This window comes from Delphinus delphis, chromosome 4, assembly GCF_949987515.2.
Source record: "Delphinus delphis chromosome 4, mDelDel1.2, whole genome shotgun sequence".
In the NCBI taxonomy this organism is placed as follows: domain Eukaryota; kingdom Metazoa; phylum Chordata; class Mammalia; order Artiodactyla; family Delphinidae; genus Delphinus; species Delphinus delphis.
This window is the reverse complement of record NC_082686.1, coordinates 17723767-17795855: the sequence shown is the minus strand read 5'-3', so window position 1 is coordinate 17795855 and position 72089 is coordinate 17723767. Positions and strand designations below refer to the sequence as shown.

At 39.1% G+C, this 72089-nt stretch overlaps 1 protein-coding gene across 1 annotated transcript; it reads right to left on the bottom strand.

Annotated features, from left to right (window-relative positions):
• Positions 1-15616: 15616 nt before the first annotated feature.
• ADAMTS5 (ADAM metallopeptidase with thrombospondin type 1 motif 5) lies at positions 15617-60169 on the bottom strand. The gene is made up of 8 exons (XM_060009830.1): positions 58443-60169; positions 47054-47186; positions 35000-35167; positions 26305-26588; positions 24679-24862; positions 24130-24305; positions 22023-22198; positions 15617-16549 (listed from the first exon to the last, which is right to left on the bottom strand). The coding sequence occupies exons 1-8, from the start codon at positions 59547-59549 to the stop codon at positions 15982-15984; spliced, it is 2796 nt and encodes a 931-aa protein (XP_059865813.1). The 5' UTR covers positions 59550-60169; the 3' UTR covers positions 15617-15981.
• Between the last annotated feature and the right edge of the window lie 11920 nt (positions 60170-72089).

The window sequence follows — 72089 nt, the reverse complement described above, 5'->3', positions numbered from 1 at the left end:
ATAAGCCTTTATCTAACTCTTATTCTTAAACAAAAACCAATATCTATAGCTAGTGACTCATGGAAAACTGAATTCGGATTGTCTGTTGTACTACCATGTTTTTGCATTTCCTAGAGTTTTTGTATTTCTAAAATTCCCTAGAAATTAAAATATGCTCATTTACAGCAGTTACTGTTTAAATATATATGTTATTTGCACCTAAAATAAAACATTGTTTAAAAATGCCCTTGAAGGAACAAAACTTTCATTCTTCTCAATTCTTTTCACTTGGCTATATGGGAAACATTCCACTTAGCTCATTCAGAAAATGTGCAAACCTGGCTTTGGGCACAATACTCATTTTCTAAAATGGATGGACCAGGGCTAGTTTCCTCACATTTCTTACAATCGGTTGCATGTGGCTGGAAGTCAGACTAAGGGTGATTTATAGTAATTGCCTGTCATCAGTCTATGCCATGCTTACCTGCATAATCCACCAATTGTCCCGCAAATGCCCAGAGCTCATAACCTACCTAAGGTTATTTGGTTCTTTTATGAAGAAACACACACAAAATGCCAATGTTCCAAAATGAAGCACTGGCTCCCAGCTGCTGCTGCTCCAGCTTTCATAGCACTAGGGAGAAAAGAGTCACAGACATGTTGACTCACATCTAGTTAGAAAGTAAGAAGTAGTTTCTTGAGAATATGTATCCCACAGGCAAAGCAGGGTGGGAGTCATCTACCATGGTGGTATCTCTCAACCTCAACACCATTGACATTTTGGATGGGATAATTCCTTGTTATGGGGGGGTGGGTCTATACTTTGAAGCATCTCTTGATTCTACCCATTAGATGCCAGTAGCATCTTGGCCCCTGCACTGTGACAATCAACAATATCCCCAAGCATTGTCAAATATCCCCCTGGAGGAAGGGGTGGATTTCCCCGTAATAAGAACTACTGTACTAGGGAAAAGTAAAACTAGGCTTTTATAACTGGCCAACATTGTGTCATGAAGTATACAGTAGTCTATAGGATGAAAGGGAATAATAAGATAATATTTATTGAACATACTTACAAGTTATATATATATATATATATATATATATATATATAAAAAACACATATACATATTTATATATCCCCAAAGCATACACCGACAGTTCTGGAAAAAGTCATTGGGGAAGGGTAATGGTAAAAATAAACCTCTACAGTTATGGTACTTCTAGAGCACCTGTGTTTGGAAGAAAAATTAGAGTGTGAGATTGGTAGAAACTTTTGCCTACATTGGTTTTTACTTTGACCAATTCATTGGTTTTAATTCTATTCTTCTTGTTATGTAAAATAATTATAATTTTTCTTCCCCATGATAGCCCATCAACTATTTGAAAACATATACTATTTTGTTCTAAAGTCCCTTTCCAACTTTTTTTCTAACTATACAAAATAAGACATAGTTTTTTGGGGTTTTTTTAAAATAAATTTATTTATTTATTTTTTGGCTGTGTTGGGTCTTCATTTCTGTGAGAGGGCTTTCTCTAGTTGCGGCGAGCGGGGGCCACTCTTCATTGCGGTGTGTGGGCCTCTCACTATGGCGGCCTCTCTTGTTGTGGAGCACAGGCTCCAGATGCGCAGGCTCAGTCGTTGTGGCTCACAGGCCCAGTTGCTCCGCGGCATGTGGGATCTTCCCAGACCAGGGCTCGAACCTGTGTCCCCTGCATTGGCAGGCAGATTCTCAACCACTGCGCCACCAGGGAAGCTCTAGGACATAGTTTTAAGTTCCTTCAGTTTTCCAACTTCTTTCTCCTAAAGGAGCTTCAGTCTGTTTATATTATTTTTAAATTAGTATTCCCAGGATTGAAATGGGAACTTTAGTCAATGAGAAATGCTTTTGTCTCAACAAACAGAAAATTCAGTAAGGATTTAAACATTCAAAAAAATGTTCTCACAAAACAAGTATTCCAAAGATGGTTGATTGTTGGCTTTGGTTCAGCTTCTCAATGACCTAGTCTTGTCTGCCCTACAATTGTTAACATAGAGCAAGGAGGGAGGGTGGCATATGTTAACATTAACAGTGTCTGCAACATGCAGAATAGGAGGACAATCATTGTATGTAACTGTATTAACACACTTCAAGAGTCTTAATTGCTCTTCCGCAACTATATTACACGATTGACACTGTATTTAACTGTATCAGAGAAACTGTGACACTGCAATACAATTTCTTTGTCACCTATATGCACCTTGGCTTTAGGTCCTTGAGGAATTGTGAATTATTTACTATTGCACCCTGATATCATTACAAGCTATATTATTTAAGTGATCAGTAAATATTTTTTAAAACTTATCAGTGTATACCAAATATATTCTAATCTTAACAGCAAAATTTTCACTCGCAAAAAGTTGTTTATTAGAACATTTCTATTTATGACATATTTATTTTTCTTTCTGTTGCATTGGATTTCTTGTTTAGCTTCAAAGGTCCATGAATTCTCTAGAAATTGTACATAATATTTTGTGTGCACAAACCATAATTTTAATCAGGGTCTTAAAGTGGTTTTTGTCTCAAGAAATTTAAACTTCTTATACAATATAGGTTAAAAAGAAGATAAATGGAAGATCAAAAGAAAATTACTCTGAGAGAAAAATTATTTTCAGGAAAATAGAACAACCAGAAAGGGCCTATTTTGGAGAGATCTCTGTCTTCCTATGACCCCAAAGTAAAAAAAAAAAAAAAAAAAAAATTGCATCTGCAATGGTAGTCATAGATTTCATGTCAAACTCTGTCTCCGGACTCACATACTGGAGTCTTGTCTATGTCAAAATCCAAAGAAGGTTTAGGACTCTATCTCTTCTGGATTATAAGAATAAAAATATTGGGCTACAGAAATATTCCACCAATATTGAAACAGTTTTGTTCTTTCATTAGGAGAAAGATGCAACATACAAGCTGTGCTTTCTATAAACTCCTGACCCCTTTTCAGCAGTAGATGCCTTTTAAAGTCTGTGTTGATGGGTTCATATTGATTCATCCATAGTCTCTGACTAGCCTTCTGTAGGACCAATGGCAGAGGAACTGATAGGATTAGGAGTGAGGTCTATCACTTTAAAGGAGCTAGAACTTGATGGTGGCTGCATTAAATAGAGCCAAATTAAGGTGTTATACACATTTCCTAAACAGCACATTTCCTAAGTCTTCATCCTCTTAATTAGAAGGACTTTACTTCCTTATGAAATGACCTGCAGATGACTGAACAATTTATTATTCTATTGTATACATCTGGCTTAATATATTTTAGAAACTAAATATTTATTTATTCAATTCCACATGTACAGCTGATATTCAAAACTTTCTTTGAAATATTAAATTTGAGACCTCCTTAAGTCAGACACTCGTGGTCCACAGAATGACAACTTTTTAGACACATTGAAATGTTTTTTCAGGGAAAAGCAAGCAGATTGGGAAAACAGCAATAACAAAAACAAAGCAGAACAAAACAAAACAAAACAATAAAAATCAATTCCTCTTCCCCAACCAACCAGAAAGATTCCCCAGAGTTAGGGCTGGTACACCAAGTTAATTACAAGACTGTGTGACTTATTGTCTGTAAGTCACTGATTTTGTACTCAAATGAATATAAAGGGTAATGATTTCCACTTAATTGTTAACTATTATGCCTTTGTAATTCTAAACATTGTTGTTTCTGAAATGAAAACTTCCATATATTTGTGTGTATAAATGACATGGTTGCACAGAAGAATTAACTTTAAAAGGTTGACAAGTACAAAGAACAGCATATTGTATAATCTTTCAACTTTGGATGAATCAAGGAAGGATCTATGAATGTTGCTGAATCACGCATTGTGAAAATTTTAATTAGTTGTGTTAAAAAAGAATGTTCTGGGACTTCAAAGTCTTTGCCTTAAGAAACCTTGTAGATTCCACCTGGTTCTCTGTAAACACCTACTCTTGGACCCCTGAGCCACCTCATAAGAAGACTGACCACAACCTGCTGAAAAGACCATGGGGAAAGGCCTGAGACTACAAAAAAAGGAGGGTCCCAGCTGAGCCTGACCTTCTCATTGTCCTTGCCAAGATACCAGGCATGTGAATGAACCTATCTTGGACCCTCCAGTCCAGTCCAGCTACCAGATGAATCTCATCACATGACACCAGTTGAGGTGTATCTCCCAACTGAGTCCTGAGTCACAAGATCATGAGGTTCAAAAAACTGTTGTCTTAAACCACAAAATTTGGGGATGGTTTGTTAATAGTAATACAAAATCAGAACATCCTTATTAAAATTTTAACTTATTTGATCAAAACCTTTATTTATTTATTGCCAACAAAAGATTTCTTAGCTGCATTTTGGAAAACATTTTTCCAGGCAATAGATTTCTTTATTCCATGAACTCCTATCCCTTTTGCCCCTGTTTTTAACCTGTTTTTGCTTGTTCTTATCACTGTGGCTACAGGTTCTCATTTCCCAGCAAGCTTTTAGCTAATCCTGTCCTTGAGTCAGGGTGTATATATGGATCACTGTCCAGCAGCCCAAGTGACTCCATATCAAAGTTAGTTTAGATGAGGGTCTGACCTCAAGCCTTTGTGCCCGTTCTAGCAGGTTGGACTCTGTGTTTTTCTTGTGTTCCCCTTTCTCATAATGTAGTCCCAAGAACTGGTTCTTAACCTTGTCCATTCTGATTAAGGGTCTAAACTGGTAGACTTTCTAATACTCCACTCTAGATTGGGATCTTTCCTTGTTTTCATTTTCTGTAAGTGCCATATCAAATTGCCAGACATTTGGCAGCTTAAAATAACACTAATTTATTATCTTACAGTTCTCTAGATGTCTAGGTTCAGCATGGCTCTGTTGGGTCTCTGCTTTGGGTATAACCAGATTGGAATCAAGGTGTCAACAGAGCTGCATCCCTTTCTGGAGGCTCTGAGGATGACTCTAATTCCAGGCTCCTTCATATTGTAGCCAGAATCCAGTGTCTTGCCGTTGTAGAACTGAGGTCCCTGTTTCCTTGCTGGCTGTCAGCCAGGGGTCATTCTCAGCTTCTAGACACTGTCTACATTCCTTGGCTTCTGGCTCCCTTTCTCCATCTTCAGAGTCAGCCATGGTGCATGGAATCCTTCTTTTGCTTGGAATTTCGCTGGCTTCCTCTTCTGCCTTTCTTTTCTCCTTTTAAGAGTTTATGTGATTACTTGAAGACCCCCAGTTAACCCAGGATAATCTTCCTATATTTTAAGTTAGGGGAGTTAGTAACATTAATTCCATCTGCAAAATAGTTTTAGAGCAGTACCTGGATTAGTGTTTGACTGAATAATCAAGGGATGGGAATTATGGAGGGGTATCTTTAGAATTCTGTCTTTTCAATATTCCATCCTAGGAACTAAAGATCTGTCTTGGAACCAAGGAGCTGAGTTCTTGCTACCACCCATCTACCCTGGCTCCCCTACTTCCCTGGTCTAACCCTGGCTTGCCTTTTGTCTAAAATGTCAGTGTTACCTGTTTAAAATATTTTCATTACCATGTTTTTTCCCCACTTGCTAAGATAACTTTGACCATTTTCTGAATCCCCTTAATGATGATTATCTTCCTGGATTGCTATCCATTCCTTCCTTCCTTCCTTCATTCGACAAGTACTTATTGAGTACTTATTATATGCCAGGTACCTTCTGAGAAGCTGGTGATATGGTAGTGGAAAAAACAAAGACTATGCCCTTAAAGTATGTGCATTTGTATAGATAGAGAGATAGATCATCAGACATATACAAATGAGTATGTAATAAAATTTCAAGTGATTATAAGTGCCATGAGGAAAAATGAAGGAAGGATGGTTCTCTTTGATTTAGGGTAGTCAGGGATGGCTTCTCTGAGAGACAACATTTAAGTAGAGACTTGAGGGAAGATTAGAAGTAAGTGTTTATAAGGGCAAAAATGTTCTATGCAAAGAGTTCTGCTCAGTACTTAGTGAATCAGATGGGAGGTAAAGCAGCTGGACCAGGGTGAGGAAAACAGGAAAGGAAGTCAGAGGGGAGGCAGGAACCAGATTTTTGGGGGCTTTAAAAGCCATGAAAAGGACACTGGTTTTTACTTTGAGTAAGGTAGGAAGGTATTGGCGAATATTCATCCAAGGAGTTAAATGATCTGACTTACGGTTTTGCATGATCAGTCTGGCTGCTGAAGGAAGCAGGAAACACCATCAGGAAGCATTTGTTATCATTCAGGGTGGAAAATGCTGGTGGTTTGGACTTAGGTGATCGCAGTGGAGGAGCTCAAAAGCGACTATTAGCATCATCTCGAGGGAAGGGATATCTATTGCTTGTTCCTGTGGACTAATATTCTGTCTGACATACCCACAGTGGTCACAGCTCTGGCCACTTCTTCAGGGTTCCACCTAATGGGCTCTTGTGTCTTTTGTATCTTCTGTCTGATAACATCCAGCTCTAAGTGAGCTCCCATATTCAAACTGCCTAAAACAACACAACTAAGATCCAAGGAGCCCAGGACGGGCACAAAGAGTTGCGCCCCTCCCGTGAAGCTCCATTTTATGCGTGTTTCTTTCTGGGATACCCCTGACATTCCAGGCTTGCACGTCTTGGTGGACCAGGGATCTCCCCTTGCTCCCCTATGGGATTACACTTCAGTGGCTCTCTGTTTTAAAGCTTCCAGGGGTGGTGCCGTTATTCTTTGGAATATTCTCAGTATTGTATAAGTTCTTATCTGAGGGCAAAGTTGATTTTTGGAAAGAGCCACAAGTAAGTCCAAGTCAAATCTGATGGAGAGGCTACATCAAGCGGCATGATCGTCTTTTAATCAAAGTAGAGTGGATTGTGATTGGCGGAATTCCCAAACCTCATGGAAGCTGTGTGTTCTTGCAAATCCCGAGGTGCTGTACCAGCCACTGCTCCTAGATGTCCTCCCTGCCCTGCCCCTTCATGTGTCAACATCCTATCTACTTGCTGACTTATAACAGTTAAATTTAAAAAAAAATCTCCCCTTTCTAGGTTCTCATCAAATACACTACCAGTGTTCCCACAGGTACCCCAGTGAGTCTTTGAGACATTTTCTACCTGAATCGGGAAGAAAATCAAGGAATGGATGAAGCCCCTTGTGCCATTTCCAGTCAGTCCCCTCCCCCCAAATATAGGTGCAAAATACATGTAAGTTCCTCAGGGCCTCCCTCGTCCTTTCAGGGCTCTTGCAGGCCATTACTCTGATAAACGACTTTTGGTGAAAATGTGGGCTCCTTCATGTGTGCCCACCCCAGACTAGGCTGTGAGGTTTTTTTTATAAAAACTTTGGTAAAAGTAAACATAAAATTACCATCTTAACCTTGTTTTTTTTTTCGGACGCGCAGGCTCAGCGGCCATGGCTCACGGGCCTCACTGCTCCGCAGCATGTGGGATCTTCCCAGACCGGTGCACGAACCCGTGTCCCCTGCATCAGCAGGCAGACTCTCAACCACTGCGCCACTAGGGAGACCCTATCTTAATGATTTTTAAGTGTGCAGTTCAATAGCATTAAGTAGTTTCATTGTTGCATAATCATCACCACCATTATCTTCATTGCAAAACTGAAACTGTATCCATTCAACAACTCCCCATTCCTTCCTCCCACCAGCCCCTGGTAACCACCATTAATTCAATTACTATCTCACATAAGTGGAATGATACAGTATTTGTCCTTCTGTGATTGGCTTATTTTGCTTAACATGTCCTCAATGTTCATCTACGTTGTAGCACGTGTCAGAATTTCTCTTTTTTTAAAAGGCTGAATAATACTCCATTGTATGTATTATCATATTTTGTTTATCCATTTACCTGTCAATGGACTTTCGGGTTGCTTCCACCTTTTGGCTTTTATGAATAATGCTGCTATGAACATAGGTGTACCAAAAAAAAAAAAAAAAATCCAAGGAACAAGAAAAAACATCTTTGAATAGGAAAGAGATAGTAAAAAGGCTCAAGACTAAAGGGACACTCTGGATAAATTCTTTACAATGTCTAGTAGGTACCAGACTTATTTGGAAGATGAATAGGTTAGTGGTCCCCAACACTTTTGTAGATGAAAAATTCTTTACACCTAAAACTAGTTCAGTTACTGTTTTGGGGGTGAGTCTACTACAAATGATTAAGAATATACTTTCCTGCTTTCCAAGATCTAGATGCTTTTAATAATAAATAACAACAACAAAAGCAAAGCAAACTCCAATGAAAGCAGAAATAGGGAGGCAAAGTGCTATGGGCATATAGAAATAAAAACAGAAATCAATATTATGGCAAAGTTAATGAAATTCAAGTCAGAGTGAGGTTCTGGGACTGCTTACTATCTTTCTCCATCCCTGGGAACTGCCCCAGTTGGTGAATCGTTCTGGAATTCGAATCTCTTTACCTATGAGATGGATATGGAGGAAAATTGGGAAAAACAGAGCTATGCTCCTTTGCTTGTGTCTACATCAAGACATACATATCTTTCATTCCGTGGGAAAACATAAGTTTAATTGAACGGATACAACAATAATATATCAAGAAAAACCCTACAGAATCTAGGAATTAAAGATGGTTTGGACTTTTCAAATGTCTATTGCTCCATTTTGAACCATCTTCTTTGTTCATTTTACTCCTAATCTAAAAACTACCCCCAGGACCATTTTTACACCTTCGACCTTGCCTGAACCAGCTCATTATTAGCGTGAAGGAGTTTGTAAGATTAAATACCAAAGTTTTTTTTTCCCTCTTCCAGCCATTTTACTAGTTTTCTACATCAAATTCTCTCTCCTTAAACAATAGTTCTTTGTACACTCTAAGCTCTTGTCTCTACTCTCACTGCTTGCCCGATTTTCCAGTTTCCATGCCATTTTAATAGGAATTTTAGGACCACTCTTGCTTTTACTCAAGGGTCCACACATTAGGACATCTAAATACTTCCCCTCATCTCCCCAATCTCACACATTCTTCCATCCACCCTGCAATCCCTCCCTCAGACTCTTGGTCCATATGGATTTAAGACTCCTAGTGCTTTGAAAAGCCAATAATTGATAATAAATATCTAAAGTGATTATAACAGTGCCTGGCACTTGGTGACACCTAGATGACCATTGACAGTTACGATGATGTGAGAGCCACCTGCAATATTGGGATCTTAAGACCAATGCCATAGGGGTCATGGAGAGAAACACCTGGGAGAAAGTTTGTGACGTGTTCACCCAGGGCCTGACCCAAAGAGATGTTCAACCAATCTTAACCAAATTATTATATACCATGCTTTTAAATGTTTAAGCATTTTAAATTATTTCTTTCAAAAGTATACATCCTACCAAGAATAAAATTTAATGTACAATTCTGAAATACTATTTGATAAGAGAGAGAAATTCAATGTTTGCAATATATACTAATAGTAATGATTTCAGGTTTAGAAGGAATTCTTGTCCTTCGGAATCCTAATACTATAAACTTGATACCAAATATTAATAAATAGGCTTTTGCTAGTGGATATCAATTCTTTTTGAATTTCCATGCATGCATTATTATTTTGGCTCTTTAGTTTTATATCTAGAATATGTTCATTTTTAAAAAAGAAAGGATGAAGCAGGTAGATTATATTGCTTGCTGCTTCTAATTTAACACCAGAAGTTTGACACTAGACAGACTTAGCAGGTGGTAGTTGGTAAGAAGAACTTGAAGCAATATAGTTCATTGTATTTTAAGAGAGAAAAAGTATTAATTGTCTGTGCCAATGTGAATGAGGAATGGGAGAAATTATAGAGAACCTAGGGCTTCATTAAGACCTGGCTTGGTCCAATTGCTGTTATGAGAAAATTAAAAATAAATGGACAATAGTTTCCACCTCTAAAACATATTATATGCAGTACATACTTTAACCTAGTTTACAATTTACATTTATTATGCCCAGTGAAACCACAAAGCCAATGTTTAATTTTACAGTTTAAAGTCACACATAGGGGAAATGCTTTACAAAATAAGATATTGTTCCTTAATGAAAAATATTACAGTATAGGTCCCAAAAGTCTCAGTTCAAGTGGTTTACGTGAATAACAGAGTTGTTGTGGAATGCAGGCTACAAGACACAGTAATGCTTTCAATAGTCGTTTCAGATTTGAAATTTGCCAAAGCTGAAGAGACATTTGAAACAAGACCCATCTTAGTTTTCCAAGATTGTTTTTGGTTTTCCAACAGCATTATATTTACTGAAAAATGCCAACACTTCTGGAAATTTGAGTGTAAAAAGCCGCTTACATTTTACTGCTTGTATACAGCACGTAAATCTTCAATATTTTACTCTACCTTGAAAGCATCTTTCAAGATTTAAGAATCTCAGTTGTATCTATTTTTATTATCTGACTTGATTCACAGACTCTAATATAGAAACCAAATATTCGTGCCAGTGCCTACATCAAATCGAACATATTCCCGCAATCTGTTTAGTTATCTGCAGTCTATGTACAAGCAAGTGCATGATTTGCTCTGATCAGTGTGTCACACTAAAATGTAAGCAGTATTTGTTGACTCCTACATTTATGGCATGCCGGAGCGTGTGATGCAAAAATACCATCCGGAGACTTTCTTAATCCAAAGTCTAGTTTCACAAAGTCACACAGAGTATTATATTCTATCCTAGATATACTCAGCATGGGGTGAGTGTTTTTCATATGTCGTGAATTGTTACAGAAAAGATGGAGATATAGTGGCCAAGTGTATGTGTGAACATAAAATATTGCAAAGCTTAAAGTCCAGCTAAATATACACAGAAGTTCCTTTGTGTATAAGAAACAGACAAGTTTCTTTGAAAGGAACGCTGATGGCTTAGTATGTGATGGAACATGACATCTAAAAGTGGGCTACACCAACCTGATGCTCTTCAAGTTTGGACGTCACATTAAGCATCCTCAATGTACATGTAGCTTATGTCACTAAACACTGCCAATCTGAATCACCATTAAATACAATTTCCCAAACTTTGAGTGTCAAGTTGTGCCCAAGCTTGACAAACTGCTTAGAGTTCTTTCTTGCAAATTGAAAAATCATGTAGAATAAAATAGTAACTCAGAAATACCACACTTGGCAGTTGGTCACTGAAAATGTTAGCACCTTGATAAAGATTACAATTGTTCATTGGATGTGCCAAAGGAAAAGTAAAAGAAAAAAATGCCCTGTTTTATTTATAAATCACAGTTTTCCTCACAGTGTTAGACTTGGGTCACTCTGATGTGGCAGTGCCTTATAGGATGATGGGCCATTATTTATTTTTTTTTCATTTGACCTATGGCAGTACACATGGATCAGCCAGTGGAGCTATGAGATAAGGACCACAGACAGCAAACTTACTCTTAGTGCTAGAATATTAAGAGGGTGCAAGTAACAGGGTTAATGAATGTGTATGTTTCAGTCCTACTCCATTTTAAAACCAGCGTTTTCTAACAACAGATTCCTTTATCTTTTCTACAAAATCTGCATTAAAAATTATGATATAATGGCACCGGAAAAATATTTGCCAGGTTGAAAGCTTTTCTGATCTAAACACTACGTATATTCTCATTTTCTGGCTCACTAATGCATGGGTTGGTGTTTCAATATGTTCTCATACATTAATTGAATAGAACACAAAATTATGTGGTATAGACTGATGTGTTTCATGTGTTATAACTTGAGCAGTCATTTCTGTAGTTCATGATAACAGGGAGCTATTAGAAAGATTGTATTTTTCAGTGGGCTATTGAGCTAAGTTGATCTACCTGTTTGACAACCTAAAACTACATGTTGTTGACAAATGAGAAAAATAATAGAGAAAACATGTAAATTCCTTTTCTGTGTGTCTATATGATAGATCACCTTGACCCTGTACTTGGTTCTATTATAGCTTTGGATGGCCATTTCTGTCTTCAAGGTCATTCATTTACTTTGTACCTTTGAAATGTTAAAAAAAAGTAAGGTGTTTTTATGGCTTCAAGTTTAACTACTAATAGATTACTAATAGTCACCAATCATACCAATGAGATTTCATACTCAGCCATAAACTATTAGCAAAATCCAGCCATTATTAATTTGAATCTTATTTCACAAACAGTGAACTCTAAGTTATAGCACAAGTCCTGAACTTCTTTGACTCTGGCTGTTGTCCTCACCTAAACCATTACAATGACCTTGTCCAATGAGGAAGGAGTAAAGGGGAGAAACATCAGAACCAGAGATTGATCTAGTCAATTGTGTATCCAAAGGTGCTTTGCCTTATTGCTATGACCAGACTGTGAAATCATAGTCAGGAGCAAGCTGGTGTGCTCAGAGGTGTCCTTGCTTGTCTCAAGTCCTATTATCCCTCCAAGAGATTAATTTGTAGTAGTAAAAAGTCATATTGTATCAATGGAGATCCCAACCTTGGTGAAACAGTTATGACTACAAACATTTGAATCATTTAAATCCACTTTGTTTACTCTCATCTATAGAATCTTAAAGATACTAGAGACTGAATGATACTAATTTTAAGGAGGGTTTCTAGAGCAGCAAAAGACATTATTTGGTTTTATTATCATTGATATCACTTGGAGGCTGTGATGTATCAACAGCTCCTTGTCCAAAGTTCATCAGTGAAGCTCATGGACCTGATTTTGAATTGTGTCTTAGCTTCTGTGGGAAGCTTCCAGGCTACCTATGTATCCTAGTTTAAAACTTAGACCTTAGTTGCTTGAATAAATGCTTTTCTTATCTGAAGCTTGGAAAAATTAGTATTAAATGGAATCCAAAAGACCTATTAAAATAACTACAAGTGATGAACACTACTAGCCATGGAAGATTAAATTTAAAACTTACTTAGAAAGAAAAGGGATAGTATCAGAATAAGAATACATGAGGAATATATACATATATACCTGTTTCACACAGAAAGCTTTCTGTAAAAAAAAAATACAAAAGCAACCAGTGCCGTATATTATGTAAACTCACAAAGTGTACTTTATACACAAACATGAAGCATAAATTAAAAAGTAGGACAACAGCAAAACATCTTAAATATAGAAGAATTTGCACATATTTTTGTTAAATAAGAATAAATAATTTTATCACACAAATTCACATACCAGTTGCAAAAACAATAAATTACTTTTTTTTTCAGTGCTGCAACTTTTTTTGTTTGTGATTAATCCCTTCATTCTTAATGTGCTAAAACTGTTTCCACAGGAAGGCAGAGGAAGTTGAATTTGCTGAATAAATTAAAACAATGTCCTTAAAGCTCTAAACAATAAGGGAGGGCTTCGTTTGACTTTTTTCTGTTCCCAAAGAAATAAATGCTATTTTCTTCTGGGCTCCCTTAGTATTTAATGAAACAACCTGGAGTATTTAGTTTTGTGAGTGAGATTAGATTCTTACCAACCTGAGCATTTTTAGACAAGTTTTTTTTTTTTTTTCTTTTTAGGAAGTAGCCCCTAGCATCCTGAATCCTACGCTCTATTCAAGATGTAACTATGGAAAGGTAAAAGGCATAACCCAATGTGAAACTGAACTGAATTATCTTCATTATAGAGGATTTTCCCTTTGCTCATCATTCTCTATGTCTACCAAACACTCCATTTCTCTGAATTTCAGTTTCCAGTCTATAAATTTTCTCAGGAGTTTAGACATACATTCCTTAGTCAGTCTGTTGATACCCATACCAAACCAAACCAAACAAAACAAAAAACCCTAAAGGAAACTCCTTAAAAGCATGGAATAGTGGTTTATTTGTTCTAAGCTCTCTAGGGTTGCTCCCATGAGAAGTGTAAAACTTTAATATTTGGGGAAAAAATGAATCATTGGTAAATCATATTTAAAAATCTATGAATACAGTATGGAGAAGCAGAGTAGGACAAAATCATGTTTGCTCTTCAATTATTTTTTAATGTTGCTGTCAATATAACCACAAAAGATAAAAAAAAAATTGTCATAGTTTAAGTACTTGATTCAAGTTATTCTGAATACTGGAAAAAGTAAAGTTGGTCCTTCTCTTAATTCTCTCTGCATGGTCAATGGTCGGTGTGATTTTTATTTTTAATTTTTTTTTCTGACTGATATGAATAGCTTTGCTCCCTGTCCCTGATATCTGGTACCTTTATCAAATGGAGGTTACCAGTCTTGTATAGGCCTCCTTTTTCTAACTGGTAATTTATTAAGAAAAAGGACCACATCTAAAGCAAAGTCAGTCTATGAAAATCCAAAGGATGATTAACAGTTTTGATTTCTTAATGATTTCTTATGAAAATACTTAAAACAGTGAGACATCCATTCCCCTGGTCTATTGAAATGAATGTGCTATATAGCAAGATCAATTACATAATCCTCTTATATTAAAAATATCTTATAATAAAAATAAACTCTCATGAGCATAAGGAAACTCAAACAATAGTTCCCTAATATCCTTATATGCAAATCTTTACAAATAGGCACATTTGGTATGATTATTATAAAATTTTATAAAAACAAGTAGCTTTGTGATATTTCACAAAGAAAAAGAAAAACCAAATGAAATGAAATATCTTAGGTTTTCTGAGCTATGGGGTAGAGGGATGCAGTTTACTGTCTATGAGATTTTTATGCAGATGACTGTAAAAGTTTTCCATGTCTAACTATTCTAACTCACAACCTAGCTAGACAGGCTATGGAAATAAGAGCAGACTTTGCAAAGACCATCACATTTCATCACTCAAATACTTACTGGTACAACCAAATGCTTTCTAATTGGGAAAAATCTTAAGTACAGTATAAGTATACTTGGATTAAGAAAAAAAGACAATGTAAGGAATTATTGCCTATGGTGTGGAAACAGTATTATTAATACTAACCATTTTTTTTCACTAGCCACATTAATGATAACCACTTCTAGATATGGCTAACTACCAAGTCAACAAGAAGTACAAAACATTGTAGGTCCTACAGAACCCTTGAACAAAACAAACAAGCAAAAACAAAATGCATTTTAAAGGCTCGCTGGTAAGAGGTATACCAGTGTTGAAGGTGATAGAAAACTCTTTGCTGTGTGTTCTGAATGTATATTACACATTGTGAGATATCAGATGGGAACCATAGAAAGAGAAAGCAGTTGTGAAAATATAACTTGAAAATATGGTGAAGCATGTATTTGTTTTCTTTTTAAATTCTAACAGGAGGAAACTAATTTTTAGACTCGATAACATACACACACACACAACCATTTCTTCTACCTCCTAATTATGCATTAGTTTGGCTGGCTGCCTGAAAAAATACAGGCAGTCAAAGGCTTAAATAAATGGACCCCTGTATGTATTTAATGACTAGATATATTGAGCTTCTTTTTTCTTTTCAGAATTTCTCAGAAGATTCTTGCTGTCAAAACGGTTTTTGACGAAAATTTTATCTCCTGTAGTCTAAACATATACTAAATCTTTCTTAAAACAGCAGCAAGTTCTTAATTTCCAGTAAAACATCCACAGCTCTTTCTAGAAACTGGAAGGAGTGGAAACAGCTGCAGACCTACTTTGGTCAAACACTTTTTTATAGAAATATATATATATATATATATATATTTTAATAGAACCAAGTGATATAAAGTGACATACCAAGGAAGAATGTATTTACAAACAGTAAAAATAAGCTACTGTGTAAATAATATGCACGAAAATGATTACGATGCCTTTGCAGACATTCTGTAAGAGGTAGGTGACAAGGGGGAGACTGCTCTGCCATCTTCAAATGTCCCCTGATCCTACATTCATCAGTGTTTTTGTATTCTTGTAGGCCCAGGGGATGTTCAATAACTCCCAAGTCTTTCTATATTCCAAGGTCACCACTGTCCCATGAAGCAGTGCACATCTTTATTTGGTCGCTGAGAGCAGATTCTGCCCATAATCGGACTCCTGTTGACAATGACCCTGAAGTGTGACTTTCCGTGCTTTCGGTTGACCTCGTGTTCACCACGACTGTGTCAGTGATGAATCATCCAGTTGTCTTTGCAGAAGATCATAACCACAGGCTAACATTTCTTTAGCAAACATTGCTTAAATGCAGAAGGCCTCTGAGAGAGAAGACATCCCTTTGCTAACTTCCGGTTTCCATCCTGGCACTGCACCGTCCTGGTGTGCCAGCCCGTGTCACAGGTTCTAGAACAGGCGAGCCAAGGGCCCGTCACCCACTGCAGCTGTGGAGTAGGCGATCCCACTTTATTGCTGCTGTCGCTAGTGACAGAGTTTACTTTTGGAGTGGACTTCTTGGGAACAAAAAAACTGTAACGGACATCTAAGGCTTTAGTTGGGTCTGTTGCAAGAATCTGTACGATTAGAATTTCCTTCGTGGCTGAGTAGCCCATCCCATGTAAGAAGTCATCCCTGTGGCTCCAACCACTATAGTTCATGACTGTTCCATTGATGTCAATGATGGTTTCCGAAGTGGAGATCATGTACTTTCCATTGATAAGGTACTCACCGTTTTTCTTCTTCAGGGCTAAGTAGGCAGTGAATCTAGTCTGGTCTTTGGCTTTGAACTGTCGGACTTTAATGTGAGTCGCGCCTTCCGGGATCCTCACAACATCAGTGTAACCCTTGCTGGAAGCAGGAATGTCCGCAGGGGAGAGAGAAAAAAAGAAAGGGGAGGAAAGAAAAGTAAGTAAATGCTTAACAAACGGATAAACAAATAGAAATTCTCTAAAAGTCTCACCTTACCTTAATATAAAGTTTTAATGTATTAAAAAGCTTCATTTTAAATTGCCTTCAAAAATTAATTTTCTTAGAACAAAATAAAATTGCAGTTAGACTATCACATTGTATACATTTGTATTATGATGTTCAAAATTAGGATGATGTTAGCAACCTGCCTTGGTTTTAAAAATTATACTACCTTTAGTTAAAGATTTACACAAAAATCACACATCCTTATCAAATCTTATCATCTTTACAAAGCTACTTTAGGTTTTTTCTGGCACAAAATGCCCGTAAACACAAACCAGCAAAAATCTACCCTCAATTAATCTCATAGAAGTCTTTCAATGAACGTTCCTCAAGCTTGTTTGCATATTAAGATCATGTGAGGATCTTTTAAAAATTCCAAAGCCTACAAATTTAAATCCCCAGACGCCAGAACAGTTAAATCCCCATCTTTCAGGATGGGTCATAGGCAGCAGTCCTTTTAGAGTTCCCCACACTGTTCCAAGGTGCAGACTAGTTGGGAAACCACGGATTTAATTATTTGTTGGGCTATAGACAGGTTAGAGGCTCTGACTCCATTTCTACTAAAACTCTGGATTTCCTGAGGCAAGACAGAAAATAGAACATAAAATTCTTTAACTGCGTAACCGTAGCTTACCAGAATCATCAAAGGACAAAAGAATCCTTAATGCCTTAGCAAATTTCCCTGAAAGCTTAGGGTCTGCAAAGTGTTATGGTCAATTGAGCGATGCTTTATGGTGAGTGACATATGAGATAGATCTCTAATGACCCATCATCTGCTCAGGAAAATGGGCAAAGGCATAAATATCTCTGATACCCATAAGGTTGCAGAAAACACAAGGACAGAAAGGTTAATTAAGCACCAAGGGACTAGACCAGTAGGGAGGAGTCATCTTTTGCCCAAATCTTTGCCTAAGTAATTTCACATTAAGGTCCTCATATGTTTTACTTTCCTAGTTATTTAAATGGAAACAAATACTTTACTTGTGCAGTTTGACGGATGTGTGTGAAATTTAATTATTCACTTCTGAATTCTTACTAAAGTTTAGAGGATACGGGATAACGGATTCATATATGTAAAATCCAAATGTGTTACCCACTCAAACATTTCCTCTGAATTGGAGACGAGGCTTATCCCCAGGGAAGGCCCCTTTCTATCGGGCATCTGACCTACCATGATGGCCAGACAGGTGTCAGAGCTTCCTACTGTGTTGAAGAGAGAAGACGCAATGCTGATGATGCTGCTTATCTATTCAATTTGATTCATTAGCTTTTTTTTTTTTTGTTGGTCGCACCACTTAGCTTGCAGGATCTTAGTTTGCCGACCAGGGATTGAACATGGGCCCTCAGCAGTGAAAGCCCGGAGTCCTAACCACTGGACTGCCAGGGAATTCCCTAATTTGATTCATTATCTTAATTTTTCTAATACATTTGGACTAGATTCTGTCAGAGGATTTTTTTTTTTTGAAGTATCTAATATTAAGAGATGAGATGTTTCTACAATGGCTTCAAACAAAGCCAGGAGAAAACATTCCATCTTACCTAAAAAGTCTATAACGTGGAGATGTTTTAAAGTATTTGCACAAGTTCACTCCAGAGCTAATGAGTGGCAGTTCTAGGCCTCTCGACTCACACTTTATACTCCTTTTACCACGTCCCCATTGCATGAATCCCTTTCCTCCAACAACTGTACTTCATAACAGTTAAAATAAGTTCTGGTGACGTTCAGAGTTTAAATGATACCAAACAGAGTGTCAAGAAAGCGAAGAATATAGGGTAAGGGAATTAGATGGGAGAGCCTTTTTTTTAATCCTGTTCTTAGAGTCTGACTCATGTTCACGAGAATCGCTGGGAACTCTCAGCACTGCGCAGGCCTCAAACTGAGCTTCCAGAGCCACTGGGAAGTATGAGGATTCATGCCCTGATTTCTTTTCTTTTTTTTAAACATCTTTATTGGAGTAAAATTGCTTTACAATGTTCTGTTATTTTCTGCTGTATAACAAAGTGAATAGGCTATACATATACATATATCCCCATATCTCCTCCCTCTTGCGTCTCCCTCCCACCCTCCCTATCCCACCCCTCTAGGTGGTCACAAAGCACCAAGCTTCTCTCCCTGTGCTATGCGGCTGCTTCCCACTAGCTATCTATTTTACATTTGGTAGTGTGTATATGTCCACTCTCTAAACTTCGTTCCAGCTTACCCTTCCCCCTCCTCATGTCCTCAAGTCCATTCTTTACATCTGCATCTGTGTCTTCATTCCTGTTTTGCCCCTAGGTTCATCAGAACCATTTTTTTTTTCTTAGATTCCACATATATGTGTTAGCATAAGGTATTTGTTTTTCTCTTTCTGACTTACTTCACCCTGTATGACAGATTCTAGGTCCATCCACCTCACTACAAATAACTCAAGTTATTGTTTCTTTTAATGGCTGAGTAATATTCTGTTGTACATACGAGTCACATCTTCTTTATCCATTCATGTGTTGATGGACACTTAGGTTGCTTCCATGTCCTGGCTATTGTAAATAGTCATGCTCTGATTTCTTGATGTTTTAGTAAAATAGTTTCCCTTTGTACTCTTTATTCATTTTCTTTGCACCCTTCTTGGTATTATTTACACTTTAGACATTAACCAGCTTCCTTGGCTACCATGAATGAATGCAGATGTTTTCATATAACTATGAAGTATGAAGTGTGGCTGGCAAGGCAGGGGAATCTTCTTTTCTTCAGGGCTATCTCCTCAGTACAAGTACCTGCCATGAAGGAATACATGCATTCTTACATACTAAGCATGCTGCCATGGAAGGGACATTCTAGTGGGGTGGGGCTTAGACCCCCAAACAAAATATGTGACAATATCTGTTGATTAAGAGCTGTGAAGAAACAGAGTAAGAAGATAGAGGAACGACGAGGATGGGGGAGAGATGCTCCTATTCACTTATGGAAGCCACCACCTTTTTGGGGGGCGGGTAGTGGTGACATTTAACAGACATCTAAAGGAATTCTAGAGGAAGCACTGCTTATTAAATGTTAAAAATTGTTCCAGGCAGAGGAAATAGTGCACATGCTGCCACTTGCCATGTTTGAGGAGTGTTGGGAAGTCCAATATGTTAGTGCAGAGCAAGGGAAGTGGCCAGTGTAGAAGGGACTCAGAGCAGGGCAGGGACCAAATGTTTTAGCATCTCACAGGTTATGAAGAGATCTCGGACACTGACTCTAAGTGAGAAGGTAGCCATTGGAGGGTTGAGCCCAGGAATACCACCATCTGCCTTAGGTGATAAAGTGATGGCTCTCTCTGCTTTGTGAAAAAGAGTCTGTGAGGGGCCAGGGGCCAGGAGACCCGTGGGAAGACCGCTGGATTTGTCCAGGCAAGAGACAATGACTACCAGATGGCAGTGCTTCTGCTTGTGTGGTAAGGGGCAAACAGATTCTGGACATATGTTGGAAGTAGGACTGAGAGGATGTGCAGATGGATGGATGTGGGGTGTGAGAGAAAATGAGGTGTGAAAGATGACGCCAAAGTTTTGGTACTAGGCAGTAGAAGGACTGAGTTGCCCTTTACTGACACGAAGAAAATTGAGGGAGGAGTGAATTAAAATTGGATCATATTTGTGAAGAGGTTTGAACTTAGTGCAGTAGTTTAATGTGCATTATCTCATTTGGTCCTCACAGCAACATTCATTTGCAAGATAATTACTATTATTTCCATTCTACTCTCAAGGATGCTAATTGTAAAGAAGTTGAGTGACTCTTCAAAGATCACATAGCTAGTGAATTACTGAGCCAGAGCGTGATTGCAAATATTCCAGCTCCAAGATCAATGTTCTCTTTTATCGATCACACTAGGCCAAGATAATTTATATAGGATACTCAAACAGGTCATTTGTACCACATACTATAATCTTGGTCAAATCAATTTGCAAGCAGTTATGTGGGATCCTGCTTGTTGCTATCATGAATGTCTTCCTTCCCCTTTTCAGGTGACATCAAATATGTGGATATTTGTTGTAAATAAAAAAGCTTAATGCTAAATTTAGCATTATAAAAAGAGGTTTATAAGTTGATGTAGGAAGGATACACAGCATACAGTACATAAGGTAAGGTATTATTTTTTAAAAAAATAATTTTATTTCTCATTTGGTTCCTGAATTTTTACCCTTCTTTCTTTTTTGGTTTCTTTTTTTCTTTTTTACAAATGGCCTGTGCATCCTATTTTTATGACCTAAGCTATAGCCTCTACTTTGGCATTTATCAGCCAAGTAAAACTGGGTAAGTCTTAAACTTTCAGAGTCCCAATTCCCTCATTTGTAAAGCAAAACGTTAGACTGGATCATTTCTAAGGAGCCTTGAACCTTTGAAATATATTAAAACACAGGATATAATTGGACTTGCAGGGGTTTTGACCTAGATGGCCCAACACAATTAGATGAATAATTATTATATCACTAGCAAATAGGATTAGTAATGCATATTTTAATACAGAATAAATTCTCCAGCCATACTTTTTTTTTTATCATATCAAAGGTCATTTCTAGTTTTTTACATTACCATGGCATGCGATTGTTTTAAGAAATTCTTATTGTTGACTTGGTTTGTATATTCCTCTCCAGTTAAAGACAACACAGCACATATATCAGGAATACAGGTGAACCTGACCAAGACCACTTAGCATAAGAGTGGTCTGGTGAAGAGGAAAAACAAACCTGCATTCCAGCAGACTCTTTATCTGACTCAGCCATCCTAGCTGATAGTATAATATTTCACGCCAGAAAGTGGTAAAGCAAAAGTGTAATCAGGACCATAAGAGGAAGCAGAAAACTGACATTATTCTTTACAGAGTAGATATAAACCAGGATAGCTGTCTCAAAAACAGGCTTGCCATCTACACTACTGCAGATAACTTACATTTTGCATTGAGAAATGTTTTCTCAATAAAACTACAGCCTAATGAGAATGTATTTGTAAAAAAACAAAACAAAACAGTAGTTACGTTGGAAACCAGCCATCTCTTCCTAAATGGTGTTTCAGAAATAACAGATCTGCAAGATATGGCTAAAGTGGAATGTCACAGATTTTTTCTTTGCCTTTTTCACACTCTGTAAAACCTGGACCCACGGCTACTGCAGTTAATCTGCTCGCAGAGGTGCCATGGATTTCCAGTCGGCATGCAGAGCTCATTTCATGTCCTCTCCTTCCCTTCACTTCTCATATTCATAATGTGTAACTAGGTCCTGGCTAGATGTCCTCCCACAGATAGCTTATGATGTAACACGAGTTCTCCTTTATCAATTTTGCAAGAGTCTAAAGCTTCGTTCAGATCAGATAAGGGCAATCGTTCTCTCACGTTACCTTTTTTTATTGAAGGTTCCAATCACCTTTGTGCAGCTGGAGTTGTCTCCTCCACACACTCCGCACTTGTCATACTGCAGCTTCGAGCCAATGATGCCGTCACAGCCCGTCCTCACGCACTTTCCCCGGACGCAGACGGAATTGCTGTATGGCCTGCATTCCGTTCCATCGGTCACCTGAATAATGAGAAACACGTTAGCAGTGGGAAACACTTGGGCCTGCGTAGGTGGGTTCTCTGATAAAATTGCAAGTTCTAATTTGGGAGTTTTAAGTTTGATTGGAATGGCTAGTACTTTGGAAACTAAACAACCAATCAAAAAAAAAAAACAACCCATAGTTTCCAGGAGTATCCAACTGAAAAATTCTTGACATATTGGCAGAAAGAAGAACTGGGATAGATTGGGGTTATGCCCTTTCTCTCTTCTTTATCTCTTGAGCTTAATTCCGAATGTGTTAGGAGACCCGAGGTCCTAGTCTCCATTTCTGTGTGGGTAACACGTTCCCATGGTATAGTCTTGCCTTTTTATTGCTAGAAACAATCTTTCACTTAGTGTGGGACTGTCTGTCACTTGTGTGGAGAGCAGAATACGAGCAGGCTCACAAACGCAGACATCCTTTTTGTTTACACAATTGTTTTTTGTTAATTAATTTTATAGTTGATTTACAATGTTGTGCTAGTTTCTGCTGTGCAGTTAAGTGAATCAGTTATACATATGCATTATATCCACTCTTTTTTAGATTCTTTTCCTATATAGGTCATTACAGAATACTGAGTATAGTTCCCTGTGCTATACTGTAAATTCTTGTTAGTTATCTGTTTTATATATAGTAGTGTGTATGTGTCAATCCCAATCCCAATTTATCCCTTCCTCTCTCCCCTTTTCTATATCTGTGACTCTATTTCTGTCTTGTGCATAATTGTTATTACTATAACAAAATTGAAAATCTACACTGGACAGTCACAACCTTGTAACGGTTGGAAAGCATTCCCTATTGTGTTGAACTGTGAGACACTGAAGTAGAGACAATTTTGTGTAAAAAAGAAGTCTGGGAAGGTCAGAGAAAAGTACTTACTGGAAGAGACTGAATATTTTTGAAAAAAAAGAATTAGCATATATTTAATAAGCTAGTTACAAAATACTATGTATATGGACTCAGTGGTTTGTGCATATAAGTATGTATAAGTAACATATATAGTCATATGTGTAAACATACATATTTTGTATTTGTGTATATACAAAACTCTTTCATATAAGTGTGTGTATATGAGGGTGCATATGTGTATAAAGTGAGGTAGGGTATTCTTCAACAGGTTAACAGCTCTCTAAATGATTATATTTCCAGGTAATATTTTTGCTTTTACCTCTCTATAATATTTTTAAATGAAAATGTATTATTTTTCAATAAAAAGATAAAACATTTTAAATGTTACATAACTTGGACATTAACTTATTTTTCAATAATATGTCATAAATATCTGAAGACCAGTTACAGAGATGGTTTTAAATATAGCACCTATTTGCAAATTAGATAAACTGTTTTAAACTGCCGCATAATGTTGCTTGTGAGAAATGAAACTTCAATAAGTTAGAAAACGCTCTTCTGTGGAAAACAAGGGATAATTTCACATGCATATATTATAAATGTGTATAACTAAAAGGACATTGATTCATTTTAAAGGTGCAAGACATTTTAAAGTCTAGGTCAGGGATGATGATCTTGAATCTATCTTCATGAATCACCAAAGAAATTCTTCAGTAAAAGATGACAGAAAAATAGAAAACTTTCTTGTTTTATAGTCCCCTTTACAAATGTACCTAGGGAATACTATTTTGAAGTTAAGTTTGCAATTCACCTTCTTGACAGAGAGTTACACTTTTTCAAAAATAGCTTTTAAAACATTTACTTGTTCTGTTTACAAAATCCTTTTGATTTATTGTAGCAAGTTTGAAAATATAGAAATTACAGAGGTGAAAATGAAACCTTCCAAAACCTAGCCACCCCCCCCAAATAATGACTGTTTACATTTGGTATGTGCAGGCTCCATTCTACCAAATAATTTCCACCATGGACGCCTACTGTTTCTGGACCGTCTGCATGCAGTTACCTTTGGAGAAAACACTACGTAGTAGCCAGTGCCCTTAGCTCTGCAGGTCAGTTTGCACACATCTCCTGGCAGGATGCCTGCATATTTGGGAACCCATTCCACAAATGTTTTGACTCCTTTTGCATCAGACTGATATCCATTTTTGGCCTCACACTGCTCATGACGAAAAGATTTACCTAAAAATCAAGCATGTCACATTATTACTCTCTCTGTTCTGAAACTTAGATATATTCTTGTTCATTTAAATACATTTAAGGAGATGATAGATGATATATTTTTTTTCCAGAGTCTCTCTACACCAGTGTTGAAGGATTTTCATCTTCAACACAGAGTTGAAAACAGCAATTATTTTCTTCCTACTCCCTGAACACTCAGTTGTTTATAATAATAATTTAAAAATCACTCATGTATTTGTTATTGATTTGCATACTGGTGGAACTGTGCAGTACAAGATTAATAGGCTATTTCTCCAGCCTCCGCTATTTAATACTGCTAGAATACAAATTACACCCGACACATGATGGTTGCTGACACTTGGGAGCAGCGTACCATTGGCTGGGCAGGGTAAGACACTGCAGGAGCGGTAGATGGCCCTCTTCCCTGTGCAGTAACGGCCATTGTTTCTGGGCGCGGGGTTATTGCAGTGGCGATAGGCAAACTGTACTCCTCCCCCACATGAGCGAGAACACTGGCCCCAGGAACCCCAGGATCCCCAGCTGCCATGGCTCGATGTCTAAAACAGAAAATAGAAGATATTTTAGCTGAGAAGGGAGGAAAACATTCAAAATGTACATTTGGAAATCACATGCATTCAATGACTCAGTGGAATGTACATTTGGAAATCATTTGAATTCAGTCGCTCGGTGGACACTTCATCACAGTTAAATTTTCACTGAATTTAACATGGTCACAGGTATTGAACACTCTGGAATTACAATGTGATTCCAAATCTTGGCAATCCACCTTTTCTGTCCCCTACCCCCCAGCACTAGAGTGTCTGAACACTTCACCCTAAGTACTGAGCACACTGCAAGGGTTGCTCGTGGCTTCTTTGGACCTTCTGATACCGCACATTTCTGTTAATAACCACCGAACCATGGTTCACTTTGCGTCCACCCTGATATTGCATCTTTAAAGAACTGTGTGATGCTAAAGATTCTGTATGATTCCAGGTTGATTATGCTTCCATCTTTTCTCCCTCTTTAGCACTGAAGTTCTGCAGTCCCTTTGTTGACATCACACGTCCCACCTGTGACAGATCCTCTGCCACATGCATAAATGTATCTGACCTGGGCTTGGCTTCATTACACCCTGTAAAGAGGAAATGGGACAGATACTGAAGAGCACCCACATCACAGGGAATGAAGAGTCCTGTTATGACATCCCAGGTTTATTGCTATAGAAACACGGCAGGCAGCAGGAAGCTGAGAGACTCCAAAAGGAAGATACTAGAAATGCCTTTGCCGAGGGGATTCCTGAAGAACTTCCTCTGGTTGTATGTGTCAGGGTATCTGCGTCAGGGTATCTGAGGATGCTTGCTTGTGTGTTAGTCTTGAAAGGCACAGGCAACACGCCTATGGCAACACTCTTCTAGGGACTTTGAAAATGTTGTGAGTGAGAGGGAACAAATGCTTTGCTTGGACCTTGACAGTGAAGGTGTCAGTTGCTGACATGAAGCTGGACCGGGTGCACAGGGAGGGAGGAGGTGTCTCCCTGGAGCAGGTGTGGCTATTATAGTTCCTGAAGTTAGATTAACTTGCCATGAGGGGGAAAGCGTGACCATTTTGGAGTTCACCAAGTATGCATGAGGACCACGTGTCAGCTTTGCTGTTACTTCCTTACCGAATTTAAATAAAGGTATTCCAATAACTTTACGAGCAGTTTGAAAGTAAACTCCCAAGCGGTAATTTGGGGCCCTACGTGGGGTCTCAATTAGACAGAATCTGGGCTGTCTACTTATTTGCTACAGGATATAACCTGAGATCTGCATTTTCTCCAGTAATTGACAGCTGGGGATGGCTCTTGCAGGTAAAGGAGGGAGCTGTAAATAGATCCCTCAAGGAAAAATATTTTAACTAGGAAATAGAGCCTTCTGTGGCCAGTCCCCACAGGTGTCACAGGAAGGTACATCAGACCTTAGGTCTCCAGGCCCTGCATGACAAGAAAATCACTTACTGAATAATATTTTTTCTTGGTCTTGTCCACACACTTGCCCTGCAGGCAGATCCTCCCTTTTCCACATGGTGTCCCTTCCACGGCTGGCAGCTTCTTGGTCAGACACACCATCTGGCCCTGGCGCACCACGGCGCACCAGAGGCGGGCGCACACGTCCATCCCGGGACACACCGAGTACTCGGGCCCGAAGGTCAGGTTGCACTGCTGGCTGGCGTCATAGGTCTGTCCCGGCAGTTCCTCGGGGCCCAGGATCTGCTTGCGTGGCAGGTCTAGCAAACAGTTACCTAAAAGAATAACCAAGATTGACCACTGTTCTGTGTTTCTGTTTCAAACCTTGAAAATTATGGATCTGAAAATGCAAGACTCCAGCTGGTGCTGAAACACGATGCATCTACAGATCTGCAGTGTGATGCCCTGGGGAGGGGACTCCCTGTGGATGAGGCTGAGCGCCTCTGTGAGCTCACCAGCACCCACTAGGATTTCCCATGGATGATGTGCTCTGGGGCATACATAATGATGTGCAGTGGTTTGATTAAATAAAATTATTTCATAATAATTAGCTGTGAAAATAGTCATTGTGCTGAGGGACTAACAGAAACTGGGTTGGACCTAGAGGAAATAAGATAGTGGGTATAATAACAATAACAACAACAATAATAATAAATAGGTGTTTACAACTTTGAGAAACAGAGTTTGTCCTTGCACCCTTTCTATATCCCTTTCTCCACTTCCAACTACCCCATTCTTTTTTTTTTTTTTTTTTTGCGGTACATGGGTCTCTCACTGTTGTGGCCTCTCCTGCTGTGGAGCACAGGCTCCGGACGCGCAGGCTCAGCAGCCATGGCTCACGGTCCCAGCCACTCCGCGGCATGTGGGATCCTCCCGGACTGGGGCACGAACCCGTGTCCCCTGCATCGGGGGGGACCCATCCCCCATCCATGTCACCTTTCCATTAATTCCATAAGTAATAAACAAGTGGATGCCTCATTCATTCCTGCACTCAACCAGCATTTGCTTAGCACCTACAGTGTTCTAGCAAACATACTAGATATTAGGGATACAGAAAAATGACCCAGATCTGCCCCTAAAGGTCTCCCAATAAACTGAAGGAAATAAAGTCTTTCTCTTAGACTGAAAGAATTTTAATAAAGAGCTTTCAAGCATCACATATCAGGAGCAGTGGGAGGAGAAAAGAAAACATCTTTGATAACTTGGGACTAGGCCCATTTTTTTACTCTTTGCATCCTTTTTCTCCCCTTTGTATCAGTTATTGAATGCAGTTGATATTTGTTGGGTCTTTGGAGTGTGTCTGTCACAAACAAGTTGGTGCTCTCAGTACGTAGTGATGTGGGGATTATAAAGGGATGGCGGGGGAGGTCAGTAGAAGCTGACATAGACAGTGCAAATTCAGAAGCTGAAATGTGCCTCACCTTCCCTGAAAAGCTTCCCTAAGAAATCCCTTCCCAGTGAGTTAACTCCTTCAACTTCTTCTCTTCATACAGGAGCTTACATATTGCCCATCAGTTCTGGTGTTTTTCTGTCTACTTGATTTTAAGATTTACACACTGATTATTAACAATACTAAAAATAACTGGGGCTTCCCTGGTGGCGCAGTGGTTGAGAGTCTGCCTGCCGATGCAGGGGACACGGGTTCTTTAAATGTATTAGCTTATTCAATCTTTACGAGAACACTATGAAGCAGATTCTTTCATTGTTTTATTTTGCAGATAAGGAAACTGAGGAATATAAAGATGGATCAGTTACCCAAGGTCCCATAGCTGTTAGGGTTTTATGCTCAGAGGCCCATCCTGCCTCTGCTGAGCATGTGGATAGATTGCTTATTTTATTGCTAAAGGGCAGGCATGTGTAGGGATCCTTTAAATGGTAGCTAAAGGAAGAAACAGTTGGTCTAAAGTTTAATTCTGGCAAAACACTAAATGGCTGAGTGTTCTTGGCCAAATTAGTTAACTGCTCCCTAATTTATTTTTAAGATCTGTGAAATGTTTCTCTCCTCACTGTGACACTGGAAGGGTAAAATTAGCTCACAGAGCTATAAGGGGGGACCAGAAAAATAGAAAACAATCCTATTGGTACTATGCCCAACATATTTAACAACATTTCAGATGTATTCAAGTCATTCTTTTTATTCAACAAAAGAAAACCATGTTTAAATCTTACTTTCCACTGAGAAATGGAATATTCAGCACATTTTAAGTATACTGCAAATGTTTTTACAACTACACTCAAGTTTCTTCAAAGCGAATACCTTGAAATTTGTCAATCTGTGTTGGAGGCATTATATGAAAATGAATAAAGAGCAAAGTTCCTACTTAACTTCTGAGCCAGAACGTTTGAAGAGGTAAAGCTTCTTAAGGCAAGCCAGAAAAAGCATTAAAAATCAGTATCCAGCCAAAGAGAACTTGGGGAGAAAAACATTAAGTTAAAAGAAAAACATCAACAGCAAGTCAATAGGAAGGAATGATAGTAAAACCTCACTAAGCTTTGTTTAGAAGATAAAGTGAGATGAGGCCCTTTGGAACTCCGGGAAAAGCATTATCTTCCTTGCTACATAAAAAAGGGCCTGTGTAAACCAGGGAATGCATAGCGGACTGCTGATGGTAGAAGACTGTCAACAGATCTCTGAGGCAGCAAGAATGCTTTCCAGTTCTCCAAAAGTGCTGTTTGAAGAAACTTTTCTCTTTTTTTAAATTTTACTGAAAAGCACAGACTGTAAGACTGGTTAACTAAATATTAGCTGGGAAGTCTTTAACATGTGTGGGTGCATGTGGCATGGGTTGACCTCGTTTCTCCCATGCTGAAATAACTCAGCACCTCTCCGTGGATATGCGGTCACTGATACCTCCTCTACCTCCCTGATGATGTATGATGTGTGAAAAGAAACGTACAATGCAATTTGGAATCGGCTTATGACAAAGGAGGCTCCAAGATGTGGCCTCTCTTTATGAAGCTCAATACCAAAGTATAAGTTTTAAAAATGTATAACATATTTACTTGGCTATTAAAAAAGAGAGATATCTTAGCTCTATGGTTTTCCCTTAGAGGTCATTTGGAGATGAACTTTTCTTACTTAAAATAAAATGACTTATTCAGATTTGCTATTCATTTATTACTTTAATGCTCTCAACATTAGGATTTGTTGCTGCATTAGTTTCTGTTAACAGTGAAATCTACAGTCTATCCATTCCATCTATGTGTTGAATTATGTCCTTTGGCAATAAAATAGGTACAGACAGTGCTACCAAAGGGGAGACTTGGGCCAAGGGACAACCATAAAAAAATCAATATAAAGCCTGATTTCGAATCTCACGATATGAAATATTTAAGATTTAAGTAATAGTGGGTCGGATATACACTTTTCATCTAAAAAATATGTCCAATTTGGGGGAGGGCTGAGAGAGGAAATTGATCAGTCTTTTAGAATCTTTTATATTGACCTCTAAAAGTGTCCAATCTATTGTTGACTTTTCTTAATCTGTTTTACTTTTATTCTCAACCATATCTTCACATATTTTAAAATTTATCTTAGCCTGAAATCCTGTCTGGGCTTTGCTGCTGACAGTTTGTCTGTTTATTCTGTTCCACAAAATTGCCAAGTTCTTTTTCCTTTTCTCTCCTCCTTTTTCTCTCCCTCCCTCCTTTCCTTCCTTCCTTCCTTTTGTTTTAACATTCTGCGTCTATAGATGGATTGTTTCTAAAAGAAAGACAATGAAAATGTGTGCACATCACATATTTGGTTTCACCATCCATGTTAAGTTAAATGCTAAGTTAACTGTTAGGTTATAAGTAAAGTAGAAAATTTAAAAAGTAAGAGCCAGTGATCTGAGATGGATAAATAAAGGAAAGAAAGTGGTAGTCTCTCTATGGCCACAAAGTACACTTGGGGTGATGGAAGGTATGCCATGCCTCCAGGAAATGGAGCAGAAAAATCTTTGTTTTTTTATATCTGACTTCTAGCACTGTTTGTCTTTCATATTAATGATAAATGAAACATCAGATGAAGGTTGGTTGTTCTTTATTCTTCTCATTCCCCCGACCCGCCCCGTTTCTAGCACTGTAGTTATTTCTGTCTTCTCTTCCTTTTTAATACACGCACACTGAAAATAAGAATTGGCCCAAACAGGGAATCCCCTGGTGGTCCAGTTGTTAGGATTCTGCGATTCCACTGCCGGGGGCCGGGTTCGATCCCTGGTCAGGGAACTAAGATCCCGCAAGCTGCATGGTGTGGCAAAAAAAAACAGAAAACGAATTGGTCCAAATATCCTTGGCCTAGGAAAAATCAATGAATATACCTAATGAAACTCATTCAAAGAAGGCTCACAACATTGCAAAGTTTCTTCTTTTAGCATCATCTCCCTGGTCTTGCAACTCTTTTCTAAGGTCTTTATTTGCATGTTTAAAAGAGTCACTGATGCATTATGGGTTCAGTGACGAATAAACTAACTTGGGCAATGACAAAGGCACAGACAGTGGTTGCTGACCAAAGTAATTCAAGGGGTCTGTTTGTAGTACACTGTTTAGCAGATGTGATGCCAAGGAAATTCGATTAAAAATTCTCTGTGTTAAAGGATGAAGCATAGCTTTTTAAACATATGGGTCACTGTGGACTTAAAGAACATGTTTTACTCACAGACCATGTTAAAGAACATATTTACTGTGAAAATAAAGAGAATACCATCATGGGCCTTGAATTTTATGAGTAGGGCCTTAAAAACTGAATGTTAAGATCTTATTACTAGCTTCACTGTCTACACTTAACAAAGGATTCAGAGAATTGGTTTTCTAATACCACTTTCTCTCCAAAGTTCTGTGTTCAGTAAGTGGCTGTAAACTTAGCTCTTTAAATATGAATTTTTCAAAGCTGTCTTTAGATTTTCCTTAGCAGCCTGTGTCTTGGGTGTTCTTGAGCTGTGTCTGCTTAGGCAGTGGTCCTTCTTATCACCTGGCACTGTGAACTGAGGGATCCAGCAGACAGGGCTATTGTTTTTTTGGCTTCATGGTTACTAAACATTTGAGAAAAGAAATTTAATAACTGTTTTTGCTGAACAGTTTCTCTGCCAGTGCTTACCTTTATTTTTGAGGATCATACTCCTAGCCAGCTTGCCTAGAGCTAACTTGTATAAACACTGCAGGAAGTCTGCAAGTATCTTGGCCAGGCTGAGTTGGAGGAGGTAGTCTCCATAAGACATGGCTTCTTCCTTTCTGAATCACAAATCTGCAGGCCCAGTTATTTTAGAATGTGCACACTGACTTTTCAACCATAACCTAATTGCTGCATATTTCTTGTTGGAACTAAAACGGGAAACACTCAATATTAGGAAATTTAAATTTGGCAGTGGTAGAGTGCTACACATGTCTGGCTACTTATGGCTAATAATTTTAAAAACAAATGAAATGATTCAAATTTAATTGTACTCTAAGACATCATTTCTCCAGCATTGCTGGAGGTGGGAACAAGACAGATAAGCTATTACATAAATGGATTCTCTAGGTAATGTAGTCTTTAGACACCACCTAAAAATTGTATCCATTTTGTGAGACTATCTACCTAAAAACATCAATAGCTTTGCTGCTTTTTATATGAGTGTCCTAATTTAACCTTCCTAAATAACAGAAAATCACTTCTTTTCTGAGTATCAATTATTGTATCCTGCTGAAATCTTGAGGGATTTCAGCAGGATACAATAATGGGGTAAGAGGGTTTCTGACCTTCTGGAACATGGTGCCAGACCACTGTGCTTTTACTGTTTCAGGGCTACTTTTTACAGCTCTTCTGGTTTCTCTCTTATTGTCAAATGATTTTACTTCTTTCTCTCAGCTTACCTGTCTGGCATCCCCTATGCACCCAAGTGACTAATTTTTTTTTTTTTTTTTTTTTTTTGCTCTAAATAGTTAGTGGCCTAGAAAATTAGAACAGAAAAATAGTAGAACTATTTCTACTACATATGAATGAATGGGCTCTGCTTGCAAATGTGAGTAGCTCCCTACGCGTAAATTGAAAAGGTTTGATGATATGATATCAGCTTAGTCTTCGAACAAAGATGTATTCTGTTTGCGTTTTTGTTTGTTTTTCCATCATCTTGGGCTTTGACTGTCCCCTTGGTTCTCTCCTAAGATCTGGAGTTGAAATGTCAGAACTGCCACCATCTGAAAATCCTGTTGATTAGTTCCTATTGTCATACTTTGGCTTTAACTGACTTAAGTCAGCTTTTGGTTGCAATCTAAACGTTATTAAATTATTTAAATTCAAGTGTAAATGACAGTGCTACAGAGAGTATTGTAGCTTCAGTTCTGCGTCTGTTTTGAAATGAATGTAATTGAACTTTGCCACTGTGTCACAGCTACAGTGCCTTTCTTAGATTCTCATCATTCTGAAATTTCTTTACTCACTATAGGCTACTGATAAAATTGAAGTTTTTGGTGGGATGGGGCAGTTAAAACACAAGACTGCCTAACCAACACATTCAAATGTGAGAGAGCCTAGGCATGATGAAAGGAATGAATGAATGAATATATTATGAGAATTTCCTGTCCGACAAATGTTGGTAACTGAATTTATTTATTTATTTAACATATAAATGGGGAATTCAGATGTGATTTCCTCAGTGCAAATGAATAAGACCTATTTCTAGCAAAAGTATGGTTTTGGCTGTTATCTACCATGAGATCCTTTGGAGTAGACACAGAAAGATGTATAAAATTTGTTGTAAAATTTAAAAAAATCTGAGTGTAGATTCTTTTAAATACAGAGATAATGTTTAAAAAATGAAAACAATACTGGGAGCGTCTTTACTGCATGGAAAGTAAAATCATGAATTCCACAAACATGAAATAAATGAATCATTCCAGAAATATGGCAATAGGAACAAAATTCTGCACAGCATTGTAATTAGCTGACCTAATACTTACACAAGGAAAAAAAAGTTGGTTCAATTTTAGCCATAAGTATTTGCTGCCTTAGCAACTAAATCTGTTCATTTAGTGATTCAAAGTTTAGCTCAACCTTTTGGAATGAGTAATGTGTGATTTTGAAATGAAATATTAATGTTATTCCATTTTTAGGAAACTTGAAGAAAAACAGTAAAAGTGATACTAAGAGTGGAAACTAAGATTTCACCCAAGAGGAACGTTATTAGATATGGACTTGATCAATGTAGGTAGGCAGGTAATTAGGTAAGCATTCACTCCAGGACTCTATCAGCATTTAATCAGCATTTTAAACTGGGCTAACTAAACAGAAAATTACCACTTTATATTAGTCTAGGAAAAACCTAATACATTGATTCTTGATATTGTTTCTGAATCATCAAGATATTAGGCCATCATTTCAACTAACAAAGAACATTTATTTTGTATTAAGGGAAATTTTAAAGCAAGATGGGTGTGGATTGTTTTCAGGAATAGTAAATGTAAGTAGCTGAGAGTAACTAAAGCATTACCAGTTCACCATTAACATAGCAAAAATGAGTTTATGAACATTTTGGCTACAAGATAGCAAAGAACTGTGTAGTGGAATTTCTTTTTGTCTGAAAAAAACTGAATTTATTAATTGTTGTGTAATTATGTAGCCAAAGCTCAAGATGGCCAACTCACTATGAAGTTACAAAAATTTCAAGCCATAAACTTTGTGGAACAAGGAAAAACAGCTATTGCAGATTCTGTTTATCTAACTTTGAACCATACATCATGAGATAAATTTGTGAACAATTATCATGATCAAGAATTTCTGTCACATTCACTTCAACCACCAGTTTTAGAAAGAGACATGTTTTAAGAGAAAAAAAAAAAAAGGAATGAGAAGATGTCCATTTCTGTAATATGAGAAACTTGAACTCTGTGGTCTCTGAAGATCTCTTCCAACTCTACCTCATCTCTTCTCCTGTGTTTCTAATATTTTAAGGTAACAAGGAATGCTAGGAAATTAGCAACAGCTTGTTTCAAAGATTACTTAAGGGTCAGAATTTATTATTTCTAAAACTGTGACTTCCTTAGTATTTTTATATAATTTACAGCACTAATCCTAGATTTGCAGAACTTAATAAAATGTGCTGTGCTCTTGAACTGTACTTAGGGGATAAAGCCAAGGATTTTCTTTTGAAATTCTTAAACTGTTTTCTCACCATTCAGATTGATTTTTCTATTCCTGTTCTGCAGTTTTCACTCCACTTTCAGGAAAACAGGCTGTCAGGATGAAACCAAACTTTTTAGTGAATGCAAACCTAAAGAGCTTCCATTCTTGGTTTTATGTCGCCATAAAGAGAATCTGACAGAACTGTCACCTACATTTTAACCACACCCCTATAATAAGGATGTAACAAATAATTCTGAGAGTCATATTAATAGCAGGGAAGCAAGATTATCTGCCAATGTTCTCACAGTAAGCTAGTGGTGAAAGAGGGAATAAAAGCCAGGCTTTCAGGGCACTGGCTAGGCATTCTGTGTGGTCTCCCACATTGCTTCTCTTTGAACTTTGTAATTCAAAAGCAAAAATACCATTGCCATAATGCCACTGAGGACGTTGGCATTACACACAAACAGACAGTCCCCTTGTTCCTTTTTCTGACACTTTCTAAGCAACCACTGTCTTAGAGGGTAAGGTGAACATCACGAGGACATAATGAAGTACAACTTGCAATAATTCCAAGTTTTGTTTCTGAGCCTATGGAACTATACATACCATGGCCATCATCCAGGAATTCTGTGATGGTGGCTGAGGTGCATTTGGACCAGGGCTTGGATGCATCAATGCTGGTTAGGATGGAAGACATTAAGCGCTTATCTTCTGTGGAACCGAAATTTTCTTCACAGAATTTGGAATCGTCATGAGAGAGGCCAAGTAGATGTCCTAAGGGACAGAACAAATGAAGTGCAAATAATGAGTGATTTTTGTATTTCTACTTTTCTGTGGCAATTAGACTAGCACTTGACTTTTTTTCCTCCCAATTGTATATGAGTTTATTTTAACTGCCTTTTCACACAGAGCCTCGACCCCCAGGTAAATTAAAGCTGCATGTAGTCAGAGTGGTCACTTCTGGTGAATATTTAGAGGAAAACTGAAAAATTACACTAGAGTAGATGTTCCTATAATCCATCTGGATCACACATGCTCAAGGATATGTAGAAACAGGCCTTATTTAGAATCTAGAATTTGCAAGGCAACTGTGGGATTATGTCATAGCCCTCACTACATATTATTTTGAATGCTTGTCTAATTTTCCATCTTCTCTGACAAACTATAAGCCGCAGGAGATCAGAGAGCATCCCCCAGCCTACCCCCGCCATCCACTGTTGAAAAAAATCTGTATTTAACTCAATGTTCTGCAAGTTACAAACACTTAATAGATGGTATTTGAATGTCAGTGACTTCTATTTTCTTGGCCAAGTAAATAGGTAGCCATAAAAGAGATGACTAGAGGAGAAAAAAAAAAAAAAAGATTTCAAGTAAATTTCTGTTTCCATGCATATGTAAGCTTGCTTCACTCCCATTTCTTTTAGTTATTTAGTGAGTTGTGAAGGTATACTAGTCCCACAAGTAAATGGTATATTTTGAAGATATACTCACTTACACTTAAGAAATGTCTAAAGCACCAAGATGCCCATTACAGAGTGTTAGCACTTGGAGAGAAAGAAAATACTGAGAAGGTAAGTGATTGTCCACAACTACTCAGGTGGTGCTTGTGCTTAAGTCTACCAAACACGCTCTGTGCAATCCCACACTGCCTTTCCCATTCTATCAAGCTAGGTATTATTTCACAGAGTACATACCCCATTCTTATAATCTGACTAAATTTTTTTGATTACATAAGATTAATTTTCACATAGTCTAAAGGTATAATGCATTCTCCAATAAATTTAAAATATTGTTGAAAAAAATCCAGGACAACAGTTTGGAGAGACTCTAAAAAGGTAGACAAGTCATCCTAGTAGTGTTTTCTGCAAAGCTTTATAGAATCATACACAAACCACCAAAAAAGAATGTGGAAAATACCACAGAAAAGTGATTACTGCATTCTCCTTGGGTTCCTAAATGCCAATGGCAGGAACTTTGTCCATTCTGCCAAGAAAAAGTCCAGTGAGCAACAGTAAAACCCAACAGAGATGAAATTTTTTATGCCAAACTACTGCTGGCCAACTTGTTAAATCACTAACACCTCATAACAAAATTGTCCACTGAGCAGCTGGTTGATGTTGTGGTTGAAGTTAAGTGGCCAGGGCTCGGTGACCTTCTAAGGCTCCACATTTTGATGCTATTTATGCAGTTATGTACTTCAGTAGCATTTACTAGGCTAGTCAGTTCTCTGTGGGAAACCCTCTCACCACCACTCACTTTCTATTTGGTCAGGAGCATAAATGCCCATCATAGTATGTAAAATATCTTCCAAGTAACATGCAAAAGAAGACTGGAAGCAGCTCGTCCAATTTTGGGGTGGTATGTTGAGTTTTTCACCGCACTCACAGAAGAATAGAACCTTTCATTCATGTCCTATTCAAAACTGCTAGAAGTTACTTAGTACATCACACACTGTTGAGAATGTAGAATGTTTATCAGCTAACACTGTGGCATTAGTGTGGAAGCTTCATACTTGAGTTTTTTCCCCCCTGGCATAGAAGAGAAAGGGAAAGTGGCCTAAGGGGACCTCTATAATATGAATCCAGGTTTTCTACTTTAAAAAATGTGATCTTTGCACTCGATTTCATAAGATATTTATATTTATTTAATGGAGTAATAGTCTTTTCCTCCAAATGCATCTAAATAAATAGCACTTTTTATATGCCTTTGTATTACTGCATCAAGAGATATTCCCTTCATTTGGAGGCTAAATTTTAGATTTCCGATTTAAATACAAGCCAGGTGGTAAACACCAAATTCGCTTTGAGGGACCTGGGAGAGTACCTCCATTTTTTCTTTTATACAGAATGGTGAAGGCTGTAATGTTAAATATCAATCATCTAAGCAAAGCAATTTATTTTAAGATATTTTGGTCTCTTTTAATGAATATTTTGGCATGCTCTCTGGCCCCTAAATTGCTAATTTATCAATGTAATTTACTTGTTGCTGAAGATACATACAAGAAATGCTTAGATGGCCATCAGAAAAAATTGCCATTCTGGGCATGAACACATCTCAGTTCCACTTTAGCAAGAGCTGAGACGAGATGTGAATTTTGTAAGATCTCCAAGAGTCAGTCAGAAAGGGACTGCCTGAGGGTCAGTTGAGAGAGACAGACTCCTTGGAGGGAGGAGGAAAGTTCTGTTTTCCATGAAGAAAGCTTGTCAGCTGGCTGGGAGAGGTATGCTCTCCCAAGGACAAAGAGAGTCATGGGCAATGTGAAGAACGTTTAGGCACCCAAAGAAACAGGCAGCCAGTGCCACAGGAGCTGGAACCAGGGCACAGCAAGAGAGACCCATGTGATTTCCCTTCAGGAGCTGAAGAGGAATTGAAATGGAAGAACAATGTGAGTGATGTCTGGAAGCTCTTCTGGAGAGACGTGACAGGCATACTAAAGGCTGTGAGCGGCCAAAGAAATGGCATTTTCAAATGTGATTCCCCCAATCATTAAGCTAGGACACCTAATGTCAGTCTGAAATCTGCCAATATCTTTGAACCCTGAAATGACAAGTTACATATAAAAGCATATGCTATTTTCAAGGGACACTTACAATCGAGATCACACACTATGATATTCAAAGCTTATTAACAGAGAAAATTCTGGAACCTAGGAAATTTCAAATGTAATGTCATGGCTGACAACAACACATTTTAAGGAAATGCTGTGAAGAGCTTAATCAGAATTTATCACGATGTCACTGATTGCCTAGGAGTGACTTTTCCAGTGAGAGACTGTTCCTAAATCATCCACAGAAATGTTTAAAGATTAGAGATTAAGGATTTCTCCCACAAGCAGCCTTGGGCAGGATTAGTGCAGCTGAGATTTAAACACGTGTGCCACAGAGAATAAAACAATGTTGGAGAAAATATTGACAACTTCTAAAATAATGTATTGTTTTTTAATCAAAATGTATTTTATGATGAGTTTTTAGAGCAATGCAGACCAGAGTTAGTTGAGGGATGAGGTCTTGGAGGAGTCAGGGCAAGGGGTTCCAGAAAGCCACAGAGAAAGGCGATTCTTTCCCTTGAAAGACAGAGGAGATACTTCTTTCTCTAGTCCAGGTATAGGAAAAGAGGAAGATTCAAGTCAATTTGGAAAAGGTAAAGGAAGAGATCTGAGGAAGTTCAACCAAGCTACCTTAGTAAAATAGGATGTGAAAAATCCGAGTGAGAGGACAGGGCTGATATGGATTAAGGACCACAATTCAAGGTCTGGGTTTAAAGCAGAGGTCCCAAAGACTCACTGCAAGGAAGCATTAGCATTTGTATTTGGAACCATTTGTAAACAGTAGACGTGCAAAAGATTGAAGAGCGGTTTGTTGGCCTTAATGAAGTTAGGCAATCTTATTTACAATAATATCTTTCTTAGTGAATCTTTAGTTCTTGACTCCTGTTATTGGAAGCCATTTCTCGCCTAAAATCCCGACAGAATTAAGGACTAAACACAGCTATGTAGTGGGTGAGTTTGTTAATGGCATTTGTATATTCACACACTAAATTTTTTTTTTTTAAGTATTACAGAAGTCACAGTAAAATTTAGAGAGTAATGCAGGGGTCCAATTCAGTATTTTCCCAAGTGATGCAGCCTCCAGAATTGTGTGTTGCTGTTTGAAATCATTAGTAAAACTCAAGGTGTAAATTAAACGGGCTTCTGTATAAAATACTGACCTACTATTTTTTTAAAAAATTTTTTTAACATCTTTATTGGAGCATAATTGCTTTACAATGGTGTGTTAGTTTCTGCTTTATAACAAAGTGAATCAGCTCTACATATACACATATATTAATAGATATTAAATCATGTCATAAATACAACAGTCTTGCTGAGTGCCCGTCACACAAAATAACCTCAGGAAGGAGTTTATTTGAATTATGCTAAGGAAATGGGTTTCATGGTAAATTACATTAAAGCAAAGTCTGTAGGGTAGGAGTCTGAGTTTAGTGTTAGCTCAGAAATAGCAAACAATTAGTCTCCTGATAATTTTTCTAGGACAGTAATCGTCTTTTAAAATTGGTAAATGGGTGACATTTCATTAAATAAATTTCATCTTGGACATTCACAATGTAGATTTAAAAAGCATCTTGTCTCCTTAAATTCACAAGTGAATCTGGTGTTCTAAAATCTGAGATAATGGACACCCGGGTAAAGACACATTACTTTAAAGGAAAATGTTGGTTCAGCTTCTTATCCAACTCAGTTATTACCATACAACTAGGGATGACTTATAACATTAACCTCAGGAGGGAAATTGGGTTGTTTTTCTAAACTTTGGTCTGTAAATTAAACAGAATTTCAAGCTCTTGTCTCCTGACCCCAAACTGACCAATAGACAAGGAGACACAGCACCACATCTTTAAAAAATGTCACAAGAAGCTCTGTCATGTGTTTACTTAAGAAAGCACTGCTCAGATGAAGCATCTGTCTCTTAATGACGTGGTGTTTTTATTTTTACTTAATTTTCCAGTTAAGATTATTGAGATGCAGGAAGGTCTTGCCAGAGGTTGAAAAGAGAGTCAAAAGCTCACATGGGATCAGAATCTAGATTCCTTGGTGAAGGAAACCAGGAGCTCCAATAATTGGATCCTACGTGTCTATTCAAACGCAAATCCTTATGTGGCAGTGATAAAACTTTTAAAACTTCCATTTCAAAACATTAAACATAAACGCTAAACGTTATATCAATGATGTAATTTAGAAGGAAGAAAACAAATTTTTTCACCTTATAAATAGCTGTGTCAATAACCTTTTGAATCAAATTCAGGATTATCTCCTTCAAAAGGAACACTAGTAAACCACTATAGGATAGTGTCCAAATCTTGGGCTCTATAGCCAGATGAACTGGGTTCAAATTTTCCCCGAGCAGTATACTAGTTGTTGACCTTAGACAGGTTTTGAAACTTCTCTGTGTATCAGCGTCCCCTCTTGGGTGACTCATTAATAGTACGTACCTCATGGGATTTTGTGAGGCTTAAAGGATATAAAAGATGCAAAGTGCTTAGAATACGTGCTTGACGAACATAAATACCCAGTGATAGTTAGTTAACTTCATTGTTCTCACTAATATCTTGGTTTTGTTATAACTTTACTTATGGGTATTCTAGTCTTTGATAAATTTTGATATTACTAGACACTCTTGATTTGTGAGAGAAGGCAAAATTTTCTATTCATAAAGGAAAAATCACTCATTAAGTGTGTGATATATTTATTTTATGCCACCTTCAACTTGTTGGCTTTCCACACACATGACAGACAATCTACAGGCCTCCCCTAGAGAAATACGAATTGGGATTTGATTTAAAAACAAACCAACTGATACTAAACGCTAAATCTTTCAATGCTGCCTCCGGACATGGAGCAAAGACCTATTCCCACCTTTCATCTGGGGGCCAAGAAAGACACAGTGTGGCATTGCTCCAAACTGGACAGAAAAAAACGCTCAGTTCATGTTGATTAAAGCTATGGGTTTGAGGGTAAATACCAAATTTAAACCTAGCTTCCTTTTACCTCACATCTCACAGTCAGTCCTGACATCTGATTCTGTGCACTTGGCTTTGGTGTATGGTGTTTCCAGGGCCTCTGCAGCTTTTCAAAACATGGGCTCGTTTAATCTAATCATCGGTGGGAGCAGAGTCACATGCAGATCAACATAACCAGAGAACCGCAGAGAATCACTCCAACTGCAGCAAAACATGTGCAGCCATACTGTTGTGTCTCGACCACTTCCTAAGCCTCCAGCTGAATATTTGGCCCTGACACTTTGCCTGATTTTAGCTTAGGAAGCATTTTGGAGACTTTCATGGTGGAGAGATTCACTTAGCACATTTTATAATTAACTACTCTAAGGTTAAGCTTCGACCTGTTTGCAAATTATGGATTTCATTAGTCTAAATAAAATCAGATTGCTCCCCCTAGCACATTAGAAGCTGGCCTAACATCAGTAAAATTATTATGTTGGGAGAGCCATGTGTACAGCAGGTGAAATCTTTATTATTGAAAGCTGATAATAAAAGTTTGACAAGTTAAAAATATAAACTCCAAATGTAAACTTACATTCACTTGAAACTTGCTACAGTTCACATTTGGATTGTAAAAATTCTTACCTCCACCCAAGGTCCAGGGATGGGGGACTGCGTTCTTGATAGTTTCAAACAACTTTCTTAAACGTCCTAACAATTTACTCAGTGTTGACGTGCCCCTCACATAGCAAGATGGCAGGCAATATGTTACTGTCTAGGCAGAGTCTAGACGCATCAAACTCTATTTTCCAGAAGCCTGTATTGACATCAGTTGACTATGCATCTCCAGAATCTAGCTCTTTTTTTGGAAAGAACTAGCAGGAAAAGAGAAGTGCTCCCGTTTACACGTGGCACGTGAAGAGTCACTTTTCAGAACTGCTCATTTAAGTCACTTCATTATGACTTTAACATCATGGATAGAAAACGTACAAGATAAGGACTTCAGGCTTGCCTCTGTTTATTGACATTTTACATAATTCTCAATGTAGGGGCATTTTTTGATGAAGGGAGTAAAAGAACAAAAAAACTTTTTATTCAACTATAATGACTTTGTATTTTAAACCACTATGTACAGAAAGAGGAAGCAGTGAGTGGGACATTCCATGTGAAATGGAATTTAAATCTGTTAATAAAAGTATTAATCAAATATATCATTTCACTTCTTATAGAAGAAATAAAGTAGAAAGATCATGGGAACAGCCTGGAAATTTTCTCCACAGCTTATGTTTTGAGCACAGGAATGTATTTACACTGTATGCATGAAGCAAATTGCTCATTTTGGAATGGACTGAAGCGAATTCAAAACACTCTGGCAAAACTGAGGTTTCACAACGTCATTTTATCACCATATGTAGCCTGGATATGTAACCTCCAAATTTGGAAAGTAGTAAATGTCTAATAAAAGGGAAGGGAGGAAATTACATAAGAAGAACAGAGTAGAATTAGAATCCAGAGCATAGTTAATTCAAGCTGATGGCTTCAAGCAACAATCTAAAAATAAAGCGCTAGAAACAGAATAGCAAGCTGCACTACCCAAGATCACACTGGCTGCAGAAGCAAAGCTCTGTAATTGTATACAGATGATTAGGAAATATTTTGTAAGGTTATCTTTACAATTTTTAAGGCTTATACTTTATGACACATGTTCACAATATTTAGGCGAAAAGTGAAATTAAAGAAAAATAAAGCAATTAGAAAACAAAGTGAATGAAAGCCAGATCCCTTTATAAAAGGGAAATTAAATCCATATCCCCCTATTCCCAGACCTTAAATTTCTCAGATTAGGGCACATGTAATACAAAAAGGGAAATTAAGTAGGCACTGTTTGATTGGAGAATGAATTACAGAGAATTCTAAAGACATAAATAGAAATGATCCAAACAAGAAATTAAAGGGAACACAGAGCATAGTCAGACATCAAAGAGTTAGGTATGATTTTTTTTGCAAAGAAACCCACATTTCTCCCACGTTGTTCTCTTATAAAACTATGTCCACTATTCTTGTATTATTAAGAAATACCGTATGCTAACACATATATATGGAATTTAAGAAAAAAAATGTCATGAAAAACCTAGGGGTGAAACAGGAATAAAGACACAGACTTACTAGAGAATGGACTGGAGGCTATGGGGAGGGGGAAGGGTAAACGGTGACAAAGCGAGAGAGAGGCATGGACATATATACACTACCAAACGTAAGGTAGATAGCTAGTGGGAAGCAGCCGCATAGCACAGGGAGATCAGCTCGGTGGTTTGTGACCGCCTGGAGGGGTGGGATAGGGAGGGTGGGAGGGAGGGAGACGCAAGCGGGAAGAGATATGGGAACATATGTATATATATAACTGATTCATTTTGTTGTGAAGCTGAAACTAACATACCATTGTAAAGCAATTATACTCCAATAAAGATGTTAAAATGAAAAAAAAAAAGTTCTTATTGTACATATACAGTTTTAATAAAATGTTCTCATTAGCAACTGGCTTCCTACCTCTCTGACTGCTGCCTGCCTGCATAACCTCTTGGTTTAGGAACTCAGGAGGGCTGGGAAAGATGATGCTGGAAGGTTCTTCATTCCAGTCCAGTTGCCTTGGGGATCAATGCAGCCTCAAAGAAGCTGCATTTACTGCCACAGTGGTTTTTTTACAAAGAAACCAGAGGCTGTCAATGTGTAAAAATGGATCACTAGAGGATTGAAGGAACAGCCCTTCCTTCATGGAATCTGTAATCTCTTTTTCACAAGGTCAGGATTTAGGGCTCATGATCTCATGGGCGGTCGATGCCACAATTCCACTCTGTTGCTTCTTTCTTTCTTCTTTTTTTTTTTTATTGGAGTAAAATTGCTTTACAATGTTGTGTTAAGTTTCTGCCGTACAATGAAACGAATCAGCTCTATGTATACCTATATCCCCTCCCTCTTGGACCTCCCTCCTCCCAGATTCCCCGCCCCACCCACCCCCCACATGTAGGTCACCACAGGGCACGGAGCTGAACTCCCTGTGCCATATAGCAGGTTCCCACGAGCTAGCTATTTTACATGTGGTAGTGTATTTATGTCAAACCTAATCTCCCAATTCATCCAACCTTCCGCTTCCCCACCTGTGTCCACAAGTCTGTTCTCTACGTCTACGTCTCTATTCCTGCCCTGCAAATATGTTCATCTGTACCATTTTTCTAGATTCCACATATATGCACTAATATATGATATTTGTTTTTCTGTTTCTGGCTTACTTCACTCTATATGACAGACTCTATGTCCATCCACATCGCTACAAATGACCCAATTTTGTTCTTTTTATGGCTGAGTAATATTCCATTGTATATATGTACCACGTATTCTTTATGCATTCATCTATTGTTGGACACTTAGGTTGTTTTCATGTCCTGGCTATTATAAATAATGCTGCAATGAACATTGGGGTACATGTGTCCTTTTTGACCTACCTCCCAGGGTAATGAAAATAAAAACAAAAATAAACAAATGGGACTTAATTAAACTTAAAGGCTTTGCACAGCAAAGGAAACCATAAACAAGACAAAAAGACAACTCTCAGAATGGGAGAAAATATTTGCAAATGAATCAACAGACAAAGGATTAATCTCTAAAATATACAAACAGCTCATGGAGCTCAATATCAAAAAAACAAACAACCCAATTAAAAAATGAGTGGAAGACCTAAGTAGACATTTCCCCAAAGAAGACATACAGATGGCCAAGAGGCACATGAGAAGATGCTCAACATCACTAATCATTAGAGAAATGCAAATCAAAACTACAATGAGGTATCACCTCACACCGGTCAGAATGGTCATCACCAGAAAATCTACAAACAGCAAATGCTGGAGAGAGTGTGGAGAAAAGGAAACCCTTTTGTACCGTTGGTGGGAATGTAAATTGATACAGCCACTATGGAGAACAGTATGGAGGTTCCTTAAAAAACTAAAAATAGAACTACCATACGACCCAGCAATCCCACTACTGGGTATATACCCTGAGAAAACCATAATTCAAAAGGACACATGTACCCCAATATTCACTGCAGCACTGTTGCTTATTTCTCATCATTCCTCTACTCAGTGTGAGATGAACCAACCTCTACCTACCCAGGGCTTAGAACTTTTCTTATGGAACTTCTCTCACTCTGAATAATGGTGATTAATTACTGGTGTACTTTTTAAGTCGTCTCTGTGTCACTACAATGGTCTTGAGTATTTGAGTATTTGAACTAATTTTTCTTAGCTTTGCTGCAAAATCAGAATATTGCCTTAGGTGGCTCTTGTGTTTCTCCCACTTATTCGTGCACATACAGAGATATGTAATAAATATCAATGAAGGATCAACGTTAGGCTGTATTTTTTATCAGTGAGTTTAATAGGCATGAATAAGAGAGAGGTGAAGACATAATCCCAGCCCCAAAGCTCAAATGGCATTTGTGTTTTTAAAACACTTGCAGACATACCAGGTCTTCTAGTGCAGCCACCAGAGACCCATGCCTCATTCATTATTAGTTCACTTTCTAGGGAAGAAATGGAGACTCATTGTCTGAATCTCTTTCCTGAGATAAAAGAGACCATGGAGACAGAGCTGGGATTCCATCTTGAAGCTAAAGATGCTCAATTAATAAAGTATTAAATTGAATTGTTGTCAGTGATGCTATTGGACAGTTATTTACGTTAAGATGTTATGTTTGTGTTTTTTTGCTTAGATGGTAAGAAGAGTGTCAGTTAAGAGCATTAAGATCATGATTAATACATGTGAACTGGCATTTAAGTGCTGATTTCTATTTTACTGCTCCAATATACTGACTTATACAGTTACACTTTTGATGTGAAGTTATTTTAAGTCCCAAAAGAAAACATAGCAGCCAAAAATCAACACATTGTGAAATGTTCTTTGCCTACTAAAATTATGGGAAAAAAGTTTAATTTCTATTTTAAAATTATGGTTTTAGCTTAAGAAAACAATCTGCTTAATAAAATACAGCAAAAAAGTACAATAACTATCAAGCCATACTTTGCCTCCAAAAAGATAATGCTAAAATGTGACACATTAAAAAGTAAATGAACTACTACGGAGCGGCTAGGCCTGTGAGCCACGGCCGCTGAGCCTGTGCGTCCGGAGCCTGTGCTCTGCAACGGGAGAGGCCACAGCAGTGAGAGGCCCACGTACCGCAAAAAGAATTTTTTAAAAAGTAAATGAACTAGTTAATTAAAAAGATAAACAGAAGTGTATATGGATATAAATAACAGCCAGTATCTGTAACTTACCCAACTTGGTCCCTGAAATAATTCAATGAAATAGGCATTATTATGCCTATATTTCAGATATGAAAACTGAAGCTTAGAGACTTTAAATAATCAGACCAGCATGACACAGGTAGAAAGTACTTTAGCAAGAACTGAGCCCAGATGGGTATAATTCTAACATTTAATCCTAAGTACTAAATTAACTTCTTATATACCTAGTAGCTAGGTCAATTATTAGGAAACACATATTCCTAATTGCTGGGATATTTTTCATATTTAACTCAGTCCTAAATTTCTAGTTTTAGGATTTAGATGAGTTTCTTAATGTCACCAGGTAAGTGACATTTTAAAACCAACCCTGGTAACTGTTAGGTTTTGTTTCATTTGCTTTGCTATTAAAAACAAGACAGGAATGTTGTCCATAATCTATTGATTACCTTCTCCAGGAGCTGACTGTTATCACTCACAGTGGAATAAAACCTGATGAATTTCTGTGTAAACTGATTAGCCCTGGATGAATCAATAGAGTAACTTCTAAGGCAAACATCTCTGCATTCCATTGTCAACTGTGACAAATTTTGTCTGAGTCCTTTATGGATGCTTCAAAAGACAGTAGCACTAGCGAATTTCTCTTAAACTTTTAAATGGCACTGACAGAAAGGAAATAACTTCTGTGTATGCCTGACTTTGTTTTCCTTCCCTCTTATTAGTTAACCCTAAAAGTACAAATATAAACAAATGTAATCCCCAATGCTGCATCTGAACCAGGAGAAATCTGGAATTAATTGCCAAGTATTTTGGTCCCTGTTGCAGCTGTTACAAGTGTTTGATTTGGCCAGGGAAGAGAAAAGACACTGCATACCAATTTCGTGAGCCACGGTGAAGGCTGCATGGAGACCATCATCTTCAATCACAGCACAGCTGCGCTCGGGAGAACATATGGTCCCAACGTCTGCCATTCCCAGGGTGTCACATGAGTGATGCCCACATAAATCCTGCCCAGGAGAAAGAAAGAAATCATTAAAATCAATTTACATCCAGAAGGAGCCACCTTGTAGAGCCACTTGCTCACTCCAAATGTCAACACTGGGATCTGTTTATGGTATCACCTGCTCAGCTCTGGAAACCTTCCAAAGACAAACTAATAGCATTGACTCTTCTAAGCTTCTCTGGGTCCCAGAAGCACAGAAGGGACTCAATTACATTTTAAAAGATGTCATAAGATTGTGGCTTGTCCATTACAATAGCAGTCGCAGCCTTAACAAAGCTGTACTGTGTATATGCAGGCACATATGCCATGGATCACTTTCACATACAGTCACGCTTAGGAAAGCCTTAATATTCTGACCTAAATTCCTGCTAAATTTATTAGAAGCCAAGTCTAATAATTTGTTTTCCATCACAGGGGCAAATTGCAATCACCTATTTATGGCAGAATATAAATTTCCCAGTAATTTGGGTAAGAAACTAAATTTTAATCTATAAGGGTAATTCCTCAAAAGATCATCTCTTAATTGCCAAATTAAGTTGTAATTTCATAGGTTGTGTCTTCAGAAATGTATACACTCTTTCCCACAGTGTTTAATGTAGTGTTTTTCAACCTGATCAATTCTCAGAAAATATATGTAATATACTGTATTTATATAAATGAGCATACATGTTCTCCTGGAGAGAAATTGCATAGCTTTTAAGAGATTCTCAAAGGGGAACATGATCACACCTCGCTAATGGTTAATATGATCAAATTAGATGAAAGAGACATCAACAAGACAATTTTAAATCACGAAGCATATAGAGAAAATATAAGCCAAATTTTTTGACATGATAGATTTGTAATGATAAGCTTTCCATTAAGTGCTATTTGAGTATTAATGGACATTAGACTTTCTTGTATTTGACTCCTGTTTTCAATGAAAATTAATTGACAGTATATATATTTCTATCCAAAGCAAAAGCCATAAGTGAATAACTGCAGAAGAATTTAAAAAAAATATTAATTACTGTGAAAAATGACTATTTACTAGTTGAAATAAGTGTTCTCTCTGTTGCAGTTATTATCTTTGTATCTCCAACTACCACAATGCCTGACTTATAATAGGAACTCAACAAACATTTGCTTAATTGAGGTGAATTCTGACATATAGTCAGATGCAATGTAGACCTCACATAATTTTATTTTTTACTTTTTTTTTTGATGACATGGAGCTAATATTTTTATTCTCCCAGGACAAAGAGAAAAGATAGTTATCCTATACAGATTTTTGCCTTACTGAACATTGTCACATACCTTTAATATGCTGTATGCTAGCAAGACCTCAACAGACTGCAGGAAGCCAGCACGAGATATTACTACTACATAACTAATGCCGCCTAGTCAATGTCAACACACTCTTCTAACTTTTCTCTGCATAAAAAGCTGCATAGAAGTCCAGTTAAGGTGAATAATATTTAAAAGGGATACCCTACGATCTCCCTAGTACATTTTCAGGTCCTTATTGTGTTCCGTATATTATGAGATCCCAGCTGTGATGAATTGCACTGTGGCCGCCATATTATTATAGCTGCAGACAGTAGAAATCTCAGCCAAGTAGCCTTGGTGAATCCAGTCACCAAACCAACAATAGCCTCCCAATGTCTCCTGGGTATCCTCATATGCCATCCATGGGATCTCAAATTACAGCTGTTGAGAACAAATTAGTAGTTTTTAAAATTGAAATTGGAACACACTTTTGCATAACAATCAGTCTTTGAGATAATTATATAGTACAATACATGTTTTAATCCATTTTTCCCCCAGTCATTTTAGTAGCTTTAAGACCAAAGGCCCAGGTCATGGTTTAAGTGAACTACTGGACACTGTGGGTTATTTCTGCACATGCATATTTTTTTAAACCGTGTTTTATGTTTATCTTCACAATTTGGGGTTCAAATAACAAAACCGAAGAATTGTTTCCCCTTCTTACTTCATTAATAAGCTCGGATGAACAGCCACAGCTAATGGAAATGGCCCTCTTGTTCTGAATAGAGTTTAATGTGGATTCTTAATCTCTCTCTGTTTACTGCTAATCAATTGCTCATTAGAGCCCATCAAACCTCCTTGTCATCCTTGAATTGCATTAAATGCATTTGGTCCTTTGCCACGGAAATTTGTACATGTGACAAAATAATGAACAGAAGCAGTTATTTTTTTAATCACACTGATTAAACCCTTGACTGCATAGCCACAGACTATATTTCTGTAACTGTAATTATGTAAACTGGCAACCTTTCCACTTCACTCATGCAATTTCAAACCGTGGCAGCTCAGTTATGGTTTCTTCCTCAAGTTATACAACGAATGCCTGTATTTCTTTGGGAGGCAATGTTCACTCCATTGCATTAAAACTCAACTTGTGCATCAAATTATTAAGAATACAGCACATCACATTCATGTCTATTTTTTGATGGTGATTTATAACAACATTTACAGGTGCAAACCTTATTTGAAATTCATAGAATTTTTTTTTTTTTTTAATTCAGAGAAAGGGTAAAGACACCATTGGGGCAATAGCATTTATCTATCTGTCTGTCTGTCTGTCTCTCCGTCTGTCCACCCATCCATCTATCTTCCAAATCTGGAAGCAGGGGATACTAAAGAAATGTAAATCACATACAGTAGCCACATAAGAGGCAAACAAAATAAAAGTGCTCTCAAGAATTCTTCTGCTTAGTCAGTGTAAATCTGAAGAGAAGTTATATCTCTGCTATGTTAAAGATGGTTCTTTTTATGCAGGATTGATATCTTATCATGATATTGATATCGTGTAGACAACAATGCAATGGAGGATTTAATAAAATGTAAGGGTTGCAAGAGCATGCAGAGATTTAACTGGTAGGTTTGTGGTGTGGTCCTGGCCAGAAGCCAGGACTGGGACATTGTACCTAAAATAGAGTCAAGATAGTCAGCAAGCCCAACGAAGACTTGACAGGGCGGTCACTGACATGGTGACTAAGGGTGGTCATTTAGAGGATCATGAATATGGCCGTATCTGTGACTTATCGTGAAGTTTAGGAGGACTCACAGTACATCAGATCTATTCTTGTGGATGGAGTGGGGTCGGGGAGGGAGCCAGCAAAGTCTGCTACCTTGAGAAGCAGGTGCCCAGAAGCTAATACAACTTGGAAAATCCCAGTGGTCGGTACTGGGTGGGGAAAATGAACCAAGCCGATATGAGTGTGCAAAGTGGAAGGCATAACAGGAGACGCAGGATTTCTAGTCTTGATGGGAGATTGGTCTCTCAGGCAGCATAAATGCGCTGAGGGAAGGAAGGAAACGTGAAGGCTGATAAGAGCAGATATCATCACAGCTGTGGTAACGGCAGCCAAAATGAAGGCAGGGTAACTTGTATGGGGGAATCTGGAGTTAAATAGCAGCATCTTCTATTTCTGCAGATATTACCCCCTGGTAAGGACAAGCTCAGAGCTCAAGGGAAGGGCAGAGAAGAGGGTTTAACTAGCCTCAGGTATCTACCTATCTGTCTACCAGATTCCTAGTGAAGAGGGATTTAGGGTTACCTAAACAGCAGCCCCCAATAGCAGAGATCTTGATTTGGACCTCAGCAGAAACTACATTAATAGGGTCTGTTAGGCCAACCATGACAATGACCCATGTTCTGCAGTCTCTGTCCATGCTTCTGGATACAACTAGGTAACACAAAAAACATGGAGCTCTGCTGGATTAGGGACCAAGGGATCCAGGTACACTTATTCCTAAAACAATTATTGTGTGTCCACAACCTGCCAGACACTGTGTGAAGTGCTGACAGTGTGGTGAATAAATACAATAAGATCTGATCCTGACCCTTAAGAAACATCATGATCTAGTGAGCAAAACAAGACATGTCAAGAAGGAAGCAGATTGAACGGGTTGCTGAGGGAGTTCAGAAGAGGAATTGCCAAGCTCTCCTTGGGGGAATCAATAAAGGTGTTTCAAAGGAGCTCACTGGATCTTGAGGGATGAAAGGGAGTCTGACAGTGTTAGAGGAAGGGTATTCAAAAAAGGAAAGACTCGTGAATATATCAGGGGTGGGAAAAGGCAGGGTCTGTTTTGGAAATGACAACATGTTTCTTGTGGCTGGAGTACAGGATAGACCTGGTGGAGGATGAACAGGGGAAGATGGAAAGGTAGCCTGGGCCCGGAGTTCCAAGATAGGGAACTTATCCTGGTAATTATGAGATAAGAAGAAGAGAAAGGAAAGATGGAGCACATTGGAGATTGAGGGGAATAGATGCTCAGAAGAGTCGTCGTTCTGGAGAATGGAGATGGAAGCTGAGAAGAGATAGTGATGCTTTAAATTCAACTCAATTAATTAGATTCATTGTGTGAATTATTTATATGCTTTGAGACTACTTTCCTTCATCAATAGCATTAGGAACTTGGACCAGGTGGTTTATGGGTTTGTTCCAGCTACACACATGTTGAGATTAAGGGAAAACACTTCAATTAACAGATGGAGAAATTAAAGCTCAGGGGTCATTAGTGTCCAAAATCAGAAGCTTGAGACTGGTGGAGCTGCAATTCAAACCTATATCTAAACACTCCAATTCCCGAACTTACTTCACCAAGGTGCAGTTAAATCATCACCTGTGTTTCCCCCGACATTACTCTTATCTTTTACATTCATAATCTCTACTTGGTCAAGCAAATTCCTTGGTTTTAACAAATAACACAGTCTTTCTCTCTGTGGTATATATGGTGAAACTCAATAATCTAGAGGCACAGAAAAATACAAAATGCACTGAGAAAGAAATTGCAGAAAGCAAGAAACTGGAAGTGATGGATAAGAAACCTGGTGACATCATTAACTTGCCTGTCTCTCACCTGCCGCATCAGATCAGTCACTGTAAGTCACTGACTCCATCTACCAAATGCCTCATGTAGATGTCCTCTCTTTCTTGTTCCTTCCATTGTTCCCTCCTGCCTGGACTATCACCTAAGGTTTCTAAATGGTCCTTTCGTCTCCTGTGACTTCCCTACCTATATGCTGCAGTCAATTACATTTTAGAACCCAGATCTTATAGGATTCCTCCATTCCTGCAAAACTTAAAAGGCATGCCAACCTCAGCCTGGCATTTAAAACCTTGCACAATGCAACCCAGGCTTCCTTGCCAGCTTTAACTGCACCTTTATGATCCATTTTGTCCACTATTTCCTGCATATCTCCCCAACTTCTTTGGCCCAAACTTTAGCCCCAATATTCCTCCTGCTAGAAGGGATTAATTTACTCAAATCCACTTCTTTTTAACACTTATTGACTCGACCCCTGCCTCTCTACTTCTAATGCCACTGCTTTAGTTTAGACCATCTTGAGTCTCTCCTTGAAGATTACCGAAATAGTCTGTAAAGGCTCCCGCAGGCTCTAGCCCAACTACTTAGGCCAGAAGGCTCATTCAAGAACACCCCTCTGATCACTGCTGCTTTCCTTCTGATGTTCTTTCCATAGACTCCCACTGAATTTAATTTACAATTTAAACTCTTTATGCTACCGACTGAATCGTGTTCCCTGCCACTGTCTAAATTCATGTATTGAAGCCTTAATCCCCAACGTGACTATATTTGGCGATTGGGTCTATCAGGAGGTAATTAAGGTAAAATTAAATCATAAGGATGGGGCCCTGATCTAATAGGATCAGTGTCCTTTTAAGAAGAGATGCCAGAAAACTCTCTCTTACCCCTGCCCCCTCAAACACACCATGTAAGCACAAAGTGAGAAGGTAACAGTCTACAAGCCAGGAAGAGAGTTCTCACCAGAAAGCAAATAGGCTGAAACCTAGATCTTGAACTTCCCAGCCTCCAGAATTGAGAAAGTAAGTTTCTGTTGTCTATGGAGTTTTGCGATGGTAGCCCAAGAAGACTAATACACATGGAATAGAATTTCTTCTATAAGCTGGTTGTTATCATCTTCTCTAGACTAACCTATCACCTTTCCACTCTCATACCATCTGTCCTATCATACCTAAACCCCTATATTTCCCAGAATTACCATGCTGCCTCTGGGCCACTGCACTACTAGTTTGGTGTGTCTGCAATGCCTATTTCCTCCTTATAGATCTGGTTAATTCTCCTCTTTCTTCCAAATTGAACTCAGATGGGTTAGGCTACCTTCCAATGTACTTCCATGACATTTAATGACCACATTTATTACAAAAGTCATCACACTGTATAACAATTATTCATTTCCTTGTCTGTTTCCTAGAATAGGTTCTTTGGAAAGGGGCTACTTTTCAAACCTCTTCATCCCTCTTTGCCTATTAGAAGCATATTGAATGTTTGAATAAATTTGCTGTAATATTTTTATTTTAGAGACCACTAGACAGGACGAACTTCCCTCTCAGCCACCTGTCAGCTGTTACTCTGAGAAGTTTATCTCTGTTTCTCTTTGTATGAATGTCCTTATCTGTCAACTTATGATAATGTCACTATGGTTGTAGACCGCTGAAAGGATTAATTATAAAATGGTTTATGACTATGGATAGCATCTTATGAAATGTTCAATAAAAGGTGGTTGAATCCAAATCAAATCTGCCCATCCTTCGAGGACCAATTCAATTCTACATTTACAATGAAGCCTGTATAAAGATACACAGGCAGAATTGATTCTTCCTTCCTTTTTCCTTTCTAAGCCTTTGTTTATAGCTTAGTTACAGCATTTATTAGCGTTTTCCTAACATTAGCTGATTTATGCATATATCTGCTTCCTCTCCCCTTGTGATAAGCTGGGTTGGGCAGGGACCAGGTATTTTCCATCTCGCTGCTTTCAGCTCCCTAAATGAGTGTCTCACACTTAGGAGATGCCCAGAGGCAGGTGCTGAAAGTGAGGAAGACAGTATGTCCTGTGTGCTGTGGTTTACTGTCTCTCATATAATAGACTTCAGATTTTAGGTAATATTCTTCACAATTAATTTAGATATAATTTACTTACAACATTATATTAGTTTCAGGTGTAAAACATAATGATTCAATATATGTATATATCGCAACCTGATCACCACAGTAAGTCTAGTTAACATCCATCACACACATAGTTACAATTTTTTTTCTGGTGATGCAAACTTTTAAGACCTACTCTCAGAAATTTTCAATTCACAATTTATTATTTTTGTTATTAATTTATTTATTTATTTTTTGCGGTACGCGGGCCTCTCACTGCTGTGGCCTCTCCCGTTGCGGAGCACAGGCTCCGGACGCGCAGGCCCAGCGGCCATGGCTCACGGGCTCAGCCTCTCCGCGGCATGTGGGATCTTCCCGGACTGGGGCACGATCCTGTGTCCCCTGCATCGGCAGGTGGACCCTCAACCACTGTGCCACCAGGGAAGCTCCACAATTTATTTTTAAAATGTCAACTTGAGCTGCTGAATCTGCTCCCAGTCTTCCCATTTCTCAGACATTTAGCCTTCTATTGGTTAGAATTGACCTATCAGCTATGATCCCTTGATAAGGGCTTGCTTTTGAATTTAAATGGGATTTGAACTCAAATATGTGATTGAAATAGTCGATTCAGTCTACAAGCAAATAAGAAAAAGCACATCCGTTTCCTTCTTCCAAGCTTCCAGTCTTCCTCTAGGGCCCCCTATTGTCATAACCTTGCAAGGAGCCAGCTGTTAATTCTGGGTGGAGTCCCCACCACAGCATTATAAGGCAGAATGCAGATTAGGAGTTTGGGATTGACATGTACACACTGCTATATTTAAAATACATAACCAATAGGGACCTACTGTATAGCACAGGGAACTCTGTTCAGTACTCTGTAATGGCCTAAATGGGAAAAGAATTTGAAAACAATAGATACATGTATATGTATAACTGAATCACTTTGCTATACACCTGAAACTAACACAACATTGTTAATCAACTATACTCCAATATAAAATAAAAAAAAAAAGGCAGAATATAGAAGTGAGGTGTTAGCTGACACACAATTGCCTGTTAACTGGCACACTGATGATTAATGAAAATGAATGAACCTTTTCTATTATGTAGTCTCGTAGCTGGTTCAGTTTCAATCCAATGCTTTCAAGCCATGAAAAAGTAAAGCTTTCATTAAGCTTTGTTGTGCAGGGGTGAGGGAATGTTAAACAGACGAGGTCGGGCAAGTTCAGGGTGGTATGGTCACAGACAGGAAATGTTAAACAATTTCCCACTTTTTTTCTCAAGCAGGTAGGTGTTTTGTTTCTAAAGGAGAGTGCATCATCTCCAAAATGGATTTAGGAGTGTGCCTTTAAGGAAACTATCTTAAAAGAAAAGAGGAAGCCAGGAACCAGAAAAGGATTCTGGAAAGCAAACATAAATCCTGGGGAGATCAGATTTCTACTGTTTGATGGTAGCAGTGGTATGAATTCCAGCGTAAGTGCCACTCTGGAATGAAAATGGCTCCTCTTGCAAAAAAGTGACTGGTGCTATATTTCCCTAATTAGGACAGCGCCTTGTGCTGGGGTACAGTCCTGACAGTGAAGCCTGTTAGTTTGATAAATGAATTACTAGCACTATTCTGCTGATTCCTAGACATAATGCTCAAGGTGCCCTCGGCTAGACAACATGGGTGGAAAACATATCCTCACACATTTGCTTCATGCCTGAAAAACAAGTAATTTAGGAGAAGACATCTGGATACAGAATTTGAACAGTGCTCAGAGCCCATCAAAACATGGATTTCATGGCTTGGCGTCTGGCTGCTAAGCAACGTACCTCTTACATTCAAAACAGAGATGTAAAAGTAGATCCTGGTGCCAACTCCGGGTATTTCTCATTGAAAAAAAAATAGCCATGAAAGTTTTTCTTTAGGTCCCAGATATCTGATTTCCATGAAACTGAAGATCTCAGATCATTTCTCCTCTAGCTCTCTTGGTTTCCACATTCTGAAGTATTAGGCAGAGATTAACATTATATTTTAAAGTACTCTCAAATGAATGCTACATGAGTCTTGTAATATTTTCCTCAGCCCCCTAATTAATTGCGTTTTTAAAATTAGGTGCATACATTCATAATCATATGCTCTTCAAATATTTGGTTCTCATCAAGTTAGATGTATATACCAGAGGGCCAACCACAAACTAAATGAGATTTACTTTACTAAAAGTATGCTTCTGCTTGGCAAGGAGGCCAGGGAGGGCCCATGTAAAATATTTTCCATATGTAGACTAGTTTGAAAAATGAATGTTCTTATAATACTTATTAAAATTAAGATAGATGTTAACTTATTTCCCCCTTGCTTTATCTATTTAAAGGAACTGATATATTTCAAAGCTTGGAAAATAGGAATCGTTAACTACCCAAACAAAAAACAAATCCAGAAAAAGCAACAGACAGATCATTTTGAATCACTGACTAGTTTTCCTTTTTTTTCTAAGAAGCAATTAGGAAAATTATGGGGCAGGAAATAGGGAGTATTGGGGTCTTCTATTAATGTTTATGGAATGTGCATTTTTATTCCAAAATGAAAGTGAACCATGAAAATGTTCAAAGTGAACACTTTGCAGTAGTATGCCTACAAAAGTATTTTTTCTTCAGTCTTTAGAGAACTTCCTTCCATAAACTCTCTGAAGCCTCCTTCTTGGCAGCCCCTAGTGATGTAGCAAAGCAAGAAATCCAGACATGGAAAGTTGTGAACCAAAAAAAGAAAGAAAGAAAAAAAAAGACTTGGAAACCAAATAAAAAAGGGATAGTTTTACAGGAGAACTTCACTTCATATGGAAGGCTACAAAAATGAATGTTCTTCCGTTTTAAAGATTAATGTTGTGCAGAAAAATTAAAGGATGGTTTCCAGGAGATCACTTCATGAAGAGAAAGGTTTTCCATTGTACAAAGCACTGTGCGTTGCCCACTTCTCCCTAAACTGCTGCCCTCCGGCATCTTTATTTACATGTGGTTTACATCTGTGTCCACCCTGTGAACCACAAGTGTTTCTCCACTCCAAATTTATCAACACTTTTCCTTCATACCAGAGGTGCCTTAGTAAAAATAGGAGAATTAGGTGGTGGAGCTATGTGATTCTGAAACCTCCTGCAAGCCATCATTGAATTTCCTGTCCTAGTTCTGGTTGCTCCCTTTGCACCATGATTTTGCATAATATTTCAAAGCTTCTAATCCTTCTCTCTATCCTGGATGGATCTCAAACACTTAAAGAATGAGCTTCCAAAGTCCATTCTTACCAGGCATGTGAAAGCATGACTCAAACCCGCCAATCAGCGTACAGCTATGAAAACTGAGGCTCAAAGCTCTGAGCAAAACAAGCTCAAAACCAGTCCAGACTCTGTATCTGAATGTCACACTTTTGTGACGGTCTACATAGATATTGTGTTCCTCCCAGAACCTCTGGGCCTATAAAGATCAGTATTTTTTCCCTTCCTGTAACCCCCTTCCTTAAAAGAGGGAAATCCTGGGAAAACATTCCTTCATGTCTTGACTCTTTGCCCAGATCTTTCCGCACTGGGGCTTCAGAAACATTCATCCAAAACCCAAACATGCAAGCTGGATGTGACCCTTGACTGGCAGCTGTGGAGGACGGAGCAGTTCTTGCCATGCATTGGAGGACTAGGCAAAGGAGTTGCTAAGGAACCTCAGAAGATTGGGTTTCTATATCCTCCTGGCCATCCCCAATCCCTTCCATCCAAGGAAGCAAGATTCCACCAAGCTGGGTATGTAAGAACTCCATTAGGAAGCCAGACTGGAAAACAAGTCCTTCCTTTGGAAAGCCTTCCCTTGACTTATGTCTTGAAAGGGGTTCAAGTAAGAAGGTATGGACGTTTACAAAGGAAGATGGTGGGTAAAAGTGACTACAGTGAATGAATCATCAGCCCTTGCCATTAGGTTAGACAAAGTTATATCTTTGGGTTCATTGGAAAGTAGATGATCCCTGATTCCAAAGACAAACTTGCTTTCCCCCTTTTCTCATTTAACGACGCACATTTCCCCAAGCATTCTAGCTCCATTTTACCACATTTACGCATCTATGACTGCGTATCTCAGACTGGAGACATCCTGCCTGTTGGATTGATTGTGTGAGCAGGTCTTGGTCATTTAAGGCTTGAATTGCTCCGGCTCTATCCCGAATACGGGAGCAGATCTGGAGGCTGGCTGGGTTTCCTGCAAGAAGCAGGGAAGAAAACCCATGGGGGCAGGCGGTTTGTGGGAGAAACAAGGCTGTCAACAAGGCTGTCCCGTTGACCTACCTCCGTACTCCGGGGCTTGAACCACTCCCCCAGGCGGGACCTACCTCCCGAGTAAACAGGATGGCCGCGTCGTAGTGTTCCTCGTGGTCAGCCCCCAGCTGGTTGTGCTGGTGCTGCCATTTGCAAAAGTTCTTGAGCGTGGCGGCCGCGTTCTTGCTCACTTCCAGGCTCTTGTCTTTGTCGCCCAGCACCACCACCTTCACCACGACCAGGCGGATGTGGTTCTCGATGCTGGCGTGACTGTACAGCTTGTTGGCGATGGAGGCCAGGGTCAGGAGGTAATGCTGCAGGCCCTGGCCGTACATCCGCGCCATGGACGCGTCGGCCACCAGGAGCAGCTCCACCTGGCGGGCCCGGGAGACGGAGCGGCGCCGCCGCCGCCTCCACCACGTCTGTGGTCTCTGACTCCCATCGGACGAGGGAGCTGACTGGTCCGGGAGCTGCAGGGCCAGCGCCCAGCGTCGGTCCGGGCTGCTGTGCGCCGGGGGGCGCTCACGGGGCCCTGGCGGGGACGTGGGGGTCTCGCAGCTGGTGCGAGGCGGCAGGGCCTCAAAGCTGAAGCCCTCGCGGGTGTAGACGTGCAGGATCCGCGCGGACCCGTCCCCGTACACGCGCCCGGCCTCCGCCTCCGCCCAGGGCGCGCGCAGCAGCGGCTTCAGGGTGTAGCGCGCGTGCTTGACCGCGAAGAAGCCGTCGAGACCACCGCAGAGGTCAAAGACAGCCAGAGAGCGGGGGCTGCCGTCCACCGTACCCCGGTAGAAGCAGTGGCCCCGGTGGCGCCGGGTCGCGTTCGGCCCGCCTCCTGCGGGCACAAAGCCAGCGGCGCCCACCGAACCATCCCGCTCTAGGTCCAGGAGGAACCTCCGGCCGCCCGCGTAGATCAGGTAGCCCACCTTGCCGCCGCCCGAGTAGAGCTGGTCGATGTTCTGCACAAGCCCGTGACTCCTGCGCTGCGGCGCCAGGGGGTGAGGGTGCCCGGGAGGCTCGGCCGGCTCCTGCGTCTCCTCCCCCTGCCGCCGGCTGGGCTGGGCGGCCGCAGCAGCAACCCGAGGCTGCCCGGCTTTATCCTGGGCAGGTGCCGCGGCGGGGCCGGCCGCGACCGGGGGCAGGCGGAGCGCGCACAGCAGCAGGGACGCCCACCCGAGCAGCATAGTGCGCTGCCCGCGGGGAGGGGCTGCGCGACGGGGACTTTATGGGGGTTTGTTATTCGCTCTGGAAGTTACCGGGGCGGGAGGTGGGGACACACATACACTTGCTTGCAAGGTTGAGTCAAGTGTCGGAGGGAGGGGGACCCGGCAGCAGCGCCAGCCTGTCCCGGCCGCGATGCCAGCGTGCGAACTTTTCTTTGTTGGTTTGGAAAATGTTTGGATTCGTGCTCCCGAAAGAGGATTAAAAAAAAGAATAAAAGAAAAAAAAAAAGAAAAGAAAAAAGAAGAGAAAAGAAAAAGAAGCCGGGTTGTGGAGAAAAGGGGAAAAAACCCAATCCAACCCCAGCCAGGATTGGGGCACCGAGAAAAGTAAGGAAGGTGCCGCGCACCAGGCGGGCAACTGGTGCGTGCTGCCTCCAGCCCCCTTGCTGCTCGGGACCCGCCGGCAGCAGGGGTTCCAAGCTCCGGAGCCCGCTTCCTTTCTTATTTTGTGGGTTTCCTTGACTCTACTGGAACCGGGAGGAAGGGAAGAAAGAGAAGAAAAAAAGCCATAAAAATTAACAGAAAATTAACAGAAAAACAGAAATGCAAGGGGCGGCCTGCGGCGAGCCAGCGAAGCTGCGCGTCCGTGTCCCTTCTGATGCAGTGTCTTCCTGCCCGCCGTCATCCCCAGTCGGCCGCTGCGAGCGCGGAGAGCAGCGCGAGCGCTGTGAAGATGCGAGGAGGTGGAACAATGAATTTATAGCGGCATGCCATCCTGCAATGGCAATTTCAACAATTCGTCACTGCAAGCTGCCTCTTAAAGGGAGAGCTTCCCCCACCACTCCCACCCTTCCTGGTCCGCGCCTAATCAGATGGGGGAGGGCGGGCCTGGGGGGTGATCGAGGAAAGGGCGACAGCGGAGGAGGAAGGGACCCGGTGAGGTGGAAGGAGGGTGGGGGAGGGAGCAAGGGCGAGGGGGAGAAAAGTATTTGAGTAAGAAAAACAGAAGATTTCTTTGGCCTCATTTAAAGCCACAGCGGCTGGGGTTTGTCTGATATTTCACAACCAATCGGGGTTGGCTAACCTCGGCTTACCTCATCTCCTGACGGGGTGTTTTGGTATGTTTTTAAAGTTACTGAGACGTTTCAAGTCTCTCTCTGCCCCCTTTTCTCCTGCTTTTCTTTCCCTCGGTAGGAAGTTCCTGCAGCACGTTTTTGCCCTGTGCACGCCGGTGCGCTCTGGCCTCGTAGACCTTGCCAACCGCATCCCTCAGCCAAGGGCTTTCAGCTTCCCGTGCGCCCCCTCGCCCCGCTCTCCCGGTACCGGTTTCCTCCCTCTGCATCCCTCGGACTCTTCGCTCTCGTTCTTGGATGCACGCTAGGTTCGGTCTTCGGGTGACTAACTTTTCCGAGCCACCAGCAGAGTGGCCGCGCAGGCGGAGAGCCGCGGGCGCTTCCTGGCGCGTCTCTGCGCCCCGAGGGCTGCGTGTCCCCGGGACAGGGCCGCGGGAGGCCTGGGAACTCCGTGCCTTTGTGTGCGAGCCGCGGGCTCCCCGCTTCCTCAAGCGCGCCTTTCATCCTCGCCCACGATCTTTCACTTAATCCCGGATGACTGGAACTTCCTTTGCTTTGCTTTAAGAAGGCAAGGGCGGGAGGGGGGGAGAGTTAACTCTTGAAGGGAATTGCGCTTATTTTTTTTTTTCTCCCCATAAGATTAGGAAAAAAAAACAAAAAGTGCCCACACTTTTCTTTTATTCCTTCGTCTAAAATGATATTTAAATGATAAACACCCATATATGTATTTATTTCTCCTAAAACAGCCACCACCACCCTTGGCCCTGACCTACTATCATTCTCAGAAATTCCTTTTAGGTGAAAAAGAAGACTTTTGGGGGGAGGAAGGGCGCAGGCTGGTGTTTATTAGTATCTGAGTGGTATTGTTACTGCTACTTGGTTTCTCTCTCCTCTTTCTTTCCTCAAATTATCAACTCTAGTAGAAAAGAAGGAAAATCCTACTTTCTAACCACTACTGATAATGGTTAGAAGGTCTACCGTAGGGACAAGAGTACCTTCCTTCCCCATTATTCCAAGACGAATTAATGAATACATTATTGAAAAATTAATCTGCTATATAGTTAGCACATTTCTGTCTTTCTACCTTTGTTTAATTCACAGAGATGCATGCCAAGGATAGCAGGGGCACCTCTGTGCACTCCAAGCTGCTGGTGGTTTTTGTATCTTTGTTAAGAGATCTGATGACTATTTCAGGGAATCGGGAGGGTGCTGAACTGACTTGAGGTCCTCCGAGTAGCAGCGATGAACCCGGGAATCCCAGAGCTGCCCAGCAGTGATGCCCATTGCCCTGTGCCTGGAGCACCCTCTGGAGTCACCTGGAAGGAGGGGTGAAGCGTGTTTTGAGAGTTAGTTCTCACTTATAAATGAACTGATCATTGGGGTTTCTGGACCACCTAATAACTTCTAGTGGATTCTGAAATACCTCAAGATCTGGGAGGAAGTTCTATTGCTGAAGGCCATTGCCTTTTAATTCCACGACCCCTCAGTCTCTCAGTGGTCAGCTGTCCAAGACCAATACTACCAGTTGAATATTTTGAGGAACCAGAGACATTCAGAAACAGGAAATAAAGGAGAACCTAGTTCCTGAAGTCTTCCTGTTCCCCCAGTAGCCTTCAAGTTTGTACTGGCCATTCTCTCTTCAGGGGTCATTGCCTGTGCCTTTAGATAGGATTTGTTATTATTATTATTACCAATTTCAGTAAAAAGTAGCCCAATATTCGTCACTAAATACCATCTCTAAAACAACTTGGATTCATTAATTTTAACCCTTTCATCATTGTTAATCTCAAAGGATCCTTTTGATAGAGAAGCAGATGGCAGTGGTGTAAATTAATTAATTATAATTATTTGAATTCATAGATTTCATATAGTTAGCATTTAAAGAAATTCCAAATGAATTTTCTTCTTAGTGAATGAACATCTTTCTCCTCTCTCAGAAACACTGCATTTCTCACATGAATCATGCCTCTGAATTTTATGCCTTCAATTTTAATTACATAATGATATTTGTACTCAGGTAGATTATTCAAAATTTTAGAAGTATGTTGAAGAACAAGATAGATACAGATAAAGCTCCAAACATGAATATCAAGTACTAAATATAAACATAACCACATATTCACAAGGACAGGAACTAATACAGCTTATAAATTTAATGAGTAAATTCTTACATATTCAGAACATTTCTAATTGGATATAACCTTTTTCTTTTTCTGTGAAAGTAACTTGGGCACTTTAGGAAGTTCATTTGGTAACACTTTAAAAATATTACCCTTGTGGATTAGGATGAATATTCCACAAATGTTCCAGAAAAATTAATGTCAGTCTGTCCAATAATATACTTTGCACTGGCTAAAAGTAGCCCGTGTTTTTATTTTCTTTTTAAAGAAGAAAAAGAACATGTATGAGGAATCATGTTTAGGGGGACAATTTGCTACTTCGTTATTTCATTATTCCAAGTGACAGTGTTACTTGTGCATATTTAATGAGAAGTTTCCACTGCATTTCTAGAGTATATGACCACACCTGATGTGTAATTTTACATTTCCCCAAAGGAAGAGAGACTTTCTACTCCAGAATGTTACAAATTGGAAATTATTTTAGAGATTATTATCTAAGAGTTGAGACCAAAGTGAGTTGCCTGGGAGTCAAAAGTCCACTAGTGGCCAGCTCTCCTGCAACCTAAATTCCTTCCTCCTGATTTGATGGGCAATCCACAACCTCTCTTAAAATCCACCCAATGTAACAAATATCTGTCGAGGTCCCACTGCAAAGTGCTCTGGAGGTTCTCTGGAGACATATGAAAATGAATAAGTCATGATTAATGTTCAAAGATGCTGACAGTTCAGAGGTGGAGCCAACTGTACCAAGAGATACTTGGAATGCAAACTGGAAAATGCAAATAGAGAGGGGAAAAAAGCAAGAGAACAACTTCTGCAGGTGCTTTGAGCTGTGTATTTCCAGTACAGCTTCATTTCATAGGATGTGTATATTCTTGTAAGTAGTATTTTCTCAAATTTCCATTTGCTAAAGTGTCATTTCCTCCCCTCCCCCATCTATGATTTTAATGCTAAAAATGAGGAAATAACTGACAATAAAATATTCCCCTCTAGTCAAACACCTGTTCTTTACCTCCCAAGTAGGAGAATGACAGCCTGTCAACTCTGTAATAGTTTTCCTTTCCCACATCAGGATCCCTACCCTAGGTCTTGCTGTATTTTGAAGTCCCTGAGTATCAGGTCCCTGAGTGGCAGGATGCTGGATGCTGGGAGTGAAGCAGCTCCACTACTGCTTGAGGCCCTGTATGAATGCTCTAAAGATTCTAGGTCAGCCTTTTCCTCAAGTGCCACTCAACTTTGCAAATTCCAGTTCTCAGAGGACTTGCTTCAAAACCAAAGGTTATTTTAGATACCTCATATAAATGTGTAATCATGCAGGATTTGTTCTTCTGTGACTGGTCGATTTCACTTCGCATAATGTCCTTCAGGTTCATCCATGCTGTCCACATAAAATAGTCAAACTCATAAAAGCAGAGTGTAGAATGCTAGCTTCCAGGGTCTAGGGGGAGGGGGAAATGGAGCATTGCTCTTCAAAAGTATAAAGTTTCAGTTATGCGAGATGAATGAAATCTAGAGATCTGCTGTAAAACATCGTGCCTATAGTTAACAATACTGTACTGTATGCTTAAAAATTTAGTGAGGGTGGATTTCATGTTAAATATTCTTAACACAAAAACAAAATGAAAACCAAAGGTTACACTTGGGGAATAGGGAAAGGAGTGTGTGCTATCTTTGATATGAATCCTAAATTTTTAGAGGGTAAAACTACTACCTAAACTATGATTCTCTTGCGGTATGCGGGCCTCTCACTGTTGTGGCCTCTCCTGTTGCAGAGCACAGGCTCCAGATGCGCAGGCTCAGCGGCCATGGCTCACGGGCCCAGCCGCTCTGCGGCATGTGGGATCTTCCAGGACCGGGGCATGAACCCGTGTCCCCTAGCTTTGGCAGGGGGACTCTCCACCACTGCACCACCAGGGAAGCCCTATCCTTCTCTTTTTTCCTAACCCTTTACCTCCCTCTCCATCTCCTCCTATAATCTACAATGGTGTACACATCAATGTACATGCACGATCTCACACATATTAGACACACAACACACAGCAGCATGTGTGCACCTGTGCACATGCTTTGCCCTAACTCGGTTTCCCATCTAGGCTGTACTGATGTGACAAGGGGATAGAATGTCTTGAGAAAATAGGAGAGGTTATTATGCCAGCTCTTCCTTTCCCCTTGCAGAGAAAACTTTCTTGAGACCTTCATTGTAGAGATTTTATTTTTTTAGGGAAATATACCACACTTCTGATAAAACTCAAAACCATTTTCTCTGGTCTCTGCTTAGGACATATTACAGAATGGTCTATCTCTTGTGACAGATAACATATGCTTCAGAATCAGTGTTATTTAATTTTATAAAGAATAAATTTTGGACAAAGCTAGATTTTCATGTTTTTATATGCAGAAATTTTGTACAGTATAAAAGTCTTAAAGTGAGTAATATACATGGGATTATTTAAGACCTACAGGTGCTATCTGTAAAGTAAAACCAACAAGTGTTTTTATGCTGACCAGCTGTGAAATGTTGTTTTAGCTTTTCTCACACAAATATGCACATATTACTTTCTTTTATGAGTTACTCAAGTCCTTTTTTTTTTTTCTTTATTTTCCAAAAATCATCTCAAAATCAAACGTTACTGGAAACACATGGAAAATCAGGAATTTCCAGCCTAGAGTAATTTAAAACATTTGAGGTTTTTATTTTTTCCTTCATGATGACAAATTTAAGCAAAGATTTCAAATTGCGTAATGAGTAGTTGTTGCCATCGTAATTGTAGCAGGTAAGAATTGTTGTTCCATAGCCCTACAACTAGTTTTTTTTGTTGTTTTTTTAAGTAAAGTTTACATGGTAGCAACACTTTGTTCAACCTCTGCAATATCACAGTCTCCTTGGAAACCAGTGAATCTCTCCTTATTAAAACTATTTGCCTTATTCTAATCAGTAAAGTAAGAAGCGGAAGTTAGTCCAAACAAAGCTGATAAACATCAATTGGTTCCCGCCTCACTCGCCCCTGGCTAGTAAGGAAATGAAGACAGTGGCTGCCTAATCAATAAGCTTACCTTCCACCCATGCTGCTGGTTGCTTAGACGGTTTAAGAAAGAAATACAGAGTATCATTTCTCATGATTATCCATAGACTAATACATTCCTGTCCAACACATACTTTTCTTAGACAGGTACTAGCAGGTGGAAGGAGCAGTTATCCTGGTTATGATCCTACATGAGGATGGGGGTGCAGGTAAAGAGCTTGCAGTGTTTCCTTATTTTACTTCACAGGTGTCCCTCTTCCTATACCCCTCTTCCCAAGCCCCGAATCATGGCGGAAACAGGAAGTAACAATGCTGCTCTTACTTATTGACTTACTGAATAAAAATTTTATTCTCAGTTCCAGGAAGGAGCCCATTCATGACAATCACCATCAACTCTCCCTCTTTTCTTCTTCCAGTTAGTCCATTCTGAACCTGTTGGAAACTCCCCTTTCACCTCTACTGACGTGACCCAGGGTCCCAATGAGGTCGTTATCTCTCATCTTTAAGAATAAGAGTAGATGGGCTTGAGGCAGCAGGAAGAGAAGAGGAAATAGAATTTGATCGTGTTATAGTTGAGGGAACTAATCTTTGCCCAAATTTTTCTGTATTTGTCCCCAAGGCCAGACTCTTACTTTTGCTCCTTCATTTTTCTCATTTCGGTATCCTCTTTCAAGCCATCTACACCCTTTCCAGTCTATATACGTGATGAAGAAAGATTCCCCTTGTCCTTCAGGCATTTGGGGCATCACATTCTATTGAGAACAGAGCTAGGTAGGAAAGAATGAGGTTGCGGTGCTGTCACTCATGAAACTCAGACCTACATTCAAAATCATCTTCTCAAAGGAGTCCTCACCAGATCTGTCCACAGTCATTATCAGACCTTGATGGTCCATGTCAGTTTGGGCCCAAATGTTTTAAGTGACTGTTGAATTATACCTGAAAGAGCTCTTTTGACTCATGACTTTAGAATTAATTACCAGTAGTTGGTTGTGAATTACTAAACACATATTTACAATGAACTATATCATCTCTAGCCTGTTTTTCTGCATCTCAGATCTTCATTTATTTCTGCCACAGCAGTAATCAAATCGGTCAGTATTTTATTCACCTACTTCCTCGTGAGACTTATTTTAGAAAAGTGGGTTGAGGAAAATGATGCAGGTTGAAACTACATAAGGCAGAGGCATTCACAGCAGGAAACTATCAAGTATGACATAAAGAAAGCCTCTCACATACGTTCCACAGCTAAATTCTACAGAATTTTCAGAAAATCTAAAAATAATTTTTAAAAAATTAGTAGTCAGAGGATTAAAGGGTAAACTATGCCAACTGGACTCTCTGCTAGCTATCAGCCAAATAATTTATTCTCCAAAAAATGCAAAACAATGTCTTGAGACTATGAGGTGTTTTTGTTTTTGTTTCTCTCCCTCTGCTCTATCATAAACCTTGTGTTTGCCTTTGATCATTGACAAGTTTAATGGTTGGGTTCCTCCTACATAAGTAAACTTTTTGCATGCCAAAGATAACTCCATGTATCAGAATTATTCTTGGCCTCTTTCTCTTCCTTCTTTCTCTTTTTCCCTCCCTCCCTCTCCCGTTCTTTATGTCTGTTTTTTCCACTAGAATGCATGCACCATGAAAACAGGACCTATGCTTATCTTTATCACCTTATAACTCCAGTTTCTAGCTTGGTAACTTGCAAATGGGAGGCATGAATAGATACATGGTAACTATGCAAAACATCTATGTTAACTATTTTTTTAAAGTATTTGTGCGTGTGTTTTTTGATATTTGTCTGTCACCTTTCTTAACCATTCTTTCTCTAATAATAAAACCACACCTTTTCAGGGAGCCCTAATCCACATGTTTGAGTAAAGCTGATCCCATTTCTGTCCCCTTCCCACAGGTCTGGGCACTTGACACCAAACCTGGCAGCTCAGAGCTCCCCATAGACCTGGCCATAGAAATTGGTCCCAGAAAGAGCTCTGCCCATTGTATTCTCACTTGGGACATTTGCCCAGGTCATTAGGCAAATATACTTTTCTTTCCATGATCAAAAGCTATAAGGACCCTGTACTAAAAACAGAAATCTAACTGCTGTAAAACACTCACAAATTCTCAATGTTCTCACACAACTGAAGTTTATTCTAAGTGTATAATAAACACCCTCAAATTCTCAGTGTTTTTACGTAATCGTATTTTCTCCTTCGATATCACAGTTCTTTGTGGGTTGATGGCAGGTGGGAGGCCGCTCTGTGCAATCAATCAAGAATTCAACCTTGTTTCATCCTGTGATCCTACCCCATTCTTCACCTGTTGCCTCTGAGGCTGACTTAGAAAGGGAAGAAAGAGACGGTAGATAAGGCATTCTTTCTTACTTGCCTCTTCCAACAGTGGCATACTTCATTTCTGTTAACAGTCCATTGGCATAACTAGCCATAGGGAGTGACCCAGATGTAAGGCAGAGGGAGGCAGGTGTGAACCCAAGAAGAAAGGGGGTGAAAACAACATTTAGTCAGTCTCTGATAATTGCCATTTATCTTAGAGATGCCACCAATGGAAAAAGATTAAGAATGAAGCCAAGCAGGGGTGAGAAAGAGAGCAAGAGGGAGAAAATAAGAAAGGGGAGAAAGAAGACAGTAACATTAGAAACCTTGAATTCACAATGTCAATAAAATCTTTATTTTTGTTTATGCTAGTTTAATTAGAAATTCTGTCACCTAAAATAGAAATAATCTGATGAACACACCCCTGTTTTGCTTGCTACGCTATATGTAGGCCTAAACACAATGCTTTGCATATGGTAGACAGTCTAAATATTTTTTGAATCACAGATTATAGGAATGAACTCTCAATATTAATATATTTTTCTGATGTTAGCTGTCAAACTTATACTAATAAATGCATCACACAGTCTATCATTATATTTCCTGTTATTCTCTTTCATGTCGCTGATGTGTCTCATGATGATCTGTATCAAAATTTTCAACACTTTTTATCTGGGTTGATTCACTTATTGCAGAAATTTTCACATTTATGATTAGTTAAAACTGAGACTTCAGTTGTACTTCTTTGATTCTAAATCTGTTTAATCCTATTAAACACTGCAAATGTCTGTGAAATTCTGGAACGTAAGGACACCTAACATCCCTCTGATGTGTGCCCTGAAGAGATGCTTGGCTCCCTGCCCCCTCTCTGTGCTGACCCCACAGTGTGGAAAGATAGTCATCGCGGGGCTTTGGTAATTAGAGGAAACCACCAGAGCCAAACATCATAAGAAAATTCTTCTACCAAATCATGAGGCACGAGAGTAGCAGAAGATTTACTTTGTGCCTACTTGCTGTATGGTTGAGCACATCCCTCCAAAACAACAGCAAGAAGCCAAAATGCCCAAGTTTCTATCTCAGCCCAGGCACTGTCTGTGATCCTTTGTAATTTAGAAGTCACTTAGCCCCTTTGTTGCACCTGTTTTTCATGTGCCAAACAGTGAAGATTGTAACACTTACCTTCCTGGGTTCTTATAAAGATTAACAGTTTAAATATGTATGAAGTGCCTGGTGCACAGTAAATAAATAATATATTACTATTATTATTATTATCCCACTGTGGCAGTTGCGGATTTAGTTTTAACTCTTTCATGTCCATTTATATTTTGGCTCAGAATGTGTCTCTGACTGTCCTGAAAGGAGGTTTTGAAAGAACATCACAAGGCTGTGAAGAATAAAGATATTTAAAACATTCCAGGTGCTAAATTTGGAGAAAAGCCTGATGCAAAGTGGAAATTCCAAAAGGGTTTAGAGAGAAGTATCTTCTAATGGTCATTATTACCTCTGGTGTCTGAGTGTACGGTAAAGAGGAATTAAAAAAAAAGAACTTTATTTTTTCCATTCATGTCTTCTTGTGTTTATATTCCCTGATGGTGTTGAAGTCATTTGTGTGCTTGTTTTTTTGTCCCTCTGCCACGTGCTAGACTGCCATCATAGAGTATAGGGACCATCACCCCCATCTACACATACCACCAGATCCTAGCACATCAGACCTTATAGTCTCTCGACAAACATTTGCTTTAATTTATTTCAATTAAATTAATCTCCTTTAATCCCACAGGGTTTAAGTGAGGAGAAATAAAGCACAAAATATTTAGTTTCTGTTTCTTTTCTATAATCTTGATCTCAGTTCAAGGAAAAGAGAAATAATTGTAACTTATGAAAGCAATCATGACCATCTATAACTCAGTCTAGTAGAAACTTCTAGAACCCCATGTTCAGAAGAGAATATAAATGGTGACAAAACGGTACAGGTTTTTGGTACTTGAGGGAAGACTCAATGACACTTATCTTTCCCATCACATGATATAATATATGGGACCCTTAGGGTTGGTGGACATAATATTCACATTTCCAGTTTCTTGGTGGTTCCTGGAAGAACTTAGTTACATAGTATACAGCAATTCATAATTTGGAATGTGGTCAGCCTAGGTAGTTGCCTGGTATTTCTGGTTCTGGGTTTTGTTTGTTTGCTTTGTTTTGAAAAGTCCTTATCACACAACAAAAAGCTAAGGTCAAGAGATTAAACCAAAAATGAAAACCACAACTTTTTGTTTCTTTAAAAGAAGCCATCCAAATCCACAGAATGTGACCTTATTTGGAATTCGGGCTGTTGCAGATTTAGTTAAGATGAGGTCATACAGGGTTAGGGTGGGTCCTAAATTCAGTGACTGGTGTCCTTATGAGACACAGATACAAAAAGAACAAACACACAGGGGGAAGATGGTTATGTGACGATGGAGGAGATTGAGCAGAGACTGGACTGATTCAGCAGCTATAAACCAAGGAAAGCCAAGGATTGTGGGCAACTACCAGAAGCTAGGAAGAGACAAGAAAGGACTCTTCCCTAGTGCTTTTAGAGAGCATGTGACCCAGCTGACACTAATTTTGCACTTCTATCCTTCAGGATGTGAGAAAATTAATTTCTGAGCCAAATGTTTTGACCCCAAAATAAAAAATAATTAAAAAACTGAAAACAGGCATTTATTGTCTGTTATTTAAAACAGACGTTTCTTCAAAGGAGGTCACTAGTATTATTGGTGGTAGAAGTGAAGAGAACACAAAGTGTAAAGCAGTTGTACTTTCAGACAGAAAATAAAATGGATAGATTTGAGAAGGGAATTCAGTCAAGGCTCAGATCTACCATGAAAACAATTTCACTTATGTTGCCCAGAGGTATAAGAAAAGGAAATAGTTGGGACAGTGACTCCAAGTGATTTATGCAATGCAGTTTACTCAGCAGTGAGATAAATATTTGGAAAAAGCTGCAAGATGGCAAAATGTATTAGGTACAAAAAGCACACAACTGTGGGTCTCCATTAAAATAAGGTTGAAGAGAAAGTCAGAAGCGCAAACAGAACTACAAACGGTGAAGGCAAGACAGTGGCAATTGGACTCAGCATGCCTAGAGTAAATGTTGGTTTGAAACTTCCCGAAGCATTTTAGTTTTTGACACTTGTGAAATCAACAAATGCATTATTTGACTCATTGCCCCAGAAGTGTTCTCTTGAAGTGGAGAAACTCATAGTGGAGAAATAGCATGTTCAGTAAAGAAAATTTCTTCCTAAATATTCATTCATCCATGAGATGGATAGGAAAACACAAGGATTTAAGGAGGCCAAGGATAAACTGACTCATTTACTTTTGTGGCAGAGTAGCATATTTTGGGATTAAGACTCACTTGTTTTCCTGTTCTGTCATTTCCCAACATTAAGGGACTTGAATAAGAACTGCCTTAATGTTTATTGACGTTCCATTAAAAACAGTGTAAAGCATGGTCAAATTCTTTTATTTTTTTCTTTCAAAAATGTCCACAAGTACTTTGTGCTAAGATGGCATTTTAAAATGTGGCTTCTCAATGTTTTTCTTGGCATATCTATAGAGTAGAATACTTTGTCTATACTTTCTTTTTCTTCATGTTTTTGTTGAAACAAGGGGAAAAAAAATTTCCATCCTCTAGAAAGCAGTGAATCTCAAAAATTTTGAGATCCCTTTGTCCCTTTAAAAATGATTGATGACTCCCCAAACTTTGGTTTATGTGGGGTTCTCAGTATATGATTATATCTACTGATAGTTAATAATAGAAAATAGAATTGAAAAAAATATTTGTTGATTCATTTGTAATAATAATAAACCTATTACATGCTAACATAGGTAATATATTTATTAGAAATTAGAAATCTTGAAAATAAAAAATGTATTTTTAAAGTATAAAACTATTTTAATTACTTTCATTGTTCTGGGCCTAGGTCTTCATTTATACATGTGACTGAATGACAACACAGAAGGGCAATGCCAT

Excerpts from the sequence above, each read along its gene's own strand:
- ADAMTS5 (XM_060009830.1), bottom strand. The coding sequence starts at position 59,549 with ATGCTGCTCGGGTGGGCGTCCCTGCTGCTGTGCGCGCTCCGCCTGCCC. Across the intron at positions 24,306-24,678 it reads CTTACCCTGCCCAGCCAATG|GTAAATCTTTTCGTCATGAG; the intron begins GTACGCTGCTCC and ends CTTGATTTTTAG. Across the intron at positions 22,199-24,129 it reads ACGTAGTGTTTTCTCCAAAG|GTGACCGATGGAACGGAATG; the intron begins GTAACTGCATGC and ends CTCATTATTCAG.